The 72,089-nt window shown below is 41.0% G+C and overlaps 1 protein-coding gene across 3 annotated transcripts; it reads right to left on the minus strand.

The window, feature by feature from the left end:
* Nucleotides 1-24,466: 24,466 nt before the first annotated feature.
* LOC118656504 (neuronal regeneration related protein) lies at nucleotides 24,467-52,752 on the minus strand. Of its 3 annotated transcripts, none has more exons than XM_036309978.1 (5): nucleotides 52,734-52,752; nucleotides 52,139-52,180; nucleotides 50,789-50,852; nucleotides 30,099-30,176; nucleotides 24,467-25,717 (listed from the first exon to the last, which is right to left on the minus strand). In XM_036309978.1, the coding sequence occupies exons 3-5, from the start codon at nucleotides 50,801-50,803 to the stop codon at nucleotides 25,592-25,594; spliced, it is 219 nt and encodes a 72-aa protein (XP_036165871.1). In that variant the 5' UTR covers nucleotides 50,804-50,852; nucleotides 52,139-52,180; nucleotides 52,734-52,752; the 3' UTR covers nucleotides 24,467-25,591. The 3 variants fall into 3 exon arrangements, with proteins under 3 accessions (XP_036165871.1, XP_036165870.1, XP_036165869.1); XM_036309977.1 differs by lacking the exon at nucleotides 52,734-52,752 and adding an exon at nucleotides 52,549-52,610; XM_036309976.1 differs by lacking the exon at nucleotides 52,734-52,752 and adding an exon at nucleotides 52,373-52,531.
* Nucleotides 52,753-72,089: the final 19,337 nt, after the last annotated feature.

Below are 72,089 nucleotides of genomic sequence, written 5' to 3' on the forward strand. Positions count from 1 at the left end.
GAGCTGCAGATGACATCAATGTCACAGTCACAACCTTTCTCCTCTTTATTCTGATCTTCTCTCTTATCGGGAGTGCATGACATCATTTTTAACTGGCTGTGCTTCTGGAAACCCTAGGCCAGTGGTCGGCAAATTCAGTCAACAGAGCCAAATATCAACAGTACAACGATTGAAATTTATTTTGAGAGCCAAATTTTTTAAACTTAAACTATATAGGTAGGCACATTGTTATTAACTTGATTAGGGTACTCCTAAGGCTTAGGAAGAGCCACACTCAAGGGGCCAAAGAGCTGCATGTGGCTCGCGAGCCGCAGTTTGCCGACCACGGCCTAGGCTATCTCCTAATGCTAGCTTTCTAGAAGGTTTTAATAGAGAGCTCTCCATTAGGGATCAGTGAAATGGTGCGATGGAAAGGACCTGAGGGTTAAAATCATGAAATGAAGGGAGTCTCTTGTCTTTGGGCCCAGCAGTAAGAGCTTTGCTCAGAGACAAGTATGCTACACGCAAATCTGCTTTCTGCACTCGACTTCCCAACTACCTCTGGGGCATCCAATACTTCATTCAAACACACTCAAGGCAAAGCACTCAAAGGCTTGCTGAACATTTCTCTGTCAAGTTTCCAACACTTCATTCCTCTTGTTAATGTGACAGAGAAAATTACACAAAGTATCCCGGATGTTGATATGCTAATTGTCTCATGGTTTGCTTCAAAGTCTCAGAGTTATTTTACTTTCTGGGACAAATATTACAGGCGAAAGCATCAAGTATGCCCAGGCAGTTATTCTTTTTTTTTCTTTTTTCAGAGAGGAAGGGAGAGAAAGAGAGACAGACAGATAGAAACATCAATGATGAGAGAGAATCATTGATTGGCTACCTCCTGCACATCCCCCATTGGGGATTGAGCCAGCAACCTGGGCATGTGCCCTGACCAGAATTGAACCCGGGACCTTTCAGTCACAAACTGACGCTCTAGCCACTGAGCCAAACCAGCTAGGACCCATGCAGTTATTCTTCATGGTAGTGATAAGCAAGTTCTGGATATTTAGGTCCAGAAGTAATCTGTCTTCTAGTCATTAATAATTAATGGCCATATAGTAATAAGTTTAGTTGGCACAGGATTATTTACTCCACTTTGATGATTCAACAACAAAATTTAAAAATATACCTGTTCCTACTGAGTTCTATAACACTGTGGCATTACCTGTCATTGCCCCAGGTTCTCCTGTTGTTTCTTTGACTGAAGATGACAGGTAAGGAGACTTTTTTGATTCATCAAATCATAAAGCTAGACAGGACCCCAGAAATTGTTCAGTTAAATCTGCCAGGGAAACTTCAATACAACAAGACCATCAAAGTTTTCCAGGGCAGAAAAGCAGTCTTTCCTGTATATTTAGCTGTTGGAAAGGTTTTCCTGTGTCAAAGTCACTTCCCTGCCAGTGTCTGAACTCAAATTAACTCTAAATCTTACCAAATCCCCTTCATGATATCCAGTCTCAGGGATAGGCCTGGTATTCTACCATTTCTCAAGAAAATACACAAACTGAAGCCTGAACAGTGACCTGGGTCACCCTTGAAATCTTGGTTTCTCGAATTAGTCATAGACACAGCCAGAAGAGCATTCAGCCTAAGGCTGATTCAAAAATTCGTACTTAATGGATGACTCACGCGGCCAATCCCTTTGAAATCTAGAGATTAGTTCTGGTCATAAATGTGAATTTTCAGGGGGAACTCTCTGTAATTTTTTTTGAAGTGCTTTTTTTTTCTTATAATATGTTAGAAATGTGGCTGGTTGCTTATTTTAGGCTATCCGTGCCTCTGCGTGGATTTTTGAAGCATACTTTGTTGTCCTCAACTCTTTCTTTCTCCTAGTCTTCAACAGAGCTCTGTGTTTTTAAAAACACCACCCACCCAGCAGTGCCCTCTGCCTCCCACATGGCAACTTAGCAATGGGATCATCCAGTCCTGGCTCTGGACTCCCAGCTTGTGCTATTGGCCAAATAGGAAGTGAGATTTGCTCAGTGACCTGCTGATTGCAAACAGAGAAACGCAGGCACCTGGGAGGTCACCTAGTAACAAGTGGCTAGAGCAGGGCTTGGGCTGTACAATGTTGCACGTTAAATGCCTCATCATCAGCCCAGAAGCGTTTCTGGACATAGAGTCAAGGTGGAAATGCTTCAGGACTCATGGACATGGTTGAACTCATCCCCCAACGCTGCCCACTATAGTGCAGCTAAGACCCTTATTTCATAGGGGGGAAAACTGAGTCCCAGAGACATACATTTGCTCAAGTTCGTGTAGCTGGAAAGTTGCATGTATAACTCAAGGACCCTGACTTACAGCTCAGGGCTCATGACGTTATACAGGGTGGCTCTCAACAGCTTCTTCATCATCCCACCCATCCCATAATGCTACCTTAGCCTCAAAACCATATAAGTCAACTCTCTGCATGCCAAACAAAAAACCAGGTTGGAGTATATGAGCAGTGTAGCCAAGAAACCTGAGATGAGGGCACTCTTTGCTCCCTCCCGCAAGAATTGTCCATTTCCTTCCCCAGCCCCTGAGGCAGCTAAAAGGCACTGTGGTGGCTTTGATGCTCAGTCTACAGAGAACAAAGGAATACAAGTAAGTAGTATCACCAGCATCCTCAAAATTCCTTCTGGGTTTCCTCACAGAAGTTCCAGATCCTTGGCTCAATATCAGAGGTACTCCTTGCCTTATGCTAAACCTCCTGCTTCCTTTCTCTGAGCTGTCCCCTTCCCTATCCCTTCTTGCATCATTGTGTCATTGCCCCTTGCTGTCCCTTTCCCCTTGGTCAAAGTGAGCCTCCCATACTCGTCTTTACCTAATTCTAGCCAAGCTTCCAAGGCCCAAATTCATTTTCCTAGGCCTTGTTCAAGAGGGGCCCCCTCTACCTTCTCACTGCAGTCATCTAAGCCCTCCCTCAACACTGAGTAGACAGGGTCAGCTATTGTTTCCTGTGTATGTGTCTCCCAGATTTCTCCTTTCCTAAAGGCACCCATTATCAATGTTTTTTAATATCCACTGAACACAGCTGTACCGTCTCCCCTCTGCACCTTTGGCCATGTTGTTCTCTCCTTGGAATTCCATTTCTCATTTCTGCCTATTAGAATCCTACCTAAATATCAAAGTTCACCTGACATGCTATCCTCCTTCAACTCGCTCTAATCCTCTGTTTTCTAGGGGCACTGTCACAAATTACCACACACCAGCAGCTTGCAACAACTCTGCCTTCTGTCTCTGTTCTCTTGCCTCCCTCGTATCAGGACCCTTGTGATTGCACTGGTCCCACCTAGATATTACAAGAAACTTCCCACCTCAAGATCCTTAATTTTATGACATTTGCAAAGGCTTTCTTACCATGTAAAATAACATATTCACAGGTTTTGGAGAGTCCCCTAATAAAGAATCTTTCTCATTTCTAATACCTCATAGCACTGTGTTTGTGTATCTATAATTCAGGGCTTAACAGAGACTCTCATGAGCCTGTCTGTATCCCTAGAGCAGGATAAATTCTCTGAGAGCAAGCGCCATGTCTTATTTGATCTTATGTTTCTACAGTATTAAGCTCGATGCCTTGAATATAGCAGGTTTAGGCACAAGCCATTTTTACAATTCAATCCCTCCCACTTCATCTAGCCCAGTGCCTGCCATATAGCAGCTTAGTTAGAGAGTGTTTGTTAGACAATTTGGAATCAGTAAATGAATAAATATGCTCTATAGACACTGTGTGGGTGGCGGAGGGGGGGTAGGTCAAAATATTGGAAGTTTGAAAGCTAATGAATCTATACTGCTTTTTTGTTTCTCCGTAGTAGGCTCAACAATGAAGAGAACAGGACTAGAACAGAAGCTCCGGTTTTACCTAGTAAACATCCCCCTCTGTTCTGGCTCCCTTCCTGTTTAGAAACAATAGCCTCCTGAGATTTTAGGCTTGATATTTCACAGCCACTTCTAAATGGCTCCAGCGGCTCTGAGTCAATGCTCCACTACTGAGAAGCACCTCATTGGCTTGAAAGCCAGACCACAGCAATATTGTCCCTCTTTGCAGCCAACTGACTCATGTTCCAGAACAGTCTGGCTGCACATGCAGCCCTGTGAACTCTGTGGGGCAAGGGTGTAGCTCCATGCGGCATGGTGCACCCATGACATAGCGTCTTATGTATACAATGGCTTAGCACAATGCACTTTCACACAGGAAACCGAATGAAATGTACTTGAACCCTCGTATTTCCTATGAGTAGTTGTATAAATTAGTGCAATTTTTCTAGGGGGTAGTTTAGGAAAAGACTAAAATGTATTAATTGTGCATATCTTTTTCCTTACAATTATATTTCTAGGAACATCCTAACCTTTCTCCCTTACTACAATGCCCACACATGGGCACAAAGATAATTTACTTACACAAATATGTTCATTTCAGAAATATCTATAGCGATGAATCATTGGAAACAACTTATCAACATGGTACTCGCTATTCAATTATGGTATAGTTAAAAAAAACAAACCAAAATACTAAGCAGATATTCAAAACGAGAGAGCTGCATAAACTGGCATCGAAAATGTTAAGTTAAAAACGAAAGTATGTGGCAGGCAGTGCACCTAAAGCAATTTGGCTTTTGAAAACAAAATCATGATATATTATTATATTATATATAATATATGTATGTTAAGTCATATATGCAAACAGAAAGATCTGAAAGATAAAAAGATTATTTGGGGAGTATGTGATTTTGAAACATCTTCACTTTCTTTGAACATTTGAATTTGACTTTACAGTTAGGTTTTGGCTTTATAGTTGGAGAAAGGAAAGGAAACCTGTTTCTGAAGAATATAGCAACAGATGTGAGGAAACAAGAGAGGGCAATAATGGGCATTTGGTAAGAGACCAAAAGCAGGACACTCTTCTGTCAGAGGAGACTGAACACCAAGGAGAAGGCAGCACCCCCGTCGTTAATCCCAGTGAAACCAACTGCTTCACATTGACTTTCTGTTCCACAGAGTGACAGCAGTCACATCAAAGTATTTCTCAGTGACATTAGGATGTCAAGATTGCACTGCTCTCTACATCTGATTCTTCTCGGTGCTCCTGCAGCTTGACAAAAGCTCAAGGAAATCTTCCAGAACTCCCAGGGTGAGGAGGGAGAAAAAATACCTTTCGTTATTGAATTGATACAGGATTACAGGTAATATTAACAAAAGAGTATTTTGAAAGTGCATTTAATTAGACTGTTTATAGTTTTAAATGGTTCCATTGTGAATTTTAGAGTTTTTAAATGACTTCTCTTTTGTCCTTACATCCCTGTGTCTCTATATGTTTTTTTCCTCCTATACTCTTGAATTTAATCAATTTAGAATTCTTTACACATGATGATTATTTGAATTGAGTTTGGCCACCAAAACAGCAGGATGCTACCAAACTTATTTTTTTATATGAGATTCCATATGTTTGTTTAAAAGTCAGCATGCAAATATATGCAAATATTCTAGAATTTTTTAAATGAGAAAAAATTCTGCTTTAACTTGAAACCAGGCCTTATGGGTGGTTCCAGGTGTTCTGAAATGAGGTGGCTTGCATGTGTATGTAGTTGATGGATAGTGGGCACCAACCTCACTTTCTTCCCTAAAAATCAAATCCTCCAAGAGACCACATAGGGTGCCCAATAATGATTTTCTAACGGACAGTTTTTTGTAGATACTTTTTTAACAAACATCATTCCATTTACTTTAGTCAACAATACTCCCACTGTTATCCTTAGGATGAGAACCACAAGGTTACACCTTTATACCCTGTCTAGTAACATGATTCCTCTACTACAGAATAATAAATCCGATTATCTGTTTATTGAGAATTTCAATTTAATTCAGTATTCAGAAGCAATGCTAATTTTTTCTGAGTCTCATTTCCATCATTGGCAGTCTTCTCTGCAGACAATGTCTTTTACTGTAATGAGGCTAGAACTTCAAACCTTGAGAAAAGACTATACTTAATATCATAATAAGAATTTACAAAAACTTGGTGCTGTTTATTTCTACTTAGAATGGCCTCCTTTCCTCCAGAATCCCAGAACTCTTATCAGGAATCAGTGTACTAAGCAAAACCTCCAGCTCAAGGAAGAAAAGAAGAAGAAAGGAATTCAAGTGCTTGTGTTATATGATATCATGACCCAAAGAATTCTAAGAGGCTTGAAGTACTGCAAATATCTTCCCAGTTCTAGGCAGGCCCAGCCTTGCAGAGTGCCACAGCCAGCTCCCACCTCCCACTCCCGCAACCTCAAACTTCCTACACAGGCACCTCCCGCTTTGACCCAGGCACCTTCCCACCCTTGCCCACTCACCCTCTTACCACTGGTGTGGATACTCAACTATAGGTAGGTGAGTTGATTACATGTGGTTCAGGATATGAATAAACATGTTTGGGGGATAAAATCTCAACTCATCCTTTATTTCTTGGTCCATTCTAAAAAATAAAATGGCATCCCTCAGGACGGAACACACAAATGCCTGTTCATCCCAGGCAGTGGATCAAGTGATGGTGTTTCTCAGCACTTACACAGGAGAAGAGAAGCCAATTTTTTGAAGTTGAAGATTTGGGCTCATGTTTAAAGAATACTCAAGCCTCTTACTGACTGCGCCATTAAGATCTTTTGTGAGAAGAAGTAAGGAAATTGAGCTTTTGGATAAAGTAGAAGTTGGGGAAGCTGGGAAGTAAGAAAGTGCTAGAAGGAGAGAGTGGAGCTCCAAACCAGGAGGATGCTCCACCTTGGCCAAGGAGCACCAGGAAAAGGAAGGAGAGAGACCCTCTCTGGGGAGATTATCATTTCTATTGTTTTATAAAATACGTTTGTCTATAGAACTTTGTATGTATTTATGCAAGTGAACTGTAATATAAACTCTAGGGTTGTTAATTAGCACCTGAATCACCTAATAGAACCGATGTATGGGCAATAGCTCCAAATATTGCTCTCTAAATACAGACCAGGGAGTTTTTAATTACAGTGAGGCATGTTACACATACCTGTCCCAATTGGAATTAGAGATTTTTAAGAAGGTGGTTGGCCAGGAAGGTTTAGACAGATATTTTTGCCCGGGATGAATGAGGTGTAAGGTTATAGCAAGCCTAGCAGTCTAACTTCTTTGAGGAGGCGGGGAGGCCGGGGGGGGGGGGGGGTGCCCTTGATCTAGAATGCCAATTGGTCTTATGTTCCCTTAGGACAGTGGTTCTCAACCTTCTGACCCTTTAAATACAGTTCCTCATGTTGTGACCCAACCATAAAATTATTTCGTTGCTACTTCATAACTGTAATGTTGCTACTGTTATGAATTGTAATGTAAATATCTGATATGCAGGATGGTCTTAGGCGACCCCTGTGAAAGGGTCGTTCGACCGCCAAAGGGGTTGTGACCCACAGGTTGAGAACCACTGCCTTGGGACTACTTAGAAAGGACACTTAGAAAATGATTCTTTTCCTGATTCTACCCACAGGTCGGCGGATACTACAGTCAGTATTTGTTTCTTTTGCTTCAGCACAAGCTTTTCCCATGAAGTGTATGTTAAGGTGCCGGTAACATTGGAGAGTGAGGATCTCAGCAAGTTTAATAAATAAGTTGTGTGACTGTTTTGGTGCCTTCTTGTTTTAAAGGGTTTATAAGTGTGGCAGTGCTGAGTCTGAGATTTTTATTTATTATAATGCATTAAGTTTTGTTTATCTTAATAAACCACTTGGCAGAGAGGTTGATCAAAGAAGGCATGTGGCTCCCATCTGCTAGTAGAAGGCTACTAATATTCACCAAAGAAACGTGACATTGGGAAAGGCCAGTCAGTCGGCATAAGTGAGTTCTTAAAAGAGAGGAAACTGCTAAAGAGCCCAGGAATGAAGTCCAAGCAGAGTTCCTGTTTGTCAACCACCTGGTGTGTTAGACAAATGTGAGGCCAGGGGGACATAGCTCCAGAAACTATCTTGAGTCCTCTCCTGGCCTTGAACATGGTCTGCCTAGAACTGAAACTTCCATGATCCCCAGTAGCTTTGCGCACGGACCTCTCCAGCTCTTCGGTATCCTGTCAGTCTCCAAAAGAAAGTCCTCACTCCTCCTCCAAGTGCAAGAAGTGGCCATTCAGCCAGGACCCTTGTGTATGTCCACATGAAAGTGGGGCTTTGGAAAGGATATTCACACAAGAGGTGATGTTCTGGTGACCACAGTTTTCATAAGATAAAATGTGTTTCTATTGTGAATGTTTAGAATAATTAAATAAGGCAATGCATGTAGGCAGTGGGAATAAAGGGGGCCAGGCTTGTGGGAATGATAGACAAAATAAAAACACAAAGAGAACAGAAGAAGCAATGAAGTTATTATCAATCATAAGTGTAGAATAATCATTTTGCCAAAGTGTAATTCAGATAAAAACCAGACGAGTTATTTTTTAAGTATCCAAGACAAATAGAGTTATTGACTTGGAGCTGATTTTGTACGTCTTTATGCTGGAATTCTTTTTGCTTTTAAAAAAATATATAGCTAATTTGTTTATATTTGTGTTCTTAGATCTGGCAAGCTTACAGTTGTGGGTAAAAGAAAGCTGACCATAAGATCACTGATTCACCATAGATAATTGTTGAGAAACAAATCACAGAGACCTGGGAAAGTGTTAGAGAACTTGGTGGGCAAGGGAGGTGACACAAAAGGAGAAAATGACAACTTCTTAAAAGACAAAATAAGGTAAATAGTGAAACTGAACACTAGTAAATTTAACATCTATCTCCAGATTTTCCGGAGTACATGATGAGGTAGGAGACAACCCTTTCGAATCAGTCTGTGCCACAAGGAAACATCACTCTAGAGCAGTGGTTCTCAACCTTGGCTGCACATTAGAATCACTTGGGAATCTTTTTAAAATCCTGATTTTTGGGCCTCATCCTCCGGAAATGCTGTTTCTTTGTTATGGGATGGGGCCACAACATTAGTAACAAAGAAACAGAATTTCTGGAGGATGAGGCCCAGAAATCAGGATTTTAAAAAGATTCCCAGGTGATTCTAATGTGCAGCCAAGGTTGAGAACCACTGCTCTAGAGCACTGTTTCCTTTATGGTTATGTTGTTCTACAGGTGGACACGGGTGCTTTAGACCGAGTGAGCCTGACCCTAAGTAAGGCGCTTGAGAAAACCAGAGTTCTATCCTTGTAGTCAATACAGGGAAACAGAGGCAGCAGTTTCAAACACTAGTCCTTGGATGAGAGCTAAAACTATTGCTTAAGAGTCTCCTAGGAAGTTTGTGCAAATGGTCCAATGCCTGTGCCACAGCCCTTGGACTTCACAAGTCATGTCATAAGTTTCTCAAATGACTCCCATGAGCAGGCAGGTGTGACATCCCGTGGAGCTGACTTAGAGACCACAGACAAACTGAAGAGAGACTTCCCAAAGTGCCATGCCAGGTCTGGTCCAGCCAACACGTTTGCCTCAGATACAGATGAGAAGTTCATCAAATTCAAGGAGGACAGGAAGCTGGACAAGGTAGCACAATGAGCATCTGAAATGATCTCAGCATATTAAATCTAACCAGACAAAGGCCAAAGATTAGTTTAGAATTTTCATATCAACTATGACTTTAAGTCAATGGGAGACATCTAAAACTATTTTTTTTTTTTTATATTAGAAAGTCATTGAAAAAGAATGCAGGGATCTGGCCATGGTGAAAGGTCTTTAAGCCTGAGTGGAAAGACAATTATATATCACTAGAGCCCCGGTGCACAAATTCATGCATGGGTGGGGTCCAGCCAGCCTGTCCCGATGGGGGTCCATTGGGCCGGGCCAGCCGGGGGATGAGGAGGGGAGCTGGGGCCCAGATCAGGATGGTTGGCTGCTGCAGTGCGCATCATAGCCACCAATCGTTCTGGTCATTCTGGTTGTTCCACTATTCTGGTCACTGGGCTTTTATATATGTAGATGATAGGCAAATAATCATGTGATCACTTGGGTGGCAGGAACGGGGAGTCACAGATTTCTATATGTAGGCTCAGGAAGAAATAGCTAATAGGTATGGTTTAAATCCAAAGATATAGGTCACATGGCACACCCTTCCTGAAGCTGTAGAATCAAGGAAAAATAAGGTTTATTGTGTCCCATCAAGGTCCAGGCAAAAAACTCTGGTCATTAGTACCTTAGTTAACTAAGATGGTACTTGCCCTACTTTAATGGTAGGCATTTTTTCAAACCCAGAATTGAGAACTTAAGTAGAGAAATATCTTAGAAAACAAAAACCCAATAATATTAATATTCTTGTGTTAAAGACACCTCAAATTCAATATTTTATGTACTTGTAATGTTTGGGAATTGTATTTGAGTAATAGCTTTGTAACTTCAATTTAAAATATCTAATTAAGTAATTGATTTAGACTTGTAGTTCACACTGGAATTCTTACTAACTTCATAATACAATATTGTAACACTTAAGAGAACTCAGGGTTCATGATATTTATAAACTTCATTCATTAGATTTATATGAATTACTTGGTGAAGTTGGCCAGTCAGGCAATTAAATTACTCTAAAAGGAAATAAAGTACATTAAACTTATAAATACAGGGTAAAATATGTGAAAGTATTTAATTAACTAGCTGTAAATGGGATCTAGTATTGTTCAAAGTCCATTAGAGTGATTGCTAAAATTGCAAGGCAGAACTAGAATAACAGGATATGTGAAGTAAACTGAAAGCCTAGGAAGAATGATGTTATTAAAAATCGATGACTCTAAGAAAGGGAATATCAATTTTTGAAAACAAAGTAAATACCTGAATAGTCTGAAAAGCTATCCTTAAGTGAACCAAAAGTCTCACATCAGCTTGTATAAGGTCGGGATGGACCAGCAGCAAGTGTGAAAGTGACTAGGGCTGAATGTTGAGTCCTGAAAGGTCCCCCAGAAGTCTCAGAATGAAAAGCCTGCCAAGAGGTGCTGCAGTCTTAGGCTGAGCAGAGAGGAGAGTGTCAGAGAGAGGAAGCTGAGCACCTCCCTCCATTCCACACTAATCACTCATGGAAACCTGTCATTAAGCCCATTTGTTGCCCACTGCCCTGAGCCATTTGCTTATTCACAGACTCTGAGGTTTTTCTTCGTTAATTTGTTTTGGTGGATATTTGGTAGCTAACAGAAGTGGGAGAGATTAGTTACCTTCCCACAAAGTCACCAACAAGTTATAACGCAAGCAGGTCTTCAACTGAATTCTGCCTCTTGTCTACCAGGCACTTACTAAACAAACATCTATTAATAAGTAGACACAAAACCGTTTGTACAGCCTGCAATGCCAGCCCTCTGTCCTCTCGTGTAGTCTGACCACACTTTTCATGAAGAAGTCTCTAGAAGCAGATGTGATGATATTTCAGTGGCAGAAACCTGTAACTCAGCGGAAAGCTGCCTTCAAAAACTGACAGGACTCTCACGGGGCACAGGCACAGATTTGTGAGGCGGCTTCGCAGAACCCAACAAAATACTTCAGAGAAAAGAGCCCGAGACACAGACAGACCTGGGTTCCAATGCTGGCTGTCCCCATATACTAACTTGCCAATATTACAGAGTCTCTTTTGCCTTTCATTTCTTTATCTGCAAGGCAGGGATAATACAAAAAAAAATTTGCCTATTTTCAAGGTTGTGGGAACTAAAGGATATAATGCACAGAATGTACACAGTGTCCAATAGTCAGTACTCATTAAATATATTATTGTCACTGGTTTGTGAGGCAGAACTTGTATTTATGGGTGAGAATCAGAAATAGGAAAATAGTGAGTCAATTAAAAGGAAGTATTTTCTGGCAATTACAGTATTATTCAAATAGATTAAGCTATCTTTTGCTGAAATAAATGGTCTAAGGTCTTATCAGAGGTTTATCTGCAGTTTCAGAGGATATTCCTACAGAGGGTAGAAAATTAGATGGAGGAAGGTCTCTTTATTTCTCTTAAACACAGAGATTCTGTAATATCGGCCAGTTTTCTTTCCAGGTAGCTCCAATGTAGATGTGGTTATCCACGTGTAGTCCAGGAGCGTTCTCTAGTCTGCTAGTTTTACACATGGAGAAGGTTGATCTATAGAAATCACTTTTTTCTTTATTTCTAACTCTATGCCCTCTCCCTGAAAACAGCCCAAAGCTCTTCCACTGCCTCTTTATTCGTGTTATAAACGGTGTAAATAATTGTCTGCTTTCACACTTCTTTCAGGGGCAAACACTTTCACCAATATGACATTCCTCTTTCATCGACTTATGTCCACAGTCACACACTTGTTCAAACAGACCTGGCCCCATATGCCCCATATTAGCTTTAAAGGACCAGTCTCTACTGAAATAGGCCGTGTTCCTGGAATTAACATTGTGCCCTGGGCTGCTACCTTCCCAGTTGTCTGCCATTTGTACTTTTATGCCATATTTCTTGTACAATTTTTACATATTTACCTGCCTCCCTATTCCTTTTTCCAGCTGTATTCATGAGGTCCCTGCTGTAATATTGCTACTTGTACAGAAATCATTTCTCGACTTCCCCAGACTTAACGCATGTCTTGTCAGGACCCCACCTCTGACCTCGTCTGGTTTTGTCTGCTCATCCTTCCCGCTTCTTGCTTATTTTTCACCTCAGGATTCCCCTAACATCCATACCTGTCTGTTCCTTTTAACAAGTAACTTTTGTTCAATTTGGTAACTTTTAACAAATTAAAATCAATTTTTAACCAGCTTTTAATGTTTCCCCTGCCCACCACTTCATGCATGAAGAGTCAGAGGCATTCCCTGGTCCTTGATGAGTAGACTAATCATACAACGATAGAAATGCTTTAGAAACACTTAGAAATGTTTACCCTCACTACTACAAAAAAGTAAATGGAGGCAATGAGGTGCGATTTTTTCACCTACAAAATTAGCAGATTGGAAACCAGGTGTGCCTTGCAAGCCTGGCGAGAGTGTCCTGGGACAGGCATCCGTGGCTAGCATGCTGGTAAGAGCAGAGCTCGGTACAAGCTTTTCGGAAAGCAGTCCAGCAAAATATCAAAGGAGGCATAACAGATGCATATAAAGCTTTCGGGCTTAGAGATCTAATCACGCCATTCTCTGCAGAGTGAAATATAAGAAACAATTTAAAGGTCCAATGTGAGTAATAGACAAGAAAGTTTGCTATAATTGAATATTTTGTAGACATTCAATATTTTTTTCTTCCTCTTTTTAAAAAATTAAATTTTCTACTTTAAGATGATTATAGAGTCGCATACCATTGTAAGAAATAATATAGAGGGATTCCTTTTACTCTTTACCCAGTGTTCCCAGTGGTAATGTCTTGTGAAACTGTCACACAGCATCTCAATCAGGACATTGGCATTGATGTGGACAAAAGGCGGAACAGTCCCCTCACTGCAAGGGTCCTTCGTGTTGGTTTTAATCCACTCCTTCCTGCCAGCACCCCCTCTTTAGCCCCAGCAACCACTCATGTGTTCTTTATTGTATACCTTTGTCACTTCAAAAAAGTTATATAAATGGAATGATACAGTATGTAATCCTCTGGGATTGGCCTTTTTTCACTTAGCATAATTCTCTGGAGATTCATCCAGGCTGTTGCATGTATCTCTTTTATTGCTGAGTAGCATTCCATGATGTGGATGTAACCAACCCACTGAAAGACATCTGGGTTGTTTTTAGGTTGGGGCTATTATGAATCAAGCTGCTATGAACATTCACGCACAGGCTTTATGTGAAGATAATTTTCTTTTTCTCTGGGATAAACACCCAGAAATGCAATTGCTGGGTCATATGTCAGCAGCATGTTTGTTTCTTTAACAAACTGACAAACTGTCCACCAGGGGACTGTGGTTTTTACATTCCCACCAGTAATGTAGAAGTGATCTGATTTTTCTTCACCTTCATCAGTAGTTGGTATTGTCACTATTTTTTATTTTAGTTACTCTGATAGGTTTGTAGAATATCTTATTGTGGCTTTACTTGCCTTTTTCTAATGGCTAATGATGTTGAATATCTTCATGTGCTTACATGCCACCTGTATCTTCCCTGTGTTGACTTGTCTCTTCAGATCCTTTGTCATTTTCTTATTGAAGTGTTTTATTTTTTTACTGTTGTATTTTTAAAAATTGAGATGTAATTAACATCATAAAACTCATCCTCTTAAGGTGTACAATTCAGTAGTTTTCAGTATACTCAGGAGATTGTGTGACCATCACATTTTATATAATGGCAGAACATATTAATCACCCCCAAGAGAAATCCCATATCCATTAGCAATCACTCCCCATGCTCTCCTTCTCAACCCTGGGCAACTTCTAATATAGTCTCTATTTCTACATATTTGCCTATTCTGGATATCTATATCTATCTATCTATATATATATATAAACCCAGCAAGTGGAACGCCAAAATGACCAGAACGACTGGTCACTATGATGCCCACTGCAGCTGGCCAACCAGCTCAATCAGGTGTGGGGCCAGCTGGCCAACTGCCCGAAGCCCCTCCCCTCTGCTGGCCTGGCCCTGATCGGCCCCCATCAGGGTGGGCCAGCCAGACCCCACCTGTGCACAAATTCGTGCACTGGGCCTCTAGTTTAATATAAAAGAAATCATACAATCTGTGACCTTTTGTGACTGGCTTCTTTCGCTTAGCATGTTATCAAGGTTCATCCATGTTGTAGCATGTATCAGAGCTTCATTTTTTTAATGGCTGCATAATATTCCATTGTGTGGATGGACCACACTTTGTTTAGGTGTTTATCAATTGATGGGCATTTAAGTTGTTTCCACTGTTGGGCTACTATGAAAAATGCTGCTATGAACATTTGTAAACAAGTTTTTGTGTGCACCTATTTTCAATTCTTTGGGTATATATCTAGGAGTGGCATTGCTGAGTCATGTGCTAACTCTGTTTAAGTTTTGAAGGAACTGCCCACTTTACACTCCTCCCAGGGATGCCAGAGTGTAAGAGAAAAGTGAAGACGTGCGGAAAAGGCTCTTAGACAAGATGTTTTACTCGGGGCAGTTAATTATGTCTCAACTGAGCTAATGATTCTGACCTCACAGTGTTGCAGAGGGACCATATGTGAAGCGATGTCAGTGACAGCCCTCAAGTGTCCAACACAGGCGCTGAGCAAGCGGCTATCTTTCACACTCTTCTGGGGGCTGTTACCACACTTTTTAAACGTCCCCCTGAGCTAATTCTCCTCCTCCGGGAGAACTGATATCAAATACTCCCTCCTTATCGCATCTGACAAAGCAGATCCTAGCAGTGCCCCGCAGGACATTTGCTTTTCAGAAACTAGCCTCCGGTTTTAAGGTTTTAAGGAAGGAGTCAGCAGGCAGATCTCCCCTGAAGACCCCTGGGAAGACATCTTGCCTGCTCCCCTCTGCCAAATTTCCAATCTTCGGCGCAAACAGCCCAGGGAAAGGAGAGAACAGGAGGTGGGCTAGGGCCTCTGAGACTAGAGTGAAGGTCTCCCTCCTCCTGGGGTGGGGGGGCGCGGAGCAGCACTATGGTGCGGAGCGTAGAGGAGACTTCACTCAGCATGGGGGCGCGCAAAGTGTTGAGGGAGCAGAGCGCATGCAGTTCTCAGCAGCTGTTTACACGGTAACCAGGACCCTCACTCTGGGGGCTGAGCTGTTTGAGGTCACACCCTGATGGCCAGCACACCATCCAGTGTGCCCTTCATGGAAGCCTCTGACATTGACCCTTCCCAGACCGCGGCTATCATTTTTATTTTACCTTTTAAATTAACTGTATTAGGGTGACATGGGTTAATGAAATTATGTAGGTTGCAAGTGCACACTTCCATGGTGCATCATTTGTATGTTGCATTGGCTGCGGGTCAGCCGCAAACAAGGATTCCTGCAAGAGGGCAATGGGGGTGGTGAAAGTTCCAAAAAACGGGTCACAGGAAAAGTGCCTAAAGGAACTGAGGCAGTGGCCTGGAGGAGAGGAGGCTGGGGAGCAGGCGTGAAAGGGCGCCTCGTGGAAAAAAAAGCCCGCTTAGTCGGCAGCTCTGAGAACTCAGCTAGGACCAGAGGGTGGGTGGAAAGCAACAGAGGCGTTGCGTGCAGAAAGGTTCCAACTAATAATTAAAGCTGCCAACTGGAAGGAATCAGCAAATTAATGCATTCTTACAGTTCTCTACTCCATGCGGCTTTCCCGCAGCCACCTGGGTAAAGAGCTAAGCTGCGCATTAATGGCAGTGCATTGTGTGCAGGAACAGATTAATTTCATATTGCTCCCATGCAGTTATGCTCAGAGGTAAGCCTAATGGACACATGAATAAAAGGAACGATGACCCCCTTTTTCTGCTCTGATTCACCAGCTGCTTGCCACTCTAAGGGCTTTTACTCAGGGGCCCTGGGTTCTCAAGGACTAAAAGGTTGGGAGCCTGCTGTATAACCCCATTTCTCTCAGGGCCTGAACCCCCTTCTCCTTGGCTATTGACCAGCTCTGTTGGATTTGCTGAGTAGACAGATAATGAAGTGTTTGGAAGAATCTAGAGGGAAAGGATATTAGTGTTAAAGGGAGATGATGTTCGCTGTAAGGGAATGAAATAAAGGCTCTAAGAAGAGTTGCCAATCTTTTATAGACTCTTCGAATTTGCAGCCCAGGATGACCGAGCTCTGGGATCCTCCTCAGGCCTTTCCCCCATGTGGTCTGCTTCTCAGTGGACCAGCCCCTGACAGCCAGTCTGCATCTTTCTTTCACTTTCCCATCAAAATGCACTGGCGCTGTGTTCTCCCAGGGTCTTGTTCCCTGCAGTGCCGTAAGTTCATGACCAGCAACCGTCAAGGCTTCAATCAGCTCATAGCTGGTTGTCTAACTCAGAGGTCTTCAAACTTTTGTGGTATTATGCCCTCTAAAGGAATCTTGATAAAGTAGGTGCCATCATATAAATTTTAAGTTAATTACAAAGTTTTTCATCGTAACTTTAAATATTTTTAAGGAATGTAATTTGGACCATATTGCAAATATTTCTATTTTAAAATGAAAGTTGTTTCTTTTGTAAATGTATACAATCAAATCTAAACACTATAACAATTGATAATCTATCCATTTTATTTTTAAAAGCAAACACTTCTCTAACTTGCAGAAATCTGACTTTTCTTTGTCTCATTGCACTTAAATTTTCATTCTACTTACCCCCAATAAGTTCACTTTAATGTATATATTTGCTTGAAAGGACTTCATTGATTATGCTATCATTTATCTTCAACAAAAAGGTATCTAAATTGAAATTTTAAACTTTTATTTTCAATTACCATAAGTCTCTAAACATTTAAAATATCTGTGTGATTGGATCATTAGTGGCAATACACTACTGATTAAAACAACATGAATATATTATACTAATTATTAAATGCAAAAAGTGAAATTATATTGCAAATGCATCTCTTAATGAGATGACAAACTTTTTTCACTTGGTTCATGTATCTTCAGATGAATATTACTTATTGCTAGAATGAGATAGGGTTCAGCATCAATTCTACTTGTAATTTTTTTATAGATGTAAGCCCTAAGAATTGAAAGTTTTATTACAGCCAAATAATGCAATTCTTTGAACTCCTTCAATGTTGTATGCCAAATTTCAAATAATGATCTCTTATCAAAAATATTTTTAATCTTCTGTCACTTGACAACTTGATTAGGTCCTTCTTCATTTTTATTATAAACAGTGAATTGGAAAGCGCCTGACTTATAAAGAGATTTGTTCTCATCATTAGAATAAGTCACTTTCTCATTTTCTGGGAAGTATACCAAAAAAGCTCTACTAAAACCTATCAAATTGTTGTTAATTATGCTGTAATGCTTTCACTTAGACCAACCTTTTTAAATCTCAAATCTTAAAAAATGATATGTAATTAATTTCATTACATTTTGCAAAAATAATGTTTTTTGATAAAATGCTTTGAACTTATTTCTTGTTTTAAATATATAACTATGACTCTCAAGATACAGATTTAACTCATTTATGGACAATGCCTACCATAAATCTCATTTCAGGTTGGCTAATCATCACTGTCAAACCAATTAGCCAAATCAGATACACATTCTGTCAGAAAAAAAATCTCTGACTTCATTTTTCAATTCAAATAGCTATTTTAAGTATTATTATAAAATTAATGATAATTAAAAGCATATCTTATGAAATTGATTTCTAAAAATATGGGAATTAAAAGCACATCTTTTGAAATTGATCAGTAAAAAAATCAAAATGATGTAGATCCAACATAAGTAATTATTCCATGCTTCAATAAGTTCTAAAACCAAGATGATCAATATACTCTTTCTCATAAAAAGTAACAAGAATGATAATAAAGAGCATGGTAAATAGCCGGTAAAACTGGGTGAGGCCTTTGGATGCTGCTGATTGCTTTGGAGAATAAGTAGAACTAGTGTAAAAATCAGAAATACCAGTAATAATACAAAGGGTCTAGCACATAATATTTTTTATTATGAAAAGGATATCTATATATATAAAAGCCTAAGCAACCAACCAACCAGTCGTTATGACACACACTGACCACCAGGGGAAGATGCTCAATTCAGGAGCTGCCCCCTGGTGGTCAGCGCGCTTCCACCGTGGGAGTGCTGCTCAGCTGACCAACCAGTCCTGGCGGCCCACCAGCCCAGCAGCAGCCTCTCACTCCTTCCCTCAGTAGTCCTTCAGGTCCAATCTCTGGAGAATGGGCCAGACACTGACGGACCAGCGCCACCTCCCCTCCCTAGATGCTCCACAAGAAAGAAAAGATATAAAAGTGGCCGCCAGGTGGCTCCCAATAACCAGTGCGAATGTTAGTGGGAAGGATCTGGATTCCAAGCCAGCAAGGCATCTCACACCCCCTCCCCTCCCCCTCCCCCCCCGCCCCGCCTCCAGGGCTGATCATGTCCCAGCCCCCGCCCCACCACCCCCTTGGGACCGGGCGCCAGACGCAGGGCTCACAGCTGGCAAGTGCTGCTGTGGCCGTGTAAGCCTTTCCCGGTCAGGACTGACTGGGTGTGAGCCTGCAGCAGGCACAGCGGGGCCTGGATGAGTGGGAGCAGCAGGCAGGAGCATCAGGCAGCGTTGGACTGCCAGTTTCAGCCCAATCTCTGCAGGCCATGCCAAGGGACCCCACCTGTGCACAAAGTCATGCACCGGGCCTCTAGTTAGTTTTAAAAGATAGAATATGATGATAATTTACTATATTTGAAATAAATATTTCATGCTATGATTTGATACAACAAATTTTGACAACTTTGTTGACTAATGAATGTCAAATCTGGAAGAAATCACATGAAAGTTTATCCTTGGGTTTTATCCATTTTATCTTATAAAAATTTGGTATTGCCCTAAGGTATTTTAATTACATTTAAAGCAATCAGCATTGCAAACCAATATTGTTTTAGCTTTTCTAAGTTACCTTTCTTCCCAGTTAAGGTATATCCTAGAATAGGGAATACAGTGGAAAATAATTGCTTACAATGAAATGAATACAGTTTTGGTATTTAATGTCTCCTACTGATTTTCCCTTTGTGTCACTCTCTCAGGACTCTCCCTCAAGAGCAGAGGTCAGGAGGTGGAAGAGGAAAAGGCCTTAAATAAAAAATTTCAATTATTTCCATCTCTCCACTTTACCATATATCTGAAGTGTAAAATTCAATATGAGTCCAAACACTTCGTGTATTCTAGCATATCTCTTTTAATGTGTATATAAGAAGGAAAAGGATTTGTGATTAATCATTAAAGGAACCTTTCTCTTTGTTTCCCACATCTGGGGGTTTTATGTCATATTAAGGCCACTGTGTCCTTAAGGTTTGGAATAGGTGAAACTTGTCTGTATATTTTTATAATGTGGGGGAAAGGACTATTATGAACACAGATTCATTCTGAGCAGGTCAATTTTAGGAAAGAATACAGTAAGTATAGAGGATCTGGAAAGACTTCATGTAACCCTGAGATACATCTACCCGTTGGAAAATGATGAAATTATCAGACTCCTTTGTAGGCTAATCTAACCCAGTCCAATATTTTTTACCATGGGGATCTCTGTCTGAGGGCGGGGGGTGGGGGCGAGGGGGGTGAAGAGTTTCAAAAGGCCCAGAAGTAGAGATGGACCTGCAGCAGCCCCAGTTTGGGGAGCAGTAATGAGGATCCTATTTCCAATCTTGTGCTCATAGACCTGCAAGTGCTCCATGCTATCAAACATAAAGATCTTAGAAGGTCCGCTGGCCCTTTGTTGGTGAATAAGCCCACCACCATCCCCTGAAACCGGAGGACCAGTGTTGCAAACTCACATGCCAACAGAAGGAAGCAGGTGATGTAAGTGAAGCAGACTGTTTATAAGAAATTAGAAGTGTAAGGACTGGATCATGAAGGGGCATGCCTCACCAAAAGTGGAGGCTGCTACTCAGCTCCAGCCCCACTATTGCCAGATCTCTACTTTCCAAGGGAAGCGGGAACCTGCATTTTCATGTGAAATCTTTCCATTTGTAAATGTTGGCAATTAAATCAACATTTTTATAAAACACACAGCAGGCGAAACAAAACTAATCTACAGGTCCTATCTGGTACATGGCAATTGGTTAGTAATCTCTGCCCAAAGGCAACATTGTGATATTTTTGCCTCCAGAGAGAGAATAAAACAGTGTTTAAACAAAGCTTGGGTCTCCCACTTTGACTCCATCTAGAGCTTCAGTTTCTGAGCTCTCGTCTCAGCAGTTATTACCTTTAATATTAGCTTCAGCTGATCTTCTCACATGGGTCCTGCTACTTTAAAGTGAAGTGTAGGGTCAAGCTTCATGGAGGCCAAGGGAGCTGTGATCAGCAAACTCAAGTCCAATGAGTTGGATAGAACTTTAGACATCGTTTATTCTGGCTTTCCTGCTTTTATGGCTTCCAATAACATTCTCCAGACATTCCTTTCGGGGCCAATAGCACTTATATGTGTAAATGAAGGCTATGCAGCCCCAATATTATAGTGTCTGGATGCTCTCCTCATCTACTGTCCATCTATGGCCTACAATTGCCCTGAGCACGTTGACGTCAGATGGTGTGCTGCCACTAAAATGTATCCAGACATTCTTTGATACTCCCCCTTTCAGGAGGTAGAACTTAATTCCCTCCCTGTGAGTGTAGTGTCCTGCTTCTAATGAATAGAATATGATGGATGACGGTGACTTCTGAGGTCACAGGCAGTATGGCCTGCTCCAAGCTTTCTCTTGAAGTACTTGCTCTGAGGTAAGCCAGAGGGCACGAGGACACTTACGTAGCCCTATGGAGAGGCCTATGAGTGGAGGGACTGAGCTCTCCCGCCCATGTGAGTGAGCAGATACTCCAGCCCTGGCCCAGCCCTCAGATGACCACGGACCTGACATCTTGATTACAAACTCATGAGAGATCCTGAGTCGGAACCAACAGCTAAACTGCTGTTGAATTCCTGAACAGAATCTGTGAGATCTGTAAAGTTTGTGTTTCAAGATGTATGGTGTCGTGTGGCAATAGGTAACTAATAGAGATGGGCATAAAGTGACCTAGGCCCGTGGTCGGCAAACTGCAACTCGCAAGCCACATGTGGCTCTTTGGCCCTTGAGTGTGGCTCTTCCTAAGCCTTAGGAGTACCCTAATTAAGTTAATAACAATGTGCCTACCTATATAGTTTAAGTTTAAAAAATTTGGCTCTCAAAAGAAATTTCAATCGTTGTACTGTTGATATTTGGCTCTGTTGACTAATGAGTTTGCCAACCACACATCTAGATTCTAGAGGAGTCTCAACTGGGCTGACTGGGCACTTCAAGTCTCTGCCACGTATCTGTTCCATGCCAATAGACTACCTCAGGAATGTCCTCATGGAAATGACAGAAACACAAGAAAGAACAAGGCCTCTCGAGTTGTAGACTTAGAAGCACCATACTTGCACTTCTGCTTCATTCTATTACCCAAAGGCAGGCACATGGTCAAGTCCAGAGACAGAGGACACTTCAAAGTTAAGTGCCCAAGGGGGTGGATGCAGAGAGGGTAAAAGATCATTCAACCCATCAGCAAGACCTATCAATTCTACCTTAGAAATACTTTCCACACCTGTCCAATACTCCTTCTATCTTACTGCTATCATCACTTCAGTTCACCATGATCTCTTATCTATCACCACCTGACTGGTCTGTCCAAATCTTTCTTGTCCATTCCTTCTCAGACCATTCTCAATGCAGCAATGAGAATTAACTTAAAAAGAAAACCTGCTTTGACCACTCATTTAATTAAGTCTGCCAAATGGTTTCCTATTGTTCTCATGATAAAGGTGAAAATCCTGACTAAGGCCTGAATTGTTTTCAATTTTCAGTTGAGGGGCTACTTTAAAGCAAATAGGTGAACCTGGTGAAAGGGAGAAAGAGAGTGAAGAGGGAGTGTGGGAAAGAGAGGCTTTGTAATGACTTCCATGTGAGGACAGCCTGAAACCCCTTTCTCCAACCTCATCTCCTTCCATCCTTTCTTTCACTTTATGGTTGGAACACATCATAATTCCCCAACTTGTACACTATTTCAAGCCTCTGGGGTCTTACTTGGACTGCTCTGTGTCCAAGTAGAGAAGTAGAGTTCTTTACCCCTCCTTTTGGTATGGATTGAAAAGCCTCTGCCTTATCACCTAAAAAAAAGAGAAGAGGAGAGCGCAGATTGGTTTGGCTCAGTGGATAGAGCGTCGGCTTGCAGACTGAAGGGTCCCAGGTTCGGGGGGGAGAGAGAGAGGATGAGGGAGAGGATAGAGGTAGTGGCCACTCCATTTTAAGAATTTCCTTTTAGATTGAACCAATCTGATTACCTGGTAGGCAGTTGGGATTTAGTTGGGCCCTAAGGCTCCTTTCTCTCAATGGGTTAAAGTTCAGGGTAAATAGAAAACTTAACCCAAATCTGAAATGTGCCTTAATTTCAAAAGTAACTCCCCAATTTAGATGTCCCTCCTGAAGTGCGAAAAGACCCAAGCTTTCTCAGAGCATCTGACCCCCACACCCCAGAGGCTGAGCTCCCCATTTGGGGCAGAGCAACCTTTTGTTCCTCTCCCTTTTTCACTGCCTCTTATCTCAGGGCCTGTTCCTTAGCCTTCATTCGGGTGAAACTCAAATATCTGAACCCAACCAGCCAATTTAGCAACTTTTGTGTAATTGAAGTTGAAGTTTCACTCTCATATGGATGAGAAGGAAGCAGTGGGCACTTCGCATGCACCGAGATTGAATCCCCTGAATTGCAGGGTTTCAGGCTCACACGAGACCTCCAGAAGGTTCTGCTGATGCCATCTTATCTACCAACTGCTAGATTCCAGGTAGTTAGATCCAAATGAATTAATGACTTAAAAAATTATATTTCAAATTTTTATCTTCTTATAAACATAAGCCTTTGTCTGTTTATAAGTGAGATCAGGTATCTTTTGTCATGATAACAAATACCAGAGAGCCCTGGCCGTTTTGACTCGGTGGATAGAGCATGGGCCTGCAGTCTGAAGGGTCCCCAGGTTCGTTCCGGTCGCGGCACATGCCTGGGTGCGGGCTCGATCCCCAGTAGGGGATGTGCAGGAGGCAGCCGATCAATGATTCTCACCATTGATGTTTCTATATCTCTTTCCCTCCCCCTCCCTTTCTCTCTGAAATCAATTAAAATAAATAAATAAAAAGAATACCACAGAGTAATTTCTAATGGTCAGGAAGGAGTAAGAGAGAATTAAGTTTTGAGGTGTGTGGGAGTGCCCTGAAAAGGGAAATAAAAACCAGTGTAGAGCTAAAAGGGTTTTGGTTTAATTCTTCTTTGTATCCAGAGGCAGCTCTGCAAATCCCACCCTAATAGCCAGTGCCTGGCCCCTAATCTCATAAAACCCTCCAAAGGGAAAATGCATGGAAGGCAGAGCTGATTCGATCCCTTTTGATATCTGCCCTTGGGCCTACTTTGGGGGCTCTGAGAACACACGAATGAACACGAACCAGGGAAAGCATTCCAAAGCAGGCGAGCCAAACCAGTTACCTTACCGCTTGTATATTTATTGAACAAATGCTACTAAAATACATTGGGTACTTGTCATGAGTGCATCAGTAAAGATCACATTGTTACAAAAGCCTGCATTTCCAGCAGTACACAGCTGCAACTACATAAATGCCACAGACGCAGAATACTGTTCTTGCTCTATTTACACAGCTGATAGACCTATTCTAACAAAGGAGGGAGAAGGGAAATGCACGAGAACTCAGGCCAATGGGGGAGCAAGAGGAGAGCGAAGTGCAACGCATGCATCATCGATGGTGAGCAGTCAGAAGCGGAACAGTTCAGACAGAGCCTGCCCTGTCAAAGGAAGCGCTAAAGGACAGTTATATAAAAATCAAGGTGGGCTTTCAGACTGGCTAACGCAACAACATTCTGTGAGTAGATGGTATTTCTGATTTTTTTGTTTGTTTATCCATTCCATTGGGAGCAAGGACAAAAATGTAACATCTATACCTTGCTTATCAAAACGAGTGTTCTACCTTTTTTTTTTTTTTTTCCATTTTGCAAAGATACTTTTTCCAACCTAATATTTGGGAAAGGTGTAATTTCCCTATTTCCACTCAAATGCCAGGTTTTTTTGGATTTTTTAGAGGTCATTTATTAAAAAAGAGTTTTCCCTCCCCCCTCCCCCAAATATTCTTTCAAACAAAAAGAACCAAGAGAGACACCTAAAAACGCCTGTCCAATTATTGCTTTTCTTTCTCTAAGTTAGGCAGGCGAGGCTACCAAAAGGAAGAGATTTGGTAAGTAAATTACAGTTTTGTGATTGCTCCCACTACAGGGACTTCGGGTCCATGAGTACCAGCCAACGAGACGTGGTCTCTTACACTCTCTCTGGTAGCGTTCACTCAACCTACAATGCTGAAGAAGAAAGCCACACTGAAGACACAAGGAAAACAGGTCAATCCAGTCTAGAGAACAACATTCAGGGAAACAGAGTACCAACACCTTCTTAGAACATGGAAATAAAAAATAACTCCATCAGAGCTACCTCGCCAAGGAGCATGTTGAAAGTCCAAAATAGCACCATTCATCAGTGTCTCAGGTCCTGTGGCAGCATCTCGGTCACTTACCACAAGGAAACAATGAGTTTCAAACTACTTCTATACATCAAAAGAGTACATGGATAAAATATAGAGATATACAGACAATTGATGAACATAAACTACTAGGTTTGTTACATCTAAATGAAAAAAAAAAATGGGGACTCTCAGCCTCTGCAAGAAGCAGTCGGGAGCTGTATGAGTGACCAGGCAGGAGTGGACCGGTTGTGTGAGAGCAGTGGGAGTTTGAGTTGTGGAAGACGTCATCGTAGCGAACCAGGCCTGAAGGCCCACCTGTAAGGGTTGTAAACGTGGATTCACAGTGTGAAATTCTGAGCGTTTTCACTTGAGTCAGAATGATTAAAAACTGGTTTGATGATACCTATCTGTCCACTGTAAATTCTCTAAAGCAAGGCTCAGAGTCCCATAGTTTCTTCTTATATTTGATGATTTACACAGAAAAAAATCCCATATATGATACCATAACCTCATCAATACCCATACACCATACGTAATACAAATGGAGGTGTTATGATTAAAAAGAGTGGAGGTAACTGATGCTTGGGGAGTGGAGTTCATTGCTGCCACGTGGAGTCGGGGAGGCAGCCTCGGTCTCATCGTTCTTCTTGCGGTTCACTTCCTTTGGGACGGGAAGTCTTCCCTGAAAAGCAGGTGGGCCCAGACACAGGAACACACACAAAGAGAGACACACTTAGTCATATTTCTGAAACCATTTGGAAAATTTTGCCTTTTATCCTTGAACTCCAAATGTTTTGCAGAGTTTACACATTAAACACAGCTCACCTGAATGTAAATATTAGGTCTGTGGGGTATGAAGTAATTAAACACCAGCCGCCTTGGCTTCAGCAGAAACAAGTGCTTCTCTAACGGCTTTGCCCAGCCAAGTGGGAGGCAGCATTCCCCAAGAGTCAGGTTTCCAGGGACAGTTTCTAGTGTCAGGTAGGGCCTGACATGAAGCTGGGTGAGAGGTGCTCACAGCAGTATTGAAAAAAGGAGTTCGATGGCTGTGGTGGAATAGGGCAATCGTCTATTTTCTAATATATAATAAAAATATTCAAAAGCATATTACAGTATGCGCAAATGTAATTTATGTAAGGTCTATTCTATAAGCACTGGCACAATCCATGTGGGCCTTCTGGTTAGAATCAGAATGGGGACCAGAGGTGGGCGTGTTTGGGAGGAAACAGTGTGGGGTTCAGGGGGAAGGTGTTGCAGGAAAGACGAGGATAGCATGAAACCAAGAGCTGGCGAGAGAGAGTCAGTTAGTTGGGACTGACGGGGCTATTCTAAGTCTCTCATCATAATCCCGATGAGTGAGATTTTTGTGTTTCTAAGATAATCAAACCACAATGAGCACCAACGGGAAGGAGCTCTCCACAGCAACCAAACAACAAGAAGACAGGACAGTGAACCCCACTTGCCATTGGATGGTATAAAATAGAGGTCCTGCTCTCCCACAAATATACTGTATGTCCTGATCAGATATGAAAATAGTGATCTGACACATTTCTCCTTTAGACAAACTATTGATTACTGGAGTTTCTTTGGGAAAAATTACCCATTGTGGTTTAAAAGATCTTTCCCCCCCTTTTTTGCTCAGGTCACATGTTCTAACAGAACATTTATAATAAACTGATTTGACTGGATATAAGAACTTTTATTAAAGTGATAATCTTGCTTTGTGACTGTAAATGATCCCTTTTCAATTTCTTCTTAAGAATCCAGACATCAGGAACTTCCTAATAACTTGAAACTGAATCAATGTTTTCATCAGTCCCCGGGTGAACTAAATGTCACAAATAATTCAACTTGGAGAAGTCTTATTCACTGTATAGATTTTTCATACTAAACATCTGGTATGCCCATTTTTGTGTTTAAAAATCTCAGACCTTGAGAGTATACAACATTTTTAAGACGTATATCAAATCCACTCAGTATGTACTTTAATGTTTCTTTGAGTTGTGAAAATAATTTTAATCTTGAGATTTTGGCATGCAATCCCAAGATTTAAAAAGAAAAGAAGAGAAATCCACTGTAATCCTGATGCCTATTTTTTAAAATATATTTTTATTGATTTCAGAGAGGAAGGGAGAGGGAGAGATAGAAACATCAATGATAAGAGAGAATCATTGATTGGCTGCCACCCGCACCCCCTCCCCCCCCCCCACACACACACCATGGATCGAGCCCACAACCCAGGCATGTGCCCTTGACTGAAATCGAACCTGGGACCCTTCAGTCCACAGGTGGACACTCTATCCACTCAGCTAAACTTGCTAGGGCCTGGTGCCTTTAAAATAATATTTGTTCCTCCTTCCCAGCAACAGTTAGCATGCATGGTTTGAGATATGACAAACTTAGGTTTTAGACAAGTGAAGAATTCAATGGCTTCTTATTGTCACAGGCCAGGATGGAAGATCAAAAGTTCATAAACATTATTTCACTCAACTATCCTCAGTACATGACTGGGTTTCAAACTGCTAACTTCAGTTCAGAGTTACTCTGTTCAAAAGTGAATATATAGAACATTATTCTGTCTCTAGATAAGTCTCAGTCTTAGGTAACTAGCCTGTTACCTCCATGGAAAATACTTAACAAAACGAAATGAAGAGCTGAGTGGGATCTCGACAATTTGGGAAGATGTTATTTCCAGGAAAAAAAGAATGTGAAGATTATTTCAGATGGGAATCTACATTTTTACTAGTTTTCTCTCTTGTGAGGTTTCCAAACATTCATGTCTTCATTTATTATTCATGTTCTGAGTGCCCATTATGGCTTGAGTACTCTATTAGATTTTAAGCCTACAAAGATTAAAAGAGAGACAAAAACAGTCCCTGCCCATCCTGCCCTTAACTGAATTGCTGTGTGGGAGATGGCCAAGAACAACTGGACAATGGCAAGGCAATGGCATAGCCCATGCAGGGCTTATGCTACTGAAGCAGCCTGAGGGGCCATGACCCAACATATCTGTGGGGAGAGGAGCTTCTGGGGAGATAAAATTCTACCCATCTTCTCTTTGGAGGCCGGAATTTATTAGATTTTAATCATTACTTCCTCTCCTTCATTAAAAAAAGAGAAAAGAATCCAGTCTTCCTGCCCCCACTGAAGGAATTGTAGGCTTCTATAGAAAGGGAAGGAGGCATTTTGAAGGGAGGACACAGGCTGTCTTATTTCTCCATATGTCAGGCTGTATAAAAATTCAGGGAAAAATCATCATATCTTCTTCCATTGTCCAGCACATAGTGGTCCCTAGAGGATTGGGAACTGGAATAATCTAGAAGGCTAGAGGAGGGGAATGACGTGTCCGCTGGCACCCACAAACCAGAGAGTGCCCCTACCACTGACCTAACTCAGGTTGGATGCCTTCTATGATGACTGCCAGTACATGAATCTCCCAGTTACTCAATAATGTGACTTGGACCAAGTGAGTCAAGATTATTATTTTTTTTTATGATTATGCAGAGATATGCTTTTCCAGAAGGAAACTGCTGAAAATAGGATAAATATATTATGCTTAAGATACTATTCATATATTTAGAGAGGAAAGAAGTTAAAATTAACAGAAGACCTGAGTTGCAGGATCCACTGTGCCAACCCCTGAAGCATGCCTCATTATAGGCAAAGCCTGGGGCCTGGACTGGCCTAAGAGGAAGGGGAGGCACTATTGGCCTCATTGACAAACTTGCCTCCTGGTTGCTGTCACCAGTATCAAAGAGAAGGCCTCTGGATGCCTGCATGGGGCAGAAACTAATGACAAGACTACACTCTCTCTCGCTCCTTCCATTATCATGTTTCATCCTCAGCTGCTCAGGGGAATTTTGCCCTGAGCCGTCCTGATCAAGAATGTCTACAGTTACACTGCTGATGCTGGTGATGTGGTGGTGAGGTGGCGGGCTGTAGGTGTGTTCTAAGTGAAGCTCCAGTATTTTAGCTCACTACCACTCCGACTCTACAAGATCAGCACAAGTCTAGCTCAGACAGGGCCCAAATCATGTTGCTCATCTACTTTCCTGCCAATGATTTAAACTTTGACCTTCAGAAATTCTCTGAAAAATTAAAAGTGATTTAGAAGTGCTTTCTTTCAGTGCAAACTGCTGGTTGACTTAATCTCTTCAAATTCTGGCTGCCAGTAAAAGGTAGAGAATTGCTGAAACGGTGTAGTGTAAATAAGAGAGCTTTTCAAATTTGAAATATCAGTAATAGCTGGGTAGCCCTCATCGTTGGTCAATTACACATATAAAACTTTTAAATGTTAATTTTTATTTTGAATGGACTCTGTTTTTCTTTATTGGTTGCAAACTCATCAGGTCAGTGGTAAAAAGTTACAATCCTCTTGCTTAAGAAGTGATATTTACCCTAACAGGCATAGTCCAGAGGTATCTAGAGTAAAAACTGGTAAATGGTTTTTAAATGTTTGTGTTGGATTTTTTTTTTTCCCCCAGAAATGGGGCTAAAATCTAAAATGTACATTTTACAATTTTTTTTAAGGCAGAGAATTGTCACATCTAAGATGTAAGCACAATGAAAGCATTTTACAGAACATATTTTAGGCCTAAAAATTAAAAGAAAGAAATATAACAACTTTTTTTAATGTGCTTTCTGTTTTGTTTCCCAGGTAATCTTATCAAACATTATTGATAAGACAAAATTGTCATTATTACCAGACAAAACTGTCATCATCTTTTCCTTTTAAGATATCTTTTAGTTTGAGCATTATATTTGACTTTACCCAGGAATGAAACAAATTAAAAAATCTGTAAAATGTACATTGATTCCATGATTATTAATTGAAAATTTGCTTTGGGCTTGTCAAGAAAGGAAGGTAATAGTGAAATTTAAGAGTCACAGGAATTTAGGATATGATTTTTTTTAGGATACATTATTTCTAAGGTCATAATAGTATCAGATAAGTGAATTATTATATTGGATATTAAAATGAAAAATGAATAAATCTGATTTTTTTTAAAAAAATTGTTTCTACATTTTAAAATATTAACAAAATAGCAGCTTAAGGATCTTACCTTAGGAAGCCTTCCCTCCATTTCCTCATTTGGAAATGGTTCTCGGCTGACCCAGACAGCAAGCTCTGGGTAATAAACCTGTAGGAGACATAAGAGCACACACATTTAGATTAAGAACGGGATCCACTTTGAAACCACCAGTGATCAGCTTAATGAGCTCAACCCTTCTCAAGGATCACTTACTTCCCCATTGCAACTTTAAAGTGCGGGGGAAGCCCATCACCTCGTTCAGACTGTTAGTGTGCTTCTGCATGTTTGCTGCACTCAGGAGAGTTTTAGCTCCATGTCTTGCAAGGCTAGGTCCAGTAGAGCAGATATCGATCACTGTTATCTTAGCACACCAAGTGGCAGCTTCGTGGCTCGACTGGCTGAGCAAACTAAGGCACTGGGGCGACCTAACTTTCAACACAACCTATGATAAGAATCCCTACAAAGCCCCATGTTTATGAGATAATGTGCCATGCACCCATCACACACTGTTAGGGGTTATCCTGATCATTTTTTAGAAGGAGGAAAGGAAGAAGCAGCCTGCATTCTCCCAGGCTCATGTAGCCACTACCAACACACTGCCCAGCTGCCTGAAAATAGCCAAGTGTCTGAGCCAGGGGCAGGGAGATGGGCAACATCCCCACGAATGATACAGAGAATACTAGTTGATGAATTTGGGGGCTGGGGGCAGGGGTGGGATGAGGTGGAGAGAGTGAATCGTACTGAGTAACTCTTCTTTAAATACATGTACAAGGATTATTATCATAAGAAGTTTGCTGACCAGCTGTTCTCCGTCTCTAGTAAAGACAGGAGTCAGGGATTAGGACTTAAATTACAACAACCGATTTAGGTCAGCTGTAAGAAAGAACTTAGCAGAGGAAAAAAATGTGAAACCTACTTTAAGAAATTTAGAAACAGAATTTAACAACGCAACTCAGAGCTAATTCACATTTGATATAGGCCCTTCTTGAAGGGAGGGAACTAGATAAGATTTCCTCCAGGTCTGATTCTCTAAATGCTGTACATAAGCCTCACATTTAATAAATAATATTAAGAATCACATCGCATCAATAGGTTAACAAACAGACTCACGTGCAGTTTTTGTTTTTGAAAGCACCAAGGGTGGCAGCCTAATCACTGGGCGAACTGTGAAGTTTTCAATGTCCCAGTCAACCCATGTGTGTGGCGGTCTGAGGTAGGACAGTGGATGGCTGTGTTGGTTCCTTGGGATAGTCTAACAGTAACTGATCTACCCCAGTCACTTTTATGGCACATCCCAGTTCACAAAGCAATTTGGCATACATTAACTAATTCATCCTGACAATAAGCCTGGGAATAGGTCTTATCATTACAGAGATGAGAACATTGAAATTCAAAAGGTCGCCGATTTGCCCAAAGCCACACAGTCAATGTAGGGTAGGACTTACACTCAAACCTGGTTTCCAGATTCTGAACTTCCGTTCTTCCCACTATCCCGATGCTCTTGAATTACCCCAGAATGCAGATTGCCTGCCACCTCTCTTTGAAGAATCACACCGTCCACAGCCAACACATACATTTCGGTCTTAAATATCTGAGAGCTCATCCTGTAAGAACTGGACCTATTTTCTGACTTTGCACTGGGTCTGCTTTCCGGGCCATGTGTTTTCCCCCAAACCCAACCTCCGCCTCTCGCTCAGCTTTCGAGTCTTTGACCAGCTCCTTCTGGGAGAAATCTACCCTCTGCCTTGTTTGGAACAGAGAGCCACCCTGATATGACCTTTAATCAGGAATGGGGGAAGAAAACATGCTTTTTTTAAGGCTTAAAACAAGGTCACGGCACACAAAATCCCAGTTTGGGCTGAATTTTAGAAGACCTTAGTTAGGGTCAAACGTCAGTTCACTCATTACAAATTGGAAAAAAAAAATTATTACATTTCTACATTACTACTTTTAAAAGCATGCTTTAAGTACCACTGAAAACATTACACATATTAATGAGTAATAAAGTCTCATTGCAAACCAAACATGTTGATAAAAATACATGTCAAAATTCAGTAGGCACATGGATGCAATGACAAGCCAATCTAGTAAATGTTATGTCTGTGTTCTTGTGATTTTCCGTAATATTCTACTTAAGCAAAAGCACACTGCTTTAGCATTTAACGTCTAAGTTCAAAGCCTCAATACTAAAGTCACCCAAGTTTGATTTGTAGGGAAAAAATAATTGGCCTCTCAGACATTTATTATACTTATTCTTACAATTTATTTTTCCAAAAACTTTCCTTTTTTAAAAGAAAAACAGTCAGTGATTTGTTTGGCCAAAGAATTCAGGAACACCAGTATTTGATAGCAAAACCTGCGACTGAGCAAACTTTCCCACCTACCTCAAATTTGTTCTTTTGAAACATATTAATTTAGCTACAGATTTTCCAAGGGCATTTCTAATTAGGCATTTTTTAGTGTTTGAATCAAAAAGTAATCTTTGCATTATTTAGGAAAAATAAGCATCACTTCGGCCTTGCGGTAAATTCTTTGTCTCCTTCAGAATCAGAACCTTAAGCCCAAAGGGATAGAGGGTCTGTTTGTTACCTTCTGAAAACCTGCTTGCCTAATCTCTCTAAGAACTAAGCATATCCTTGGACATGGTATCTAAAGGAGACACTAAACTTCCTTTTTAGATTTAAGGGAAAAGGTGGTAGATTATTGGAAATATATGTCCCTTACATTACAGCTTTGTTCTTTCTTATACCAGTGGTGTGTTGAAACTTTAAAATGAAGGACTTTAGAGGAAAGACAATATGACAATTACTACCCTTGCTCTCAAATAATTCAAAATACCTTTGTCATGCATGCATTCACCATGAGTTTGTGAATCACCTTCAATGTTGGGCACTGCTGGATTCTGGGGATTGGGAAAAGAGAATATAGTTCTTGCCTTCTAGTTCAAATAGCCAGCAGAGGTGACAGACCTTCTGAAAGATTATTTGAAAAGCATGTACTATGGGCTGAATTGCGTCCTCCCAAACCCCAAATTCAAATGTGGAAGTCCTAACCCCAGGTACTTCAGAATGTGACTATATTTGGAGATAGAGTTTTTAAAGAGGTTGTTATGGGGGGCCTTATCCAATGACTGTCCTCATAAAGGAGAGAATGACACACAGACACACACAGAGGGAAGGTGATGTGAAGACACAGGGAGAAAAGGACCATCTACAGGACAAGTCTCAGAAGAAATGAACCCTGCCAACACCTTCATCTCAGACTTCCAGACTCTAGAATAGTGAGAAAATAAACTTCTGCTTAGCCATCTAGTCTGCGGTGCTTTGTTTTGACAGCCCTAGCAAACTCCTAAGTGCTTTAAGGGCAATTTTAGTATAGGTCATATCAAATGTAATAGCTGTTGGAACATGTATCAATAGACTAAAAACAAACAAACACAACCAATATGTTTAGCAAAACATAGTGTCAACAGAAGAAATGTGGGTGGCAGTGAGCAGATCTGGAAGCGACTCCTTAGACTGCAACTCCACTGGCTGCCGTGTCCTGTGTTTTTACCTAGTTCAGAATATGAGGAGCTGACAAGGACCCTGTGATAGAGGCTGCTGAGTACTGATAGCACGTGGGTCAGAAACACAGAGATAAGTTGATCTATCTTTCTGGAGTCCTTCTGTTCTTGCTGGACCCTAAAGCTGTTGGTTCTTCTTGGTACTAGTCAACTGATGCTCTGAAGGTGGACATATGGCTTAAACCATATTCCATTCATTTTGTTTTCTGGATTCAAATTTGTATTTTTTCATGAAGAGCAATTAAACTAACTTTTTTCTTTTTTTAACTTCACTAAACTCTCTCTCTCTTTATGGTGGTGGCGTGCGTCTCAGAAATGTAAGTCATCTGGGGAATCCACACGGGAATACCTCAAAACTGTTGTTTTATTAAATAAGTAAGCCAAAGTGTGCCTTGATTTTCACAAGAGAAGTGTCCTTTTCAAAGTGTCTCCCATACAGAGATAAGCAATTGTTTGTTCTTGCTCAAGTAAAATCCTCAAAACCCTCTAGAACAGCAATTATCAAGCGGTGTGCCACAAGAATTTTTAAAACATGCAATGCCTGACTGTTTAGTCAGGGGCACTGACCTCCTTTCTCTTAGACTGTCAAATAAAAAAAACAGCCAACACAACCATAGCCGTCTGGTGTGAATGAATCAAAATTATACCTATTTTTTGTCAGATCTGCACAAAATACATTTTTTGGTGTGCTGCAGAATTTAGTAATCAGATTTTGTGTGCCATGAGATGAAAAAGGTTGAAAATTGTCCTTCTATAAGGACAGTCTCCTAGAAGACTGTCCTTATAGAAGAAATCAGAGAAGCAAGCTATACCCTCACAATTAAGAAAACATTGTGAAAACATAGAGGGGAAGGAAAATTTTGTTGTTTTAAATTGCAGAACATGCAAAGGTTTTGCTTTAAATTATGGGAAAGGTTGAGTGTTTATGATTGTCACTAAATATATTAGTTAATGCACCTTTTTCTACAATGCTACATTTATGTCACTAATGACTACGTTTAAAAACAACAGAAATGACATGAAAAAAACCACATGATTTTAAATACACTAAGCATGATAGATATGTATTTAAATATCCATGAGCCATTCTTAGGTAAAAGCAATTTTTTTGCTTTCAAGTATACTGAACATATTAAACCCACAATATATTTAGATATAGTTTAATGGTGAAAATTTACTATTTCTTACTGATTCTCTTAAATGTATTTGATGGCTGGGTACTTAAATTTCCACTGTGTGTCACGGCATACAAGTTGAGAACACAATGCTCACGGTTTTTGCCTTTTTAAGTCTTTTAAGGCTTGTTTTACTCTCTGGATGATGCAACATAAAAAAAATAACTTCATTTTATAAGACTATAAGGAAATTGGGTGACAATGATCATGACTTGGTAGCCCAATTAGAAAAATAAAACGTGGAGAGAATCAGAGAGCACTCCTGCTAGGTCCTAAAAAAACAACCCACAAATTATATCACCCTTTAAATTATTTTTTAATCTCTTTTAAGCTTTTCATTTCAAAACTTGCTATTTATTTTCCAATAGCATGGTCCACATATAGAATCAATCTAATTGTCTCTACTGAATGTAAAATTTGAATGATACCTATACCCCATTTTTACATTTGTATTCTCCTCTACTTACTGTCTTTATCACTATTCCTTTGGGGAGACTGCTACAGGAGATGGATCCCAAGGGTAGTTTCATAGCTTTATTCAGAGCTTAAATACATCACACACATATATGTTGCTTACTTAGTTGGTTAACTTGCTGTCTCAGAAGCCTGCTAAGAAGATGTTGCATGGCTTGATTGTTAATGACCATAATTATATTTTTTCTCCTTGAAGAAGGTCTATGTGCTCAAAAGAATGCACACACATGGCCCTTTTATGTCTTAACAAAGATAGGTGCCCACCCCCTGTAATTAGGAAAGCGGACTGGGGCAGCAGGTGTCCAACCTGCATAATTAATTCTTTGAGCAGCAAAGGAGTATATTTCATAATCTCTCTGCCAATTAAACAGTGTGTGTGTGTATCTGCATGTGTACATGCTCTATTCTGCCTAATTGCCTCAGAGGTTGTGGAACCTAGTACTGCAATACAAGGGGAAATTACGTGCACACACGCACACTTCATTTCTGCAAATATCCTTTGAAGTGGCGCTCTTAGGAATCTCCCTCAAAAGCCACTCAGCGCCCAGGTGTTACTGGTCATGTGAGAGGGCAGGATGTAAACTGAAACCATAAATGAGTTACAGGGATCATTTTCTCTGAACAGCATTGCATCAACGATTAGATGGTGCCAAAAGATGATGCACTGTCTCTCTGGAGACCAGACTTAGAGAACTGCCTAACCCTGTGCGCGCTGCTTGAAGATGAAGCACAAGGTGGAGGAAATGCATTGCAACCAGAAGACAAAGGACAAACAGGCAGAACACTGAGCCATTCTGGACAGTTCTGAAAAGCAAAGTCAAAGTATTACTTGGTGCCCACGTTGGCAAACATTCTGGTATGGGAACTAAGTGAAACATGCGGAGACATAAATACACACAGGCACACAGGCGTGCACACACACACACACACACACACACACACACACAGGAGCTGGCTGTGGTGACAATGGGTAATTACAGAGAAAGCATTACAAAACATTCTCAGCCATAAATGTCCTCTTGCCAGAAGGGACAGGAAGGCCGTTTAGAGCAGTGCTCAATTACAACATGTGCTGACATTCCCCGCTTTTCCAGGGCCTGACAAGCTCTCAACCAGGAGAAATGGGGGGAGGGAGACAACACGGCTCAAGGAGGAAGATGGTGTTCGCTCACAGATTGGTTAAGCCCATTGGCATGAGCTTGGCTTTGGGTACAGATGTCCAGTACGGGCACAGAAAATATCCCCATTTTAAAAAATATTGCACAGCAGGTTATGTTACTGTCCAACATTACATGTCTGAGGTGGGTGTCTGAAACAAGCTGTGTAAACTTAAAGAGTGGAATCCTCTAAACTCAGGCTGCTTGTGGGAAGCCACGTGGAGAGGCCACTGGTGAATTTGTGGGAACCAGACAGCTGCAGGACTTTATTTCTAAATTTCAACAAAGCAGAGAAAGGAAAAGGAAACCTCCTGGCAACAAAACGAAAGTGTTTACATGTGAAATTAATTGTCAGCACAAAGCGCTTTCAGAGTCACTCTGTTCCACAATGTAATATTCGGCTTGTTTGGCTGCTGAGTCTTTTAAAATTTGATTTCTAAGAATAATAGCAAAGACTTTCAAGAAAAGCAATGAATCAAGTCGGGAGCAAGCCACAGAAGGTTAACAACATTACTCAACTTTGCTTATTCACCACTATTTAAAACAGTTCGTTGGGTGAGTTTGGGGGCTTTGATGGTGTGTGGATCAGGGCAGGGTGCAGCAGCCACCGGGTAATTTGAGCGTGGTGAACAGGTTAGCAGCAAGCATCTGTGTTGAGCAAACATTTTCTCTCATCCCAGCCTCATTCCTTTCCAAGAGGAACGTGCTTAGCACAAAGCAATCCACCTAAAGACTCCATAAATCCAAAAAAGGGAGTTACTGATCGAGGAATTCTCAGATTTCTGCCAAGACTCCCTCCCCTGGGCTAGAGGTCAGCCGGGTACAGTAACAGAGCCAAACTGTGGACTGGACTCCAGGAATCAAGTTCACACTTCAAATCCGGACTTTTCATGGGTGACTTTTTCTTTTCAGTGATGAAGACAAAACAAAGCACAAAGAGCTGATAAGAGCCCAAAGCAAACCAGAAGCAAAAGTACAAGAATAAGGCTTGGAAGCCAATCTCATAAGGGATATCTAAGAAGAGATTTTTTTAAACAAAGCGGAAAAAAAAAATACAGCAACTGTTTAAAGCCCTGGGTTGAGATTAAGCAGTTTGTGAATGAACAATAAAAAGTAAACGGCACAAAACAAGATATTTGCTCTTTTCAGCTGGAAAAAAAATACTGGCCTTTGTTAACTAGCAGGGAAATAAAGAAAAAAGGGCCCCCTTAAGCATTTAAGCAGAGCATAAGCTTTTCCTGCCTTTATGACCTCAACAAATATGTTAATGAAATCTCCTACCTCCCTGGAGTGAAACCAGAGTAAATATTTACTTAACACATCTGAGTTCTAAGTCTGGACCACCCTACTCCCTTATATAAATTGGTTTTCATTTGTAATCAAGAATTTAAAAACACTACATTTTGTAATTTTTTCCTACCTTTAAGATAAAAGGAGGAAAGGAAAGGAAGAAAAACTCTCTATTGTGCCCTCATACAACAAACTGCACTTTGAATTTTTGAACTGTATATTCTTTTGCCACAAATGAGAATAATGCTGTTGATATGCTTTCCAATACAAGACATCTGGAGATAGCAGGACTTTTTCCAAGCACATTCCAAGGTTAATACAAAACATCTAGACTTGCTTTTATTAGCTGGCTTGAATAATTTTAGGTGTGCTGGCTTTCACCTACAAAAAATAGTTATAAGAAGTCTAATTTCTACTCACCAAGAATACTATGTTTTCTTTCCTCTTGTCCTAAAATGACTGTGCTAACCATTAAAATCTTATGAAAATTTTTCCTAACAACATGGAAAAACATGTCTTCAAAAATCAGATTTCTTTTATTAAAGTCCTCAATCAAAGGCTAGTGAGATATGTAAGACATTTGGACTTGGGATTTTTCTTGATCTGAGTGAACGATGGGACAGACAGTTGCTTTTGATAAGTTTGTGGACATTTCAAAAACATTCCTCTTTCGGACATGTGCAAGACGGAGCTTTCCGGAAAGTGTGCACGTTCTCCCAAAGTGCTTGTTCCTAAGGAAACGACTCTCCCTCTCCATCAGCACTCCCTCTCCGCTGGCAGCTGCGACCCGGACCCCTCCGCATTCAGCAGGAGTTCTTCCACAGCCCAGTGCTTCTCTCGGTGCTTCTCTCGCACTGTCCTGGTCACCTAGAGACTTATCTCTCTGCAGCAACAAGCAGAATCCCAACAGATAACCAAATTCTAAGGAAAGGTGGTCATTGTGGGAGGGTGTATTCGAAATGGGTTTAAGTCAGAGTCTTGGTTATTTCCTGAGAAGTTTGCCTTTAAAAAAAGGGAAAATATTTCCAGATCTGTACCTCCCTGCTCCAAGTACTCAGGTCACAAAGTGGTCACTAGACGGCTTCCAATACCCTGTCATCCAAGAAAACTGGCACAAACTACAAGTCCAAGAGGAACAGAATAAGATTAGGATGGATGTACCCCTGTACACCATCTGGATTTTCAAACCCACTGGGTGGAGCGTGGTCCAATTCAGTGGAAGGCTTCTCTGGCTCCAATAAGGGCTCAGCCAGCCAGTACCATGGGAAGCAGAGAAGACCTAAATGGTGGCCACCAACACAAATCAGTAAGATGTTTCAGGGCTGGAAGTCACGGAAGAAACAAATACCTCAAGAGTTTTGAAGATTACTACAAAAGGCATGCCAAATCGTGGGGCTAAGTTCCCTGGAAAGGGACTCACATCCTCTATTTGATATGAAAAAAAGAGGAATAGAAACTCAGACCTTCATTCCAAGTCCTGATTGCATTCTCCAACAGAATAACTCTACCTCATCTTTTTGTCTTTCTTCCATTGCTAACCAATCATGAAAACTGTATTTCTCCAAAGGAAGAGAACTATGAACAATACACGGAACTTGTTCAAACCCACATAGGCAGAATATGTAAATTTGGGAGCCACAGTTTTCTGTGGAAATGAATATAGACTTCATCATAATGTGTTTTTGTTTATTACTAAATTTTAGGCATGTTTTCCAGGTGCACTCATTAATCCTCACAGTGCTGTTTCAAGGATGAAATGCATCAATATATATAAAATGCTAGCAAAAGGGTCAGGCATTTGAGCAATTGGATATGGGTAAGCGATCACTATTATTATCCTCACTATTCTACAGATGAGCCTGCCCCAGGACAAAACCAAGAAATGGGAAGACAGGCTGAGAACACAGCCTCTCCTCCCACAGAATGCAGTCCCTCAATACCCATCTTCTCTGCCATTTCCCGAATGCCACCTGGCGTGATGCCACAGCCCCCTAGTGCTGGTGCCTGTTTCCAATCGCCCAAGTAGGTGTTGAGCATCTCCCCTTAGTGCCCTCGTGATGAAATTTAGGTGGATTTTTGACGCCTATTGTCAAGAGTAATTTTCTCAGGAACATAAGTTGCTCTACTAACTGTGTTTCTGATAAATAGCTGCCCTTCAAAAATAACTTACCTTAAAAAAATAGCACTGTCTGAGGACACAGAGGGTTTGTAGTACAATATTTCTATCTGGTAATCACTGCAGCTAATTATAAAGGGCATTTGCTAAGAAACCAAATTGTTTTAATATGACCCCCAAATGAACTCTCAAACAACATCTCGGATGGCCTAGCAATGGACAGTCTAAATCAGAATATCTTTCTTTCATCAGATGCATTTGAAATCATGTTGGCTGTAAGTTTGCTTTTCAAAATTTTAGTCAAGTAAAAAATAAACTGCTTAGAGGACATTAAAATCTTATCTTTATCAATGATCTGCAGATATACAAACAACACACTACATAAAAATATAAAGTGATCCAAGTTGAAGAGGAAGGACTTATTAGACCAGAGAGGCAGTGTGTAAACTACTAAGAATGGTGACTGGAATGGAAAACAAATTTAACCTGACTCCATTTGGAAACTTTTAATCAATGTGGTAGGAACACAGATAGTTCTAATTTGTGGTGTTCCTCTGGCTTGGTACAAACAACATCAGAACACCTGATCAACTTAGTAAAAATTCACATTATCAGATGAATTATTTCTGTGATGACAATTAACAAATTTAATTGAATTTCTGAATGAATTGATTATGACAGTATAGACAGTTGTGCTTCATATAATAAAATTAAGATTTAAAAGGCAGTCCTCATTTAAAAAGGGATAGGCTTAATGAAGATGAAATGAAAAGATGCGGAGACTTGGCTCCTAGACCTTGGTAACAAGATCAGAACAATTTAAGATCCTATTATCGAGAAATGAGCAAAATATCCAAGGCCAGGGTCATTTTATGGTGCATCATTAGACCTAAGGCTCCACAGGGCAGCATGAAATGGAGACTCAGTTATGGTTCAGAGCATCCAGGCTTCAAAACAGTCAAATCTTGGTAATTAAAGATCAAAATATGAAGATGAGAAGGGATAAGAGAAGATGTGGGCAGAATTTCTGATGCTGTATTACCTGAATTGGTTGGGTATAAAATCTCATTTGTCCAATAAATGAATCAATAAATATGTACTAAGTACTTACTTTCTGCAACATATTGAATATTTGGTAGGTAGCTTTCAATCCTATAGAATGAACATCTTATTAAAGAATATGTCCCATTAGTTTGAGTTACAAGTACTAAAGTAGCAAAGAAAACACGTTTAAAAAAAACACCACCTTTTTAGAACTAAGCCACTAAATCCAGGGACATCTATTTGGGAAAATAGGGGGCTAGTTAATTCATCTTTTCAAATTCTAAATCTCGTACCCATACAACTGTAGCCCCTGATATTGTCCGTTTCAAATAGTGGGTCCATTTCCTGCACAGTATTCATTCTTCCAATTGGTATTATATCCCTAAAATGCAGCAGGCACTAGACCAGGGGTCCTCAAACTACGGCCCGCGGGCCACATGAGGCCCGCCGAAAACATTTGTTTTTTTACTTCAAAATAAGATATGTGCAGTGTGCATAGGAATTTGTTCATAGTTTTTTTTTAAACTATAGTCCGGCCCTCCAACGGTCTAAGGGACAGTGAACTGGCCCCGTTTAAAAAGTTTGAGGACCCCTGCACTAGACTAAGTGTTCAACTATGTGCTACCACACACACACGCACACACACACACACGCATGAAATGAGATTTAGCAACTGTGGCAAATGTGCAAAGAACAGACTTTGAGGTCATGGTCCCAATCGTGTTTTGGGTAACTTTCTCTACCATGACACTGTGAAGGGAAAGAAATAGTACGTCTTGGAAAAGTACCATATTTTTCTGTGTATAAGACGCCCCCACTTTTCCAACCCAAAATTAATAAATCAATATTTAAACATTTTGGTTTTCCTCTTAAGGTCTTCTCTTTTTGGCATCTTAAGGAGTTGTTCTTCCTGTTTGCTCCACTGTCTGATCATACACTCTGTGGGAGGAGGTCCAAATTGTCTCTCTGCAGCTCTATTTCCATGCTCTTTTGCATAGCTGATTACATTCAGTTTGAATTTTGCAGAGTAAGACAATCACTTACCGGTATTTATCTTTTTATTTTTTGACATCTTTATGGCTCAGAATGCTCCTGTTCCTGTTGCATCTGTGCATTCTTCACTTCCACCTCCAATTAAGGCATCAGCTGACATCAGTAACAGTAAGGCTCGTGATTGGAGGAAGCCTGTTTGACAAGTATGGGCAGCTGTGCACCAACATGGCTCCCTCCTAAGCTGACTTCCGTGTATAAGACACCCCTAGATTTTCAGTCTAACTATTTTAGAAAAAAATAGCATCTTATACACCAAAAGATATGGTACTTAGTAATAATTCCTTACTTGGGCTCATGTTTATAAGCATCTTACTCCATATATTTTTATCCATCTAACTACTGACTATATAGACCTTCCTTGACAGTTCTGAATGTTGACTCCCAAAGACGCAGTATCTTCCCCTAATTTCTACTCTTTCCGGTCCAAGAATAGGTTCTGTGTCTGACACTGACTTCATCCAATGAATATGTCCTCAAAATGTCTAGACCCATTTTAAGCACAACTTGTGTCAATTTCTCCTTGTTCAGCGACTGGGCTGCAGTACTTTTCCCTGCTGGAATGGTATCAAACACAGTTCAGACAGGAAGGTTGTTACCTGCCCCAGTCATCAAAGGACAGTGGTGTGTGATGGTGATCTGAGTACCGGCTAAAGCGGAGAAGGGAGAAGAGCTAGAACTGGGCAACCATGCCAAAGCGTCCGTGCACATTATGAATCTCCCCCTTGTTTTAATTACTTATTAAATGGTAGGAGTCTCTGGCTCCTGTTTTTTTGTTTGTTTGTTTTTTGTTTTTTTACTGGCAATGGCTATTCAGCTGTTCTCCTTTCTTTCCAATCAAACAGAACTTCCTTTCATTGGCGACATTCTCTTATGTATCTCCTTCTCCTTGCTAACCATGAGTTATATTTGTATTTTAGTCTATGAAAGTAAGGATGCACACTGAAAAAGCAGTCTAATATCAAGGGTTTAAAACTATCTCCAGCTAGATAATCATAATGCTTTTAAGGCAAAAAGCTTAGATTGAAACCCATTCTAAGGTAATAACAGGCAATAATTTTATTTATGAAGATTTCATTACCTTGTGAAACTGGAGTAGATTTTGCTCTACTGTCATGAATACCTCAATCAGATTACTGAGAGACAAACTGCGGGACTGCTGGGAAAACACCATTAATAACCTCGTGCATAAGGGCGCTCCACAGCTAAGGTTTTGGATGTATGAATCTACTCTAAAATGAGATTCCTCTTTCGGCAGGCCAAACCAAGCGAAGTGTGTGGACTCTCTCAGGACATCTATCTAAGCAAGAAGGGAACACTGAATTTAGTTGTTTTTGTAGTGTAGTGTATTTAGATTTCACTTAGTTCCCCTCTACCCCCTTCCCGCCCCCCCCATTACACCTTCTGAAGTGTTCAATGAGAGGGACTTTTTAATAGCAAATGCAAAATCTGTGTGTATCTATATATTTTATAATCTGAATGGTCTCAACTCTACAATGTATTGGACAGTTACTAGTTATAAATCTCAAGGTGAGCCACCTTGTTCTACTCCAAGCAGATCTCCATGTATCCAGGACCATTAACTCATACAGTTATTCCACAGACATTTACTGACCACTAAGGATGTGTGGGGTCCTGGATAGGTATGGATGGTACTGGAACAGCCATCAGGGTCCATTAGACCATGCCAATGAAAGCTAGGGTTTCTTACCACTTTGTAGAAAGAAAAGGCCAATCAACTTCACTAGCTTTCCCTCTCAATGATGAAACTTTTCCACACCTACATTCACCATCCTGCTGATAGAGCCGTGGTCAGCAAACCGTGGCTCGCGAGCCACATGCGGCTCTTTGGCTCCTTGAGTGTGGCTCTTCCACAAAATACTACGTGCGGGCGCGCACGTACAGTGTGATTGAAACTTCGTGGCCCATGTGCAGAACTCGGTATTTTGTGGAAGAGCCACACTAAAGGGGCCAAAGAGCCGCATGTGGCTCGCGAGCCGCAGTTTGCCAACCACTGTATAGAGGCAAAGGAAAAGAATGAGGCATCCCAGCCTCAATTGCTACCAAAGAGAAAATGCTCAATTTCTAAGGGTCAATTTTCTGATTTCAAGTTTCCAATCTTGGAAAGTAGAAAAAAGCTGCAACTATAGGTAGAATGTTGGAAGTGTGATGAGTATACAGAGGAGCATGAGATGATTCCCACTGGATGTACCAGGGTGAGTTTCATAAAGGAGTTGTCATTTAAATTTGGTCTGGAAGAATAGCTTTATTTTGTCAAGAGGAGCATTCTTTCTAGGACTGAGTAAGCAGAGGCACAGAGGAGGGACTCCTGGGGCACATTAGAATAACAAGTGGCTTGCTTCCTCTAAGAAAATATATTCCATCCTGGCTAGAAATACAGTATTAGTTCACATAGTTCCTGGCATGGCTGCCCAGCCAAGAAATAAAAAATAAATTTCTGCAGGTCTAAACACAGCAGTTGGGTAAAAAAAATTGTTTGAAAGTACGAAGTGTGAGTAGGCAGAAAGAATTCAAGGAGCAATGCTTATCTATGCCACTTTTATTGAGAGACTCGGTGATAAGTCAACCTCATCTGAAGGGGCTAAAAGAGCGAGCGAAATCATTTCATGTTGAAAATCTTGCAGCTGATGCATTCTAAGGTAGGAGTCTGCGCTCTATCCAGAAATTTCAGAAAAATCCTTCTTGTTCTTGGCTTTCCCCAAATTTTGCATATCATGGGATGGGATTTCCTTTAGATGGTCACCAGACTACTGACTAAATTACTAACAGCCTGTAGGCCTCAAATTGTAAACAATTTTATTAGGATGGTGTAAGTGTTGGCGTGAATCTTGAATAAGTATGTCTGGCTACTCAAGAAGAAGTGGAGGGAGAGAGAACCAGCTGGGTACATGTGGCGACACCCAGCTGGCCTCCCAGAAGGGAGCATGGTGCTGCAGCAACACCTCTCTGGCCAGGCAGACACCTCGGTATTTGCTGGGATTTGCCAATGGAAGTGCTGACACTTTCACAAAAGAAAAAGGTTAAGTGTGCTCCTTTCTTCCTCCCCAAGTCCTCCTTGCTAGGGACCTTCCTTCGCGCCACCACTCCGCCCAAGCCCAGAGGCAGATAGACGCAGCAAAGTAATAAGTTACATTTAACCTGAAAATGTATGTGAGTGTGTGTGCTCCTTTCTATTGGGCACAACCAAAAGGCAAAGATCCTGACCCAGGTTGGAGCCTTGAGTGACAGCCTTTGGTCATGTCTAAGATGCCTGCTCAGCAGTTTCCTATGGCTCACCTCATCAAGTCCTGGACTTCTAGGTCTAGTATGTGAGCTCTGTCCTTGATAGCAAATAGGCCCTAAGTGGACAAGGACATTCCCTACTGCAGTAAAAATGCATTATGCTCACTTTCACAAGCATACTTTCTAATGGGTTTCTAATATTTTCTGGAATATGCTTCTCTCTTATCTAAATCTACCCACATATCCTCAATTCTTCATTCACTCAGTATTTATTAAGGACTGGCACTACGCTCTAGGAATAGAAAGCTTAAGAAGGCATAGTGCAGGTTCTCAAGGAGCAAATAGCGCACTTCTAGGTTTCAAATTTTGTGCCAACTCCAACTGGTTGCTAATGATACACTATACTGAAGATTTTGAAATCATATTTAGGCTGAATAATAATAATAATAATAATAATGGGTTGATTAGCAATGTCTGCCACAGGTGCAGCAGGAGTTAATGGTAACATGTATGTCATATATTTGCCATCTCTGGGTCTAGCTTAATTTCTATGTCCTTGAAAAAAAAGTGCTCTAAAATCTCCAGTCCACAGTCCTCAAGCACTCTTCGAGATTATACTATATTACACTGTTAAATTTGTCATGCCTGTTAGTCTTCCTTCCACATCTAAAATATAAACCCACTGAGGGCACAGAGCAAATGTGCACTTTCTATAATACAAAGAACTAAGCACAAATAAAATGCTCAAAAAAACAAACCAACAAAAAAACCAAACACCTTGTTCACTTGACATGGGGAACACATGCAAAATCTTACTGCTAACTCTTCTTATCTCTTCAGCACTTTCAGACATGGCATCGCTGTGTCCTTGGGATCATCTTCAAAATCCCACAGAATCAGATTATATTGGAAATAAGTGAGGACTTTACATTTCCAATACTAGGATCCTTCTGGACTCTGGAGGGGATATGTGGCTGCAGGAAAGGTGCTGTGAGCTTTGAGCATTGCAGCTGGATCAAACCTAGAGAGCTAGCATCGCACCAGGCTGCTCAGAGTGGCATTAAAAGCTGGTAAAGGTGAGCAATGGCAAGCCACTCTTTTTTTGGTAAGTGCTTTTATGGCTTAACCACTTTTTTTCACTCCTGTTAATAAATTATGGAAAATAACTTGTGAAAACTAAAATACGTTCACATCAACTTCCTAGATTTTTAGAAGAAGGTAAAGATACATATGACTTATAGTTCACCCAAACTAAACATGATTAAGTCATTAACGATAAATATATCCAAGTTACTATATATTAGCATTCATAGACCAAATAGTTATTGATCTTCTAACATATATTTAATACTTTATTAAGCACTGTACATGAACCTTATAATCCCTCTTGATGCCTATAATTTAGGTGGTCAATGAAAGAACTGCATATGACCCAACCAACAAGTAATGCAGAGAGGTATAATCTAATGTTATACCCAGGTTAATACTAAGTCACTGCTACTAATAACTGAATTGATATTTAGAATTTAGTTGCAAGCCTAAATCCTTGTTAATGCTTAAATCCTAAATCATTAGAGCTGCTAACACTTGCCATGAAGACCAATTTTAAAATCACTGCTATATTTTATACCACTGAGATGAGATATTCTTGAAGCTACCCCTAAGTACAAAATATGTCTAGAAATACCCATTTCATATATATTTAGACCCAATAAATCATATTTCAACAGCCATAATTTCTACAGACAGGGGCTGAGATTTATGGTGAACCTGCCTTCCAGTTGAAAGCAAAGGAGAAGTTTAAAATTGGAATCTTTTAATATATCTTGATCAACCAAGATGACAAGTCCAAGTGCATTCAATACATTTTCCTCTGGTATATTCTAATTGGATTTGCTGATAAAATTTCTTTCTTCTAGTCTCTTTCTGTATAACAAAGAAATTATTCAAATAATTCAGGCAAATCCTTCCCACTCCTATATCACTCCTGCAACATTTTAAGTAACCAAAATGAATCAGACGAAATCAAGTGGCTTTTTAAAAAAAGCATAATTATTCAGATAATTGCCTCAACCTTCCATTTCTCTTTCCCTGTGAGGATAAGGCCTTAAAAGACTTTCCAGCCAGAAACAGCACTAAGTAAAATATGTGCAAGACCAAGGAAGTTACAATATTTCACTCTAAGACTAATCTTTAGCCAGTCCAACGTAGATGAATATTTAATGTATTAAACTAGAAATCTGGAGGTTACTCATATTCATATTTTAAAAGTCTATTTTCTCTATTTTAAAAGTATTCATCTTAGGATTTAAAAGAAAGTGAATTCCTTCAGTGTATTTATGATGATCTGATTTACATACAAGTTTTAAAGAACTGTATTGGGTTAAAATAGAATGATACTTTGAATAGCTGTTTATTCAAAGATTTCTGCTACTATATACCCTCTCCTGCCTGAATTATCTATGTAGCTCAAACGGAAGCTGGACTGAAGTTAAATCCAGATAGACCATCCCTGCTGTCCTAATTCCCTAAACAATTCCCAATTCTCCCTCCCCCTTACAGTGTGCTGAAAGGCCTGGTGAAAGAGAAGATAGTACCATATAAAATTACCCTCCTAGGAACTCTTCAGCATCCCCACAATCAAGAATCACTGTGAGCAACTTGTAAATTTACATTCTAAAACCCACTGGCAAAGCTACCAATAGAACCACATCTCTCCTCAATCTTTGTCTATTTCTTTAAACAGGAAAACCTTATGTTAGTGGAGAGATTATTCAAAGAGCCTCCTTATAAACCCATGAATGCCACTTCACAGACTACAGAAAGTAGAGCTCTATGAACCATACAATGGAGTCAACTCATCTTTTCTAAAAGCTCAGCAACAGCCTTAAAGAGAACTTAATTTGTTCCAATTCCTAGGTCTCTGTTAAAACATAATGAGCCCATGCTTTATGCCACTATGAGTCCATGGCACACACATACTCAGAGGCAAGTTTCCTGCACAGAGGGTAGGCATGCTGAAAATCAGAACTTAACCTTGACATTTTTCAAACTATTCAATAAAACTATCTATGCATTCTGAAGTATTTTCTTCTCACTGACGTATCAAAAGCAGGTAACTTTAAAATAAAACATCTAAGTAAATACCAAGGACCCATACAAAACAGTACTCCTGAGTTGCACAATCCCAGGTGCATTGTAATCTATGTAAGTGGCGCCCCCTGGAGTTGTGCTTATAGGGTCCCATACACAGCATATAATGTGATTGGTGCTTCTTACAGCTAACAAAGTGGTTGTATTTTTTTTTTTTTTTTTTGATAATGCAAAAGGCACTCACTCTAGGATTCATGACTGAATCTTCAAATTATTGTGAAACATCATTTTAGGGTATGTAAAATGTCTAGCTATCTTGAATTCTGGAGTTCTTTTATGGAAATGAGCCGATTAAAAATTTGTATTTGGCATAAGCCCTTTACTAAATGGGGTAAATACACTGGCTGTAGATCCTCTATAGTGTTTTAAATTATGCAAGTGGAATAACATGTTTAACAGAAAGGGCGTTTTATGTTTTCTAGAGGTAGCCAGGTGTTAAATTTGCTTCCCTAGCAGTGGTTTCTATTGCATGTGGGCTAAGTCTTTAAGTAAGCTAGTTACAGATCAGCAAAATAATTTCAGTTTTAATCAAGGAAAGAATAACTTCATTTTGCCCCAAACTGAAAAAGTGGAGGTACAAAACACGTCTAATATCAGTTTTATAGAAACAAAATTGAAATTTTTTTGCATTAATATGTACAAAGATTTTTAAGAGCTCTGACCTCCCGGGATGAGAGAATTGCTAGAAAGTTACTTGGAATCACCCACAGACAATAACTGTCGGTGGTTTCATTTCAGGCAATGGCTTGTGCCAAAAGGAACTGACATCTTGATGAAAGGATCACCAAAAAGTCGTAAGAATTTTTCCATGAGTGAAAATCCTTCCAAGAGCAACAAACTGTGATTTCTCATTCGGCCACCATACATAAATGACAACTGTAAGAAATTAACAACATGTAATAATAATTCGAATTTGCTTTTCTGCATTCAAATCATTCCAACTTTCATTCTCAGCTTTGGCTCACATGCTTGCTTTCCACAAAGCTCACTCCACTCACTGTTACAGAAACGTGATACCCTTTGAGCTTGATCTATAGGGCTAGTTTTGGCAGGGTCAGCGGTCGAATTTATGTTTAACCAAATGGGACACCTGACATGTTACAACCATTTATGGTGACACAGAGAGTAAGGTTCTGGGATAAGGTGATGTGGCAAGTCCCGGTAAAAGATAATTAAATAAACAAAAAAACTTTGCAGCAGTTTATTTTATTACCATCCTGGTACTCTGGGACAATGGCTAATTAGGAATGCAATATGAAGTTAGGAACTATTGGCACAAAAACCTTAATCAGTTTAATTTTCTGCTCATCCTTTTTGTTCCTCTAACCTCAAGTCCCTTAATTTGGTCATTATTAAAGTCCGAGCAAGAACTATTTTATTTGGTGCTTCAAAATCCACCTGTTGAAACGACAGGTGAGGCATACACAAAAAATAAAGAGCCTACTTGATAATAGGATTGAAACTGAACTCATTTAATTGCTTCTGATTCATTTTTCTCCTTGGAAGCTTATACTTGGGTTGTGCTCAAAGAAAACATCAAGTATATCAGATTCAATTTTGATTCATTAAATTCCGCCCTCGTTTAAAAGGAAACACTAAAACTAAATTTGGAAATCACACAGTCTAAGTGGCAAAGGGGTGTTTTAAAGAGTATAAACATCTGCAGGAGGACATGCTGTATTTATCTGAAAAGTTTCATGAGATTTCTATTTTTTTTTTCAATTCAACTTATTTGCAAAGAGGAAATTTTTCATAGGAGATAAATATACTTATTTAATGTGTATTTCATCTAATTCTTTAATCAGCCATCAAACACTCAACTGCTTTCCCTGTGGATCATGCTTGTTAAAAAATAGTTTCCCTTTCATTTAGGGGAGAACATGCTTGACTTCTAAAACTGGGCATGTGTCTCTCATAAACCAACAAAAAAACACAATGCTAATTATATTTGAGATACAGTAGACAGAGTGCATTAATATAAAAGTCCATGTTCTTCATAGATATTGCTCGTAAGGACAGCAGATACCATAGCCATTTGATTAGCTGGACACAGACTCCTACTTTTTGGGTAAGTTCTGGCTGTCTCTAACATCTGACCCATGGCTTTGTTTGAGCCCTGCTGCTATCAGCCTTTCCTTGCATGTCACAACACATCACTCTTCTTAAAGAACAGAACGGTTTCTGTTGTTCAAGTTAAATAAGTCTTCACTTCTGAAAAAGGAATTTCAGTTTTCTATTCAAGATGATTGAAAATCAAAAGATCTAATTCACCACATCCAATTCATATAAATTACTGCACTGCAAAGCTCCCACATGCTGGAGATAGAACCTTCTAAAGGTCAGATGGGGTAAGAACAATGAAGGGTTGAGGCGGGGTGACGGTGGGTGGCTGACATTTATACGGAATAAAGCCGGAATGAGACTGAGAATCTCCTTGGATGACCAGTTCTTACCATTTTGAGGATCATAGCAGCCTTGGACTTGCACCCTCCCTGTCTTCAGTCCAGGGAGACGAACCTGCAAAATATGTTTAAAATAGTAGACAAATCGCCTCACCACCGGTCAGCAAATGAAGAATGCCTGTTTAGAGGTTACAGACAAATAACCACTTTCTGTGGTTAAGATAAGTTACATGCAAATCACTGTTACTGTGGGGCTTCTGAAAGAGCGTTCCAAGCTGTCTACAGGCTGAAATAGGGGACAAAGGAATCCCTGGTACCTGGCTTTGCAGCACCCTGAGCTATTCTTAGTGTTTGGTTCATTTTTTAAATTACAGTTCAAAAGGTTTAGCAACTTAAAAGTAGAACCAAGTGATAAAAATAGATTGTTTTCTGGCTGCTCTTTGTTCCCAGACATACTACTGGCAATATATTTGCAATCAAGACAGCAGAATAGGAATTAGCTTTTCACCATGTAGTGTAATGCCTCAGAGTGGATATTTTTGGAAATGGCACTGCATTACATAACCTTCTGTGTTTGGGGGGGGGGGGGACTACATTGGGGGAAAAAGTCAGGAATATACACCTTATGCCCTTCTCCCTAAACAAATCAACATTAATGCACATGCTGCAGTGATTTTCCTCTCAACCTTTAGGTCATCACAATACAATTCTTTTGTTAACGTAAGTTAGGACAAAAATTAAGATGAATGGAGAAACTAAAAGTTCTCCAAAAGGGTCTCATAAGCTCTTAGAGTTTCCCTATGTTATCATACCTACATATAAATGCAAATCCAATTATCATCATTATCAAAAAGCAGTCATCTATTCTTAAGCCACCCCTCTTCCCCCAAAGTTCAACTGCTTTAGAAGAAAATGCAGGGGAAAAGTGTTGGAAGATCGAATGCCTCCAAAGACCCTTGGCGGCAACAGCAGCGTTGAAAGAGTAATAAAGTGTAAAGATGGAAGGACACGAATTCGTGTAATAAAAGGGGGCGGGGTGCATGCCGCAAAGTGCATTCAATGCAAAGAAACGAAACAGTCCCCAACACTGCTTTTTATGAGCAAGAAGAACAAAAATTAACCACACCAACAAACAAAAGATTAAAAAAATTAAAACAAAGCCCGCCCCTTCCCCAAAGAATTCTCCCTCTTGTGCATTTTTTTTTTTTAAATTCCAGCCTTAATGCAGCAGATCCCAAATACCAGAATTTCTCCAAGGTACATGCTTGAGCTCTTTAAAATGTAGAGGGAAGAAGCATGAACTCTGCAGGGTTGAAGGGTCCGGCTAAGAGTAAAGGCAAGAAACCGACACAAAAGAGAAAGCAGCGCTCCCGGCCGGCGATGGGAATGGCATATACTTACAGACAAAAGCCCCGCTCCCTGTGCACTCTCTCCTCTCTACACCTGAAACACAAATGTGGATGAAAAAGGGCATCATGCAAGGAAGACAGCTGGGGGGAGGGGCGGGGAGGGGGGAGGGGAGGGGAACGGGGGGAGGAAAAGGAGAGAGGAGGGGGAAGGGGAAACAAAACCCAAACCGGCTTCACTTCCAAGAAGTGCAGCCCTGAATAAAGAAGGAGGGGAAGGTCTCCCTGCCTCGTGCTCTGTCTTCAAGAGTGTGTGTCTCTCTCTAAGAGTCTCGCTCTCTTTCTCTCCCTCTCTCCGCTGCTAGTGTGCGAGTGAACAATGAGCTAATTCTGATGGGGCTGGCGCGGCGCCAGCGCCCCAGCCTTGCAGCCACTGTGCTGCCGCGGCGGAGCCAGACTGCTTACTCGGCAGGAATCCGCAGCTCGGGGCCCGTCGGCGGGCGGCCAACGTGCGCGCACCCCGGCCCCCCGCGCCCCGGCCCCGCGCGCCCGGCCGCCCCCACTGCGCCCGCCCGGCCCTGGGGACAAAGGGGCCCGCAGCTGGGCGCGCCGCCCCGCCCCGCCCCGCCGCCGAGCACGGGCGCACACACCCGGCACGGCCTCCCCGCCCCCGGCGGGCCTCTCCGCCTCGACGTGCGGTGGCTTTTCAGACAAATAAGGAGGTGGAGGAGGCGGTTTGGGGGCGCGCCAAGCGAGAAGGCGGCCAGGGCGCTGCACAGCCCGGCGAGCTGCCAGGGCCGCGGGGAGGCGGCGCGGCCGGTACTGTAATAATAAACCTGCGGCAGAGGGCATCTGAGGGAAAGAGGACGGCGACGGGCGGCAGCCGCCTTCCCTTTAGGAGCCTGTCCCGAGCGAAGCCGAAAATGGTGCCGATGGTGCCACACAGAGCCGGGGCCACAGGCGTTTGCGCACGGCCCCGGGTGGGTACCTACCGGCACGCGCGCCCCCCATCACCCCCCCCCCCCGCGCCCCGCCCCGCCCCGCCCGCGGGGAAGCCCGGCAGCCCCAAGGCCGGGCCCAGGGGCCCTGTGGCTGCGCGCGCACACTCGGGCACACACTGGGGCGCACACACATGCATACACTGGGCACACTCCTCCGCAGACAGCCAGGGCTGAGACTGGTGTGATCAGCCCAACACACACTCCCCTTGTAATTCCTTCCTCCATGAAGGATTTAGTATGTTCCCCATTCTCCGCCCCACTGAAAAAGTACTTTTTAAAATAGAAGATTGCTTTTTTAAAAAGTGCTTTGCATTTTTGATTTTTTAAAAAGTCATCTTTCTTACTTAAAATATCTTTTCATGGTAACATGATAGCTCAAAATTTTGCTATGAACTGCCAACAAAATGGGATATTTTATAGTATTAGATGTTAAAGAGGAAGATTATTTTCTAATTAAATTGCTTTGCCAAGAAAAAATACAAAAAGGATCATACTGTCTTCTAAATTTGACATCCACATTTTACTTCTAATCACTAAAAGCAATGTTTGCTATTGTAACAGTCAAAAGAAAAGGGGCAGGGGAGAGAATTTACAAAAACATGGTTATGGAATATCTTCTTTTATGTTTTAGTATTTTGGGGGGCACAGAAATAGCACGTCTTAAAAAGCAATATTTTACACTCTTTTGTAAAGAGTAAATTCTCTATAAGCTTGTCGCTGGGACTGTCTCCTTCACACTATGAAAGCCACTGCAGCAGCAAATGCGTACTAGTCTGCTAGTGGGTATTATGTTTAAGGGGCCCACTAGGAGCTTCCCTGAATTAATCTGAAACCTAAGTCACTCCTTCCCCCACCCCCCACACAAGCAGTTGCTGAGAACAAAGGGAAAAAATAAAACTTAAACTTCCCTAATGCCTTCGGGGTCAGAGTTCACCTGCCAGGGAAATAATGAAGGAAGGTCAGAGTAGTAAGTAGGGTGGTGGAAGAGGGCAGAAGCCTTGGGCTTCTTCTGCAAGTCTGAAGCTCTAGCAAGGGGTCAAGGGCACCTCAATATTGAGATCTTCGTCATTCGCCTCAGTTGGGCTTGAAAAGAAACCCAAGAGGGCACTGCCACATGGACCGAAAATCTATCCCAAGAGGTTACAGCCAAAAGTTGCTGTAATACACACACACACACACTAACTTCAGTGTTTATGTAAAACTTACCTAAGATGTCCTTTCAAAACGGAAATTTGGGATTTATTATATTTGATATTTCTTCATTGTAACCACAGACATACAGATGACATAGATTTTAAAAAATTTGTTTTTATCGATTTCAGAGACAAGAAGGGAGAAGGGGAGATAGAAACATCAGTGATGAGAGAGAATCATGTATCCGCTGCCTCCTGCACACTCCTGGGGATCAAACCCGCAAGCCGGGCATGTACCCTGACCAGGAATCAAACCATGACCTCCTGGTCATGGGGTCAACACTCAACCACCGATTCACACCAGCTGTGCTGATAAAGATTTTTAAGAGCCTGGCTGGTTTGGCTCAGTGGATAGAGCGTCGGCCTGCGGACTGAAAGGTCCCAGGTTCGGTTCCGGTCAAGGGCATGTACTTGGTTGTGGGCATATCCCCAGTGGGAGGTGTGCAGGAGACAGCTGATCAATGTTTCTCTCTCCTTGATGTTTCTGGCTCTCTGTCCCTCTCCCTTCCTCTCTGTAAAAAATCAATAAAATATATATTTTTTTAAAAAAAGATTTTTAAGAAATAGAATATTGGGTCAGAATCACAGTCTATTTACTACTATGTTCCAAAACACAGTTACAATCCGACTATCCAATAAACATACTTGAGTCTTTCTATGTGTAGGAGACTGTGCTAACTGCTAGAGGCATAAAGAAATTCACGCCATGTCACCTCACTCAGGAACTACCTCACAGTGCTCCAGGCTATCATGCTCTGCCCCCTCCCATCTACCCTGTAGGTTGTATGGGATACCCACGCTCCTGAAACACCTTTCTAATAGTGGTTGGTACCTGCTGCTCCATTGCAGGTGAAGACCATACTTAGCCTTCCACCCAGAGCTCACCACAATGTGACAAAAATTTAACCCTCTAGCTTTATCATCCATCTCTTTCATCTTTTTCCCAATCATGGAATAGCATCCTTCACTTCAATCTGACTAATTACTTAGGGCAGGGGTGGGCAACTCCTGGCACGCATGCCGTGCCAAACATGGCACGCCAGTAACTTTTGCTGGCACCCGAAACCCTCTCTTATAATCTTCCATTTACAATTTTTTTCTTAATATCGACTTTTTTATTTTTCAGATAAATTCAGTGTAGGTGCATCTTAGGTAAATAAATAATTTTACATAACAAGTTATCTTAAAGACCATAGACACGGATTGACGAGAGAGGAGAAGAGAAATTTCTATGCCTCTGCCTTAACTCTCCCTGACTTCCTAGATCCGACCAGTGTTTTGGTTTCATCCACGTACGCTTGTGAATCTTTGTTCTCAGTGATGAATTTTGTTAAATCTCATAATAGGAGTAGCCTGACGGATGAAAGTAGTAGCTCGTGCATATCTCTGAAGGTCACGAAGTATAAACCTGATGTAAAATCTCTGTCATCAGTGATGCAGCAGCAAAAGTCCCACTGATAATATCAAACGGAGTCATAAAGTTTTCTGTCAGACTATCAGTATACATGTATACATTAAAAAATAAATGTATTTTTCATCATCATATACTGTGTTTTTGTTGCTCGAATGAATTTTATTATTTCTTCAAGGTTCTTCACATATGTACACCTTAAGAGATATCAAGTAGGCGTAACACGTTCTCAAAAAATTAGGGTTGGCACGCAGAAGAATTTTGAGTCAGAGATTTTGCTGGTTTTGGCACGCACTCACAAAAAGGTTGCCCACCCCTGACTTAGGGCATATGTTCCTCCCTAAACCGTAAACAGTCAGGAAGCAAAGCCATGGAAACACTGACTTAAACCAGCCTCAACCTCAGCACTACTGATGTTTGGGGCTGGAAGAATAATTCTTGGATGGGGCTAAGGCAGTGGTCGGCAAACTGCAGCTCGCGAGCCACATGCGGCTCTTTGGCCCCTTGAGTGTGGCCACGAAGTTTCAATTGCACTGTTTGTGCGCGCCCGCATGTGGTATTTTGTGGAAGAGCCACACTCAAGGGGCCGCAGTTTGCTGACCACTGGGCTAAGGGATAGGGTGGGAAGAATGTGGAGGAGGAAGGGGGCTACTCATTATAGGATGTTTAGCAGCATCTCCAGCCTCTCCCAATTGCATGTCAGTAGTAAATCCCAGATGTGACAACCAATTATGTGTCCAGACAACTCACCTGTGGTTGAGAACCACTGGCTTAAACAATCAGATCCATTCCTTGAGATGGGAAAGAGGTGACCTCCCTTGAGCTATGTGGACTGAATGCAAGAGGGACAGAAATCTGAACAAAAGCAAAATTTTCTTAGGAAAAAGAAGTAGGTAATATCCTTATCTTAATGGAATTTATAGTCTGTGATATGGGCATGGAGAAACAATCAAAGCCAAAGTTATGGTGCAATGTGATCTGCACAGGTATACTGTGAGCATCAAGATTCCTTTCTAAATAGGACAGGGGTTCAATGTAAGTTTCCTAAAAGGGGTGATGCTTAAACTAAATTTGTGGAGAATTAACAAAAGTCAGAAAATTGAAGAAAGGAGAAAGAGACATTCTAGGCAGAGGCAGGGACAGATCATGAGCTAAGAAATTTGATCAAAGAACCCTTGGCCAGAACCTAACCCTTGTCTTCTGTCCCTGACATGTGTACTGTGGTCCATCAGATTTGGTCAAAAATAAAAGGATGTACATTAGATACAGAAGCTTTTCCTTCAAGCTTCCTTAGATATTTCATTCTCAAATGTATCTTCATATATCCAACTGCATCTCAAATACCTACTCCCACAATTTTGTTTATATTCAGTCTATATCATTGGAGTAACAAATTCCATGAGTTTGAGTTCCAGGTGAAAGGCTGCATATAAAAGTAGTTAGAGCTATGTCTATGTGACCCTGGAGAAGTTAGTTAACCTTTTAGTCTCAGTATCTTCAGTTTTTTCAAGTGGGCTTTATACCATAGCACTAGAGTGCTGCATTATGTAAAATTGTGTATAGTGTTTGGCATTTTAGTTAGCATTACATAGAAGGTAGCAATAGGTACGTGCTAGAATAAAACATATGTGACGTTTCATGATATGCCCCGGCCTCTCATGCTAGCCTCATCTTCAGTCCCTCTCTGGTCAGCCTGAATGATGTGCAGCTTTCCACTGAGTCACTCTGCTGCATGACTCTTGGGCCTTTTCACTTGCTATTCCTGCTGCCAGGATACTCCTTCCCTCTTCTTCAGTGTGTTAACTCTTGTTCATTCTTCATAAGTGTAGGTTATGCATCACCTTCTTTAGGAAATTTTCTTTGAACACTTGGCCTGATTTTTGGAAAGGAGTCCTTGTGCTCACATGTGCCCTGTACAGACCTCCACAATTTTTCTTACTACACTGCACTGTAACATTGGCTTCACCACTAGATTGTAAAGTCCATAGGAGACTTTATTGGTTACCTGCCAAACACCCAGTGTCTCTTTCCTTAACTAAACCCTGATTTTGTCCTGGTCTCCATCCTTCCCCCATATAGCCCACAAGTTCCAGGGAAGGTGACCCCAAGAAGTAGACCCTGATTATTTTAGCCAATCAGTGTACTGAATTGTTTGGATCTGATAACCATGTAGAGAGAAGCATGTGACCTAAATTCAACCAATCAGACTAAAGGGAAATAATTTGATTGCATGCTTGAGCTAAAAAAATTGAATTTTGTGTTTAGAACAATACAGACCTTTTTGAAGAAATTTAATCTGAAAGTGATTTTTTCCCCTAAAAAGATTATTCTTAGAGCAATTCGGAGAATGGATTTGGGAAGAGAGAAGGGACAGAATTGAGGAACCCAGATCATTAGGAGGCTTTTACAATAACCCAGGTGAGTAATTAAAAATGGCCCAAATTAAGCCAGAGACCATGGGAGAGGAGAAGAGGGAAGGGGTACAGTTATAGCAGGAAGGTAGAATTGCAGAACTCAGCAGGACCTTGATAGAATCCTGGAGATTAGCGGGAGAGGAGTTCAAGATGATCCCAGGTTCTGGCTTTGTGACTGCTTCAGTGATGTTGGTCTTTCCTAAAACAGAAACATACAGGAAGAATAGTGGATTTGGGAGCAGGGGGTGATAATGAGTTTAGTTTTATATCTGTTGAGTGTAGAACTCACGTACTTAATATTTCATAGCAAGCCTTAGGTAATTTTCTTATCACCATCTCCCTTTTCCTCTTGCTCTCTTTCTATGATGGGCTGGATTGTGTCTCCTCCAAAATTCCTATCTTGAAGTCCTGACCCTCAGTACCTCAGAATGTGACTGTATTTGGATATAGAATCTTTAAACAAGTAAGTAAGGTCAAATGAGGTCATGAGGGTGGGCCCTCATCTAATATGTCCCAATCAAAATAGACAATTAGGACACAGGCACACACAGAGGGAAGGCCAAGTGAGGACACAGGGAGAAGATGACCATTTATCAGCCAAGCAGAGAGGCTTCAAAAGACACCAACTCTGATCTCTAGAACTGTAAGAAAATAAATTTCTGTTGTTTAAACTTCCTAGTCTGTGGTATTTTGTTGTGGCAGCCCTAGCAAACTAATACACCTCTCTTACACAAACCATTCAGAAGACAAAGAATTTGTAATATTTTTGTTAGCTATGAGTTTTAGGATATTGTAAAGCGGAAAGTCCAAGAAAGAGCCTGAAGCTATAGACTAATATGTCCACCAAGGGAAAGGCTTTGTCCAAACCCAGAAAGTCACATTTAATATGTGGATGAAAGTTGTATTGCAGCTCATGAAGGCTCAACTGAAATTCACGGTTCGTCGTTCTCAGAACAGCATTCCAAAACACATAAGGAAACCTATTTACAATCGACACTGTCCACTTGCAAGTTTCCAGCTGTATTTACACAGCTGCTGAAGGCAGCACGGATGAGAAGGATTCTCCACCTCACCACTGAGAAACCCACACTGAGAACAGGTTCAGAAAAGCGCCTTCATGTTTGAGAATTCTGTAAGTCTCTCAGAGGAACACAAAAAGGCGAGAACTGAGCCATTGATGTTGGGGACATTGGCAATGAAAGGAGGAAAAATTGCTGTGAATTTAGTAAAGTGTGAAGTCTGAATGTAAAAGAGAATATAGGATGACTTGGAACCTATGACACTATAAAACGTATAGCACTTTTGAAAATTATGGTATTCTCAATGTTGTATTTTGTCCAACATCTGGAAATAATTGAAAATCACTGGAAAAGCCAAGTTAGCTCTCTTGAGGTGAAGAATAAGCTGGCTGCTGCTTGAGCAAAGAGAAAACAAAGAGATAAATGGAAGGAATGTCTCAAAGGAAGGTTTATCCAGATTATCCTACCACGCAAAACAGACCATATGAAACACATTTAAAAATCAGCCTTCTGCTTGCCTCAAAACTCATCTGAATGGTGATATAAAACTTTAAAAATAATACTGGTGGTTAATGCTGCTCCACAAAAATAAAAGGAAGTTATTTTAAAATCCCAGTGTGTGCACGTCTGTGTGTTAGCTAATTAGCCTTAAAAAAGAAGAATTTTTTTTCCATTGGAAATTTAGAATTTTTAAATTGATTAATGAATGGATATTCTCCACAACACTGGGGAAATGCAAAAATTTGTTCTAAGAAGCTGACAAAATATATATTATTCTGCTATATGAAGGTAGTGCTTGTCTTATCACTTAAGAGTGTATGGAGTAACAGAAAAGGTCTCTGGATTTAAATATCCCTTGATACTGTATCATGGTTGAAATAAAATTCTATACATACTCAATCTAATTTTGCAATTAATTCAAGAATCTTGACAGTAGAGCACAGTTCTGTCCCATTACTGTGGGATTTGTCTTCCTCAGACTCTAGGGTTCAGCAGATGCTGAGATATTCAGGGTTATTGTTTGGGGTACCTTCATTTAGGCTTGTTCCTCACCTGACCACTCAGTGGACAGTAGAGATGGAAGAAGGCTGAACAAAGAGAGAAACAGCTAGGTAGAAGACAGAAGACTCTTTGCCTTTAGAATGAGCTTCTTCCTTTCAGAAGTTGGGGCAATTTACCTCCTCTCCTTGGGAAGCTACTCAAGAAGGTAAACTTGAGAAACTTCAGATGATGGTGTGGTCCCCTGGAATTCACGGAAATACACATGAAAGAATAATGAAGATGTGCGGGTTTAACAATAATAATAATTTCACACCTCTTTGTTTTAGTTTCTTTTTTGACTTGCAAAAATATTTATATTTTTACTTAAATGTATATGTCATTTGCCACAAGAATCAGATGATGAAATGGAGTCAGTTAGGATCACACTAATTGGACTAGCTAAACCATCACCCGTCTATCCAAAGCCCCCAATTTCTCAGAAAATAGCATTTGAAACAAGCATTTCCCATGTGTATCAATTCTGTGACATCGGTATCTTCACCTCACAGATGAAAAACTGAAGTGGAGTGAGGTTAAGCCATCCAATTATTTAACGCAATGTAAACAGTGGAGCTGGGACTTGAACCCAGGAAGCCTGAATCCAGAATCCAGGCTCTCATCCACTATGTTCTTGTGCCTCTCCTGCTGTGCCCTGAGGCCTAGAAATATCCAAATCCAATGGACACTAGCTAGTCCTTTACTCCTTGACTTCCTTTAATTTCTTGGCCTTACTCTCCAGCTTCTTCTTCATCTTTTTCACAGACTCACCTTCCATCTTCTACTCTATAAATTCTGGAAATTTATAGGAATGGAAAGGTTTTTCCAGACAAAACAATTTGTAAAAATGATAACTAAACTATCCCTAAAACAGCTTGTGATTCTTTGAGATGATTAACTTATGGTTTTAAATGACACCATGTGCCAATTATTCCACTAAATAGTGGTAATGACGTATTGTCAGAAAACAAAACTGAAAAACGAAGGTTCTATTCCCACTCCACACACACATATTCATTTACATATCTATCATTATAGTTCCTTTTAAAAGTGCACAGATATCATAACTTCAGGTTTATCTTCGTTTTGGTTGGTATTGTACATAGACCTGACACTGTAAATTAAACACCTTGCTGGAGCTAAAAAATGTGTTTAACCATTTTTTTAAATAGTATAAAGTTTTATTTTTTGATCCTCAAAGGCATCATAATTTAACAGTGAGAATTTGACTCTGTGATTAGGAAGAGCCTTATGGGTCTTACAACTTCCCTGAGCATTCTGAGAACGAGCACTTTAAGACTTTGAAATCAGATGGTTCCAAGGAAAGTTGCCAGGTTTTCATTTGCATAGATTTGCTTCATTTTACACCAAAAGGTCAGTCAGTGCCTTAAAGCATCCAGCTGTAATCTCTTAACTATGCCCTGAAGAGTTGAAAGTGTAAGCCTCAGCTACTCATTAGAGAGAAAAACCTTATGGTTCAACAATCAAGAACACAAGGGTAGAGAGGGTGGTGCAAGGTGGTTCTCTATTATCCATCTCAAGCTGCCTCCCACATACTGAGCCCACCCAGGGATGTACATCTGAAACCTCTTTTCTTAGGTCTCCCTCCCCCAGAGCTTTGCCACTTCCTCTCTTCCTCTTCTCCCCACCTCACCCCCAGAGTTTTGTTGCTTCCTCCTCACAACCTTTTGTTCAAATTAGAAGTCCATTGAGTTCTCCTCCATGGAGGTTGGTGTACTTCTAATTCTGGTGGGAGAGAAGGGCCAAGGGCCCAGAAAAAGGGTGGGTCACTGCTTTCTCCCTAAAAGAGCTGGACAAGGAAGAAAATTTCCTTTGTTATAAATTACTAGAGGTCTGGTGCACGAATTCGTGCACAGATAGGGTCCCTAAGGGAGGCCTGCAGAGATCGGGCCCCAGCTTGCACCCCCAGCCTCACAGCCCCGCAGCCCCGCCTGGCATCCTGTGTTGGCCTGGCGCCACCCCCTCACCTGCTCCACCATCCTGCCTCTGTCCTGCTCTTGGCAGGGCCCATTGGGGCCAGCGGCACCTCCACTGCCACCCACTGCCAGTGCCCCTTTGCCGATGCCCACTATGTTCTGTGCCACCCCCTGGTGGTCAGTGTACATCCTAGTGAGCGCTTGAACGGCTGCCAGAGGGGACAATTTACATATTAGGCTTTTATTATATAGGATAGGGGTGCTAATTCTTCATTGGTTGCTAAATTCAGAAACTTCTTGGTTTCTTCTGTCAACAAATTTAGTTTTACCAGTTTTGCAGTTTTAAATGTCCTGAATTATTTTGTCTACTTTTCATAAGTTGCAATTTACTTTAATATCTCCCCCATACCAGGGATTTAAGGACACACATAACAAAACCTCAATTGGTGATATATAAACACATCCCCATCCTCAGGAATCCAAACAATCAAGAATTTTGATACTTTGGCTTGAAGTAGGCTAAACTGAGGTTAGATGGAATTGTATTTTTGGAACATATATAAAGGGAGATTTTATGAGATAGATTAATGATATAAACAAGATTTAAGCTTTTCAAAGTCTAGCTTTATGTTTTAAAGTCTAGCTTCAGGACATTTTCAGCAATTTTCACAATATGTGCTGCAGATTAGAAAAAAGGAACTTATATATTAAAGTTGTCCCTGAAAGACCTATGTTCAGAAGTAGTTCACTGGCAACTCTATTGGTGGCTTTTCAAGATAAAAAATAGCAGAAACCAGTCTCCAACACAGACCCATTATCCTTTGTCTAAATGTCCCCATGGCACATCCCTACCTTAATAGCCCGCAGGCATCATAAAGTCACCTTATCCTAAACTATAGTTAGCACCTCCCTTGGAAGTCTGGGAATATCTTTTGTCCTATGTTTATGCAAATGGTCACACTTCCAGGTACTCACTCACACAAGGTGGACACCTTCCTTAACTTGGTCTTGCAATCAGCACCCAGTCGGTGTTAATCCTATATCCTAAACAGGGTCCTTCAAGCCTCAGGTCAAGCATTCCTCCTGTGTGCAGCTACCCTGATGGCCCTAGTTACTCCTATGGCACCATTCATTTGATTCAATAAATATTTATTGAGCACCTGCTTAGTAAGTTCAAGACAAAGTGCTAAGTACTGGAGATAGAGCAGTAAACAAGATAGACTTAGGTACTTTCCTAATGGAACTTAATTCTACAATTACAATAACAAATCCAAGATATAAGTAAATTAGTAATTAATGCATTTTCAAGTAAATAAAAATGTTTTTAGAAAGTGATGTGGCAAAGAACGACCGGGGACAGGGTGAGGGAAGAAGTATTCCTCAAAGGCCTCTTCGAGTTGATACTTAAGTGAAGACGTGAATAATGAGATGGAGGCAGCAGCTGGAAGACATGGGGAATAGGCATTTCTATTAGAAGGGGTAAAGCAAGTGCAAAGGTACTGAGGCATGAATAAGTGGGGGCATGCAAGGGATAGGAAGAGTGCAATTGAAATAATGTGGCTGGAGTGCAGTGAGCAAGAGAAAAGAGTAACAAAGATTGAGATGAGAAAGGTAGTCATTCTTCTAGTTTAGAAATGTCACCTTGTAAAACTTTCACTGTGTTTGTTTTTCTTATCACCAGACTTTGGGGATCATAACTTTTGATTTTTAGATCCCTGGTACCTGACACAGAATCTGGCACTAAGTAGGTAAAATATCTGTTTAGCTGGCTGGTGTTGCTCAGTGGTTGAGCATCAATTCCTGAACCAGGAGGTCATGGTTCGATTCCCAGTCAGGGCACATGCCCAGGTTGTGGGCTCAAACCCCAGTGTGGGACATGCAGGAGGCAGCCAATCAATGATTCTCTCTCATCATTGATGTTTCTATCTCTCCCTCTCACTTCCTCTCCAAAATCAATAGAAATATATTTAAAATAAATAAGTAAAATATCTGTTTAATGTATAAATATGAAAGAACACATGTTTTCCTTCAAAAATAAAGTTTAAAGTGGCTATATTAATTCAAGATAATGAAGTTTCACTAAATGTTTAATAAATCATGAATATTCACTTTCAAAGATGCACAGAATTTGTGGAGAACTATAAAAGCAAACTATAGTTTTTCTCTTAGGACTGTAAAGGCAGCTTCTTACATTAGAATGTATTTAAGGTGTTAGAATTATTTTTCTTCATCCTTAACCACATCAAGCTCAAGTTTGATTTAGTGCCAAAGTTGACATGAAGCTGATACTAATTTGACTATAAACTAGGGGAAGAAAAAATAATGAATTATTTCCAATCTCTTCTTCCTGGGCAAGCAAGAGAGAAAAAAGTAGTATGGCTTGATTTAAATGAGTTTTTTTCCAAATTCTAGTGCTCATTCATGGAACCTTTCTTTCACCCAGAAAAGAAATATTAGAAATAGAAAATTTTGGTTTCAGCTAAATAACAAAAGTGTTCAAACATACTTTTTCATCCATGTTAACATTTCTTTCCCTATAGCTTTTAGGAGAACAGCACTGATACACCATTTAGAAATACCTGCAATAAAAGGTGGCAGAAGGTGTTTAAGTAGTAGGCAAAGACACATGAGAAATGGAAGGGAGACATGAGAGGATCAGCTATTGATCCTTTGGGGAGGTGCTGTGTTAGGTACATTCACCTATATGGTCTCCCTTAAAATTAATAAAAACACGTTGAGTTAGGTATTCTTTAACTCATTTTAAAAGATCTGGGATTCGTAAGTAATTTGCTTAAATCACACACAGTTACTAAATGACAAAGATAGGATTTGAAAGCAGGACTATCTGATCTTATATGCTTTTACACACACATGTTAAAATATATATACACTAGAGGCCCGGTGCATGAAATTCGTGCACTCGGGAGGGAGTGCCTCAGCCCCGGCCTGCGCTCTCTCACAGTATGGGAGCCCTTAGGGGATGTCTGACTGACGGCTTAGGCCTGCTCCCTGGGGGATGTCAGTCAGACATCCTTAATGCTGCTGCGGAAATGGGAAAGGCTGCCGCCACCACTGCTGCACTCGTCAGCTATGAGCCCGGCTTCTGGCTGAGTGGTGCTCCCCCTGTGGGAGTGCACTGACCACCAGGGGGCAGCTCCTGCATTGAGCCTCTGCCCCCTGGTGGTTAGTGCATATCATAGTGACCGGTCGTTCTGCCGTCGGGCCGAAAACGGCTCTCTGACATCCCCTGAGGGGTCCTGGATTGCGAGAGGGCACAGGCCAGGTGGAGCAATCCCACCAGTGCAAGATGGGGGCTGGGGAGGGACATGGGAGGTTGGCCAGCTGGGGAGGGACTGCGAGAGGGCTCCAGGGCGTGCCCAGCCCATCTTGCTCAGTCTCGATTGGCCAGACCCCAGCAGCAAGCTAACCTACCAGTCGGAGCATCTGTCCCCTGGTGGTCAGTGCACGTCATAGCGACTGGTTGACTGACTGCCCCCTGAGGGTCAGTGCACATCATAGCAAGCAGTTGAGTGACCTTAGCGTATCATCAGCATATTATGCTTTGATTGGTTGAACCGGCCAACTGGACGACTGGACACTTAGCATATTAGGCTTTTATCATATAGGATATTTAGCCTGGCCAGTGTGGCTCAGTGGTTGACATTAACCTATGAACCAGGAGGTCACTGTTCAATTCCTGGTCAGGGCACATGCCCAGGTTGCAGGTTTGATCCCCAGTAGGGGGCATGCAGGAGGCAGCCAATCAATGATTTTCTTTCACCATTGATGTCTCATCTCTCTCTTCCTCTTCCTTCCTCTCTGAAATCAATGAAAATACATTTAAATATATACATATATATAAAACAAACATATATATTTTAACATATATACATATATTCCAACAGAAAATTTAGAAGCAGGATTTTACCATCAAAATTTAGTATTTCCCTATTCTTCTAATATAAACCAAAAATTATGCCAAAGTCCATAAGAACATTTTGCATGACTTCAGTTTCAGCTAAAAAATTGAAGCACAGGAATTGTGATAACCGAACAATTTTTTAAAAGTATATCTGCTGTTACAATTATTTAGCTAACAGGTTGTTATAAATATCACGGTAGAATACTGTCATTAGGAAAAGTTTTAGAGGGAAATGAAATTATTAGGAATTCCATGATCTATAAGACAAGGGGATTGAACTAGAAGTTTCTCCAAATCCCTCTAGTTATAACACTCTAAAATCCTATGACTTTAAAGCTTGGGATGGAACTATTATATGAAAATTTATAAGTGAAGTCTTCTGCTTAAATGCATCTCTTTAGTTGCTGTCAATGATGACTTGTAAAATTATTATCTCAATCACACTCTGTGTGGTCAGGGGTCTCACTTTTGCACACCCGACAAACTATCAAAGGTGACAGAATAGACTGCAGTGGTTCTCAACCTTCTGGCCCTTTAAATACAGTTCCTCATGCTGTGACCCAACCATAAAATTATTTTCATTGCTACTTCATAACTGTAATGTTACTACTGTTATGAATCGTAATGTAAATATCTGATATGCAGGATGGTCTTAGGCGACCCTGTGAAAGGGTCGTTCGACCACCAAAGGGGTCGCGACCCACAGTTTGAGAACCGCTGGAATAGAGGGTTGTATTTTTATTTGTTTGTTTTTGCTTTTTTTTTTTTTTTTTTTTTTAGTTCTTCAGTAGTTTAAAAATATAATTCCTTTGTCATGTTTGTTAGTGCTATTTCACTAAATTTTAGAATGATGCTGAGATTTTCATCTTTAATATGCAAAGTTTTTTTAAAAGGGCAACTGCATTTCTACCTAAGAAATATTCCAGTTTCTGATTGTCTGGAGGTTCAGCTGCAATAATCAAATCATCATTTGATTTAGGGAAACTTCTTATGCACTTGGTGGGCATACTTAGTCTGATCCCACATAGAGGGAAAGGTGTATGTCCTCAGAGCCGCACAATTGTCATCTCTTCCAGCTCATCACCAAACACATTGACATGGATGCCTCTGGCTCATCACAGGAACTATAATTACAGCTTTTGGGGAGAGGGCAGAAGGTAGGTAGGTTGCCCAAGAAGATCATAAATGGAATCACTTTTGAAATAACACCTGAAAGATGTTATTTTCTTGAAATGTTCTTTTTCATGAATCTTCCTCATCGCAGATCATTAATCATAGAAGTTTAATAGAAATGATGAGGAGTTTCATAGCATCATAGCTTGGGATTAAGTAATGTTATCATGTTACTAACAGTTGCTATTGTTTTAGTTTTTCTTAGATAGCAGATAATGATATTCAGATGATCTATTTTAGGTTCCACATTTATTTGTATTCAACTAAAGTCAATATAGTATTGATAGGATCAGAAGTTTACATGTAAACTCTCTTTAAATTATTAAGTACTAGAGGCTCGGTGCATGAAATTTGTGCACGGCGGGGGGAAAGGGTGTCCCTCAGCCCGGCCTGCACCCTCTCCAATCTGGGATCCCTCAGGGGATGTCTGACTGCCGGTAGTCAGACATCCCTCTCACAACCCAGGACTGCTGGCTCCTAACCACTCACCTGCCTAACTGCCTGATTGCCCCTAACTGCTCCCCTGATACCCTGATCGAAGCCTAACTGCTCCCCTGCCAGCCCGATGGCCCCCAACTGCCCTCCCCTGCCAGCCCGATGGCTCCCAACTGCCCTCCCCTGCCAGCCCGATGGCCCCCAACTGCTCTCCCCTGCCGGCCTGATCACCCACAACTGCCCTCCCCTGACAGCCTGATCGCCCACAACTGCCCTCCCCTACCGTGACCCGCCTCCTCCACCAGGACCCACCTCCTCCACGTGAGGCAGCAGAGACACCAAGACCAGCCTCCTCTGTGCCATGCGGAGCCATGGGACCCCCAGGCCTCACCACATGGAGTGGCTGCTGGGCCCTGCCTCCGCTGTGCATGTGGCCATCTTGTGGTGGCCATCTTGTGATGATGTCGCACGCAAGGGCACAAGGACCACGTAGGCTTTTATTAGTATAGATATTCATACATCATCTAGTATATATAACTTTTATTCTGTTTTCTGAGTACCTATTTTAAAAAAACATTTTAAAGAAAATACTATGTACTCAGCACAGTGTGTACTATGTTCTTAGATTACAGATGAATCCTTTGCGCAAGGAAGGTACAATACAGGGGTGAGACAGAATTATAAGCATGTAAAAAAACCTAGTAAATATCTATTTCTCTAAAACAAATACAACAAATAGTTTTTATAGGTTATTAATTAATTCTTGACCCTTGCAAAAAAAATGATATAGTGCTTTTATTTTACTCAAACCAAAAAGTGGGAGCAAATTTCTTTGCTCAAGAAATTTGGAGATGCTTATTTATTCCACAGAGAATATTTAACAATGAGGAGTTATCTTTAGTGAAACTTGTTGGGGAAGGGTGAGAATCTATGGTTTTTTGTTGTCCAACAGAGATCAGTAAGAATTTTTCTCTGGGTAGATTATGATTAAAATTCTCTTCAAGACATCTCTTTGCTCTCTACCAAGAACACCCCAGAACCAAAGATAAGATTTCAAATGCTCTAAAGTTCTTTTTCTACCACATATTTCTTTGTTTAAAAATATATTGCCTTATCTAGAGTGCCTAATATTCTTTTCTGTTTTTCTAAAAACCCTGATGAGTCCTAATTTGGCACTGTGTCATCACAGACTTTTATCTGTTTTGTCCCCAGAGTTCTGCATTGTACAGCAACCTCAAGGGGCTTTGGCCAACCCCAAAGGTGAACTTAGAACAGAGACACAGAACCACATTCCTGGACCAGGCAGGCCCCTCACCCCAGGCTGCAGGGGAAAGGGGACAAGAAGCCCTTTATGTTTTTTTCTACACTGATTTTCTAGGAGTTTATAAACCAGCTGATAAACTCTTGATTCAATATATATTCCCAGAATTTAGACTGAAGACTCAAAATGAAGAATTCTAAAAATATCATTCAACTACATATTCATTCAGCTCTCCTTAAATTACATGTCAGCATTGTGCTAGATGGTGGAGCGAGAGTGAGAGCGAGAGCAAGAGTGAAAGAAACATCAATGTCAGAGAGAAACACTGATCTGTTGTCTCCTGTATGGCACCTCCACTGGGGATCAAACCCACAACCTGTGTAGGAAGAGGAGGAGGAGGAGGAGGAGGAGGAGAGGGAGGAGGAGAAGATTAAAGGGAGGAAAAGAATTATATGGTAGGTATATTAATGGGCCCCCCAAATGTCTATGTCCTAACCCCACAGCCTCTGAATATGTTACGTTACATGGTAAAAGGAACTTTGCAGATGTAATTAAAGTTATAGACCTAAAGAGAGTAAGATTATTCTGGATTATCCAGTTGTGCCATTGAATCCCCTGAGCCTCTAAAAGCAGAGAATCTCTTCAAGCAGCAACATGGATGAGGGAGAGATGCCATGAAAGGGAGAATTCAGAGAGATTCAAAATGTCAGAATGAATCAATGCTGTTGTGGGCTTGAAAACGGATGGGGCAATGAGACAGGCATGCAGGTGGTCTTAAGGAGCTGAGAGAAGTTCCTTACTGACAGCCAGCAAGGACATAGGGACTTGTAGCTCTGCAATCTCTAGGAACTGAATTCTTCCAACAACCTGAATGAGCTTAGAGGTGGATTCACCCCAGAGCCTCCAGAAAGCAGCCTGCTGACACCAGGTTTCTGTACTAAGAGAGTCTGAGCAGAGCATCCAGCTAGGTGTTTAACTTGCAGAACTGTGAGATAAAAAAAATAGGGGCTGTTTTAACTGCTAAGTTTGTGGTAACTTGCTATGGCAGCAATAGAAAACTGATGCAAATAAATGGTCCCTGGCTGCAGAGAATCTAATGGAGGGGACAATGAGTGAGTGAATGTCAGGTTATAACACTATGATTTGAATGGGAGAGGTCAGTGGGTGAAGTGATACCTTCAGGAAGACCGATACTGATAGTTTTAAGCATTTCAGTAATATCACCATTTAGAATAATGCATTAGGTCCCTCTCCATAGCAATTCTCATTTTGAGGGCTACCTCTCATTTTACAAGATACTCTAAGTTGACCAAGAATTTGGGAGCAGTGTGCAATGCCTGCCAATCTCTCTATAACTTGTGGGCTGCCCTAGGGTAGTGTGAGGCATTTGATTACTACATAGAAACATTTTTCAAAGCTGAACAAATGCCCCTAACACATAATCTTGATAAGAATGCAACTTGCCTTTTGCTTTCTTGAAAAAATTGTTAAGATAGCAGCCACACTCATGTTCTGTGTGTCTGCCAATCACTTTTTTCTATGCAGGCTTCCTTTTGATTCTATGGAGTGTGCATTAGGAAAAGAGTATTACTTTGTTGTTGTTGTTAATCCTCACCTGAGGATATTTTTTCCCCATTGGTGTTTTAGAGATGGTGGAAGGGAGGGAAGGAGGGAGAGATAGAGCAAAACATCAATGTGATGGAGACACAAAGCAATGATCAATTGCCTCCTGCACGAACCCCAACCGGGGCTGGGGATCAAACCTGCAACCCAGGTACATGCCTTTGACCGGGGATCAAACCCTCAATCTTTTGGTGCATGGGCTGACACTTTAAACCACTGAACAACAGTGGCCAGAACTGGGCAAGATTATTTTAATAATCCAGAGAGTGCATTTAAGGTATAATTTATTTTTATTCATGAATAATGATCAAGATTGTGGGTGGTAGGAGAAAGGATAGACTAGGGCTTTGGAAAAAATGCTTTAGAAACCTGATGTAAATGAAATATTCCAAGTTATTAACAGACTAGAGGCCCGGTGCATGGATTCATGCACTGGTGGGGTCCCTTGGCATGGCCGGTGGGGATTGGGCTGAAACCAGCAGTCTATCCTGCCTGCCGCTCCTGCTCATCCCAGCACCACTGCGCCTGCTGTGGGCTCACGCCCAGTCAGTTCCGACAAGGAGAGGCTCACATCACCACAGTGGCACTTGCCAGCCATGAGCCCTGCACCTGGCCCCTTAGGTCAGCTGAGCAGTGCTCCTGCTGTGGGAGCACACTGACCACCAGGGGCTGCTCCTCCGTTGAGCATCTGCCCCCTGGTGGTCAGTGCACATCATAGCGACTGGTCAACCCATTATTCAGTTGTTCGGTTGCATGGTTTTTATATATATAGATACAGAAGGCAATCAACAATTTGGGGAAAATATTTGTAACTCATATCACAGAAAAAGCACTAATTGTTTCTACTATAAAGAGAAAAGCTCCTCTGAGTCAGTAAAAGACAAACAACTTAATAGAATAATGGGCAAAGTATATTAAAAGAGAGTCACAGAAAAAGAAATACAAGTGCTTTTAAACTTATGAAAAGATACTCAATATCACGTATAATAAGAGACTTTGAATTAGAATTATAAACAAACATGATTTATACCTATGGGACAGACAAGTTCAGAATGTCTGATGACTTACCTAGTCCATGAGTATGAGGTGAGACACATCAGATATTGATTGACAGGAGCAACATTTGCATATATATGCACTAGTTGAAACACAATGAAGACAATTTTTTTTCAAATACACTGAAATTACAAATGCACATATCCTTGGGTCCAGCAAATTCACTTCTGATACTTTTTCCAATAGGCAAACTTGTATATGTGCAAATGGTTTATGTAAAAAGATAATATTTGGAACATACTTTGTAATAGCAAATGTTTGGAAACAACTTACATTTCTATTAATAGTGGGCTAGTTTAAATAAACCATGGAAAATCCGTATAATACTACACAGCTGTTACAAAGAATGAGCAAAATTGGAATAACCATTTTGGAAACTGGCAATGTTTACTAAAGCTAAACATATGCCTCCCTCATGACCTAGTCTGCTCCTAGGTACACGCCCAAGCAAAACGAGTGCCTATTTCCTCCACTAAAAAGACATTTACAAGTCAATAATAGTACCTTTATTAAAAATAGCCCC

Source organism: Myotis myotis, unplaced genomic scaffold (assembly GCF_014108235.1).
Source record: "Myotis myotis isolate mMyoMyo1 unplaced genomic scaffold, mMyoMyo1.p scaffold_m19_p_5, whole genome shotgun sequence".
Classification (NCBI taxonomy): domain Eukaryota; kingdom Metazoa; phylum Chordata; class Mammalia; order Chiroptera; family Vespertilionidae; genus Myotis; species Myotis myotis.

What these genes read in the sequence shown, in the direction of transcription:
- LOC118656504 (XM_036309978.1), bottom strand. An exon ending in TGGAGGGAAGGCTTCCTAAG is followed by an intron (nt 25,718 to 30,098) that starts GTAAGATCCTTA and finishes CCTGCTTTTCAG; the next exon opens with GGAAGACTTCCCGTCCCAAA.